We start from the raw sequence: 72,089 nt of genomic DNA, 5'->3' as shown, positions 1-72,089 counted from the left end.
CGCCTCCGGTTAAGAACAGCTCGGCTGGTATGCCATCTGCTCCTGCAGACTTATTATTCTTCAGCCTGTTTATTGGTGTCTTTGCCTCATTTTGGCTGGTTAGTATTGGATACCAAAAGTTTGGAAAAATGCTCTTTTCATATCCCGAGCACACTGTCTGTATAAGTTACCAAATTACCTTGCTGGTCTCTACGGGAGGATGTGCCCGTAGCAAATCCATCAATTTTATATTTCACACTTTGGTAGAACTTTCATGCTTCATTCTGGCTTCTGCACATCCCGATTTTTTACACTCCCGTTTTCCTGCGAAAAGGACGTTTCTCTTCTCTTCTTTTCCCCGATACCCCTCTCGTGCGCAACGCATTGCTACTGATTGTAGAGTAGCCCTTTATACTGATTTATTTTCTTCGGTAGCAGCACGACATTCCTGGTGATACTATGGATTCCTTGGCGGAGGTCTCTGGTATCCAAGTATGGATTTTGCGGTTGTTTGCATGGAGTGGGCATACTTTGCCATTTGATTAAGCAATTTGGCCAGTTGAGTGGAATATGATGTGGCTATCTGTTGTGATTGCAGCTTTCCGATGTTTAACTTTCGTTTTGGGTCTGATAGTACTTTATTTGTTACGTGTAACCGGGTACTTACGTTTGCTGCAGCAAGGTGGAACGAACGTATGTACATCCAACACTCTCTATGAATGTCTTTCATCTGTCACAACATGATCAATTTGATTTCTTGTTTTCTGATCTGTATATTGCCAGGTGCCCTTATAAATGTCGAGATGCTTAAAACTGGTACTGCAAACTACCATTTGGTTTTGCCGCTGCGAAGTCTATCAGCCTCATAAAATTGTCAGATATAACACGATGGAGACTGAATTTCATGGCTGTTTGGCCAAAGATATTCTCCTTCCAATTTTGGCAGTAAATAGCTTAGAATAATTTTAATTTCATTGGTCTGTTCGTCCTTGTTTTCAGTGGGACCACTGAATTCTTCGAATTCTAGCAAGTCTTTCATTCACTGGGGTGAAGCTAGTGACCAGATGTTTTAACCTCCGACCAACTACAAATCCGCAATCAAACTCATGCTTTATGGCAGTAATGTCGGGTTCGTCAACTTTAGATGTGTTTGTTATACCCTATACCACTATATGGAAAGGTTATTACAAGTTTGTTTTGGGAAAATTCATGTCACACCGCGAAATATTCGTCGGAGACCCGTAATGTTGTATACCAATCTTCGTACCTCGACGAGATAAAGAATAGATCCCTATTTTTATTGGTGATGATCGTGAAATATTTAGCGGGTGAAATGGACCAAAAACAAAAATGTTAAACGATTTTGTAGCTGCTCTGTAGGTCGCAATAATAGTCCGATCGCCACGAAATTTTCAATAAGGTAAGATTATATGACAGAGAAGAAGCTTGCATTTTGAGATGGTGATCAGATAATATTTAGATGAAGAGATATGAAATTGTGTGAACGATAGCTGGCGAATTGAGCAAACTATTTGGTCCAAACTTTCCATATATTATTGTTCCTTTCAAATATAGATCGGGTAAGATCATATCGGTCCACACCTTCGGGTACCTCCCACACAAAATTCGGAACACTGAAAGAAAAAGCTACGTAATATGAATGAAATCCTACGTTATATCAATGAAATTCGTCATTGATTTTGAGCCAACGCACTATAGGCAATTTGCCCTGTTTTTGAGACAAAAATTAATAACAGCGGAATTAAAGGATTTTTTTAACTTTTTAAATTATTTATGTGTAAAAGTGAGATAAAACAAAGATTTTTACAGACAAATTCGGATGTAACGAACAACGTCTATAAGCAACTACGTATATAACGAACAAAGCTTTTTTTTTTCAATGCAATTTTCATTAGTTTTCTTATACACCACAAACTTTTGAAAACGATCACGGTAGTAAGTAACAAACATTTTGTCCCCGCGAGTAGATTTTCCAATGAATTGTTACTACAGTTTTGTATATTTTTTGAATATACGCTAATAAAGACGAGTTTAGTACTCCCTTAAACCGTATCAATGATTAATATGTAATAGAGAGATAAAAAAGCTTACTACTGCCGCACCGTTTATAGAAAACCACGGATATACCGAACAATTTGTCGCCATTACTTATTTTACTTGCAATGAAATTGTAAACAACAATATTTTTTACATTTATTGCTTATTTCCTCAAACCAAACTTCCACAATTTTGGGACTTTTTATTGCGAAGTAACCTAATTAAATCTCATAAATATCAAAAAACGGGCAAAATCGGGTTTTGAAACCTAGTAATACAAATGCAGAAGACTTTCAGTAATGTGTTCTAGGTGGCAAAATCACGGCCAAATACGGCCAATTTAGTATAAGTCTATATGAAGTGAGTTTAAGAAAAATAAAATATTTATTTCTAACTTTTTTTGTTTCATGGTCTCTACCCAAAATGTTTAAGCTATATTATATATTAAATTCCTCTCGCAATTGCCATTCTATTCCATTTTACATATATCTATATTTGGTTTATTTTTCCGCGGTTTTAAATACATTGAAATATGCCTTACAATATATATTTTTTAGTTCTTCTTCGAAATTCTCACATTGACTGCAATTTAAGCCGCGATAATGACGCTATTTTGAAAAATATCATTCATATTAATAAATTTTGACATGTTCTTTTTTCAATGCCAACTAAAAAATTATTATTATTAAAAGTTGCAAAATCGACTTTTTGCCACAAAAACTGGGCAAATTACCTATAGTGCAACGTAGAGCTTCATTGAATAAATGAAAAAAGTTTCATTGAGTTTCATTGAAGTAAAATTAACGAATTTGTTCATTAATGCAATGAAACTCCTTCATTGATGCAATGAAAATTCGATATTGATGCAATGAAATTTTTTCATTGATGTAATGAAACTTTTTCGTTAATGTAATGAAACTTTTTCATTAATGCAATGAAATACTTTCATTGCTGTAATGAAACTTCTTCATTTATGCAATGAAGCCTTACGTTGGTTCAAAATCAATGACACATTTCATTGATGTAACGTAAGATTTCATTCATGTTATGAAGTCATTATACTCAGGTAATGAACAAAAACGAAGTCAATGCTAAAAATGTTTATTTCGTTTTTTTGCCATTAGTGTTGACCATGAATACAACAATTTATTTTTAATTCATCAGGTATTAACCACATTAATGATAGTATTGGGCGTTGTCATCTGTAAGTAACATTTATATAATAAACAAACTGTTAACAAATTAACTGGTTTTCTTAACAATAACTTACCTCCAACTTTTGTCGCTGTGTCATCCCCTGTGTACGTCGATGATGTTGGGATACAGCATTTGGTTTCTTAAGGTCTCCGTAATTCCACTGATCATTAGATTTTCTATTTTTTATCGCCATTGCAAATATAAAAGAAAATTTACAAAAAAAAAAGAAGACATAAAAACTATAAAAAATAGTTTAACCAATATTTAATTTTTTTATTTCACATTAAACACTTCATACTTACTTTCAGCGAAGTTAATTAACCTTTTGGGCGTTGTCATCTGTAAGCAAAATTGAAAAACAAACAATTTTTAGTTATTTATCTGGTTTTCTAAACATTAACTTACCTTAAATTTTTGCAGTTATACAGCAAACTATGGGCAATTCAATGTGTACTTCCAAGCTGTTAGGATACAAGATTTCTTTATTCTAAATTTGAGGTGCTTCGTTGGCCAATTCTCCGCCATTCCACACATCTTTAGATTTTCTATTGAATGCTTCCATTACAAAGAAAAATATAAATGAAAATTCACTTAAAAGAACAACTGAACACATAAAAAACAATATTTACATTTTCTTTACATATTAAACGCATCACACTTTTTAAAATTGAAAACACCAGACGTAATATAACTTTTTTCATCCACACTTGATTGTGGTATAGCACAAACTAAAACAAAGCTCGTGAACATCATTTGGTGTAGCTACGAAAACGGTGGTTGTTTTGGAAAGAGAGAGTAATTTTGCCTACACGTGTTTCTGCTTGTTAAATACACACAACCACAGCTGGAATTCAATGAACAACACTACAAACAATAACAAAGAACTGAGAACAGCATTCTTTTTAATGCGAATGAATATTTATGTATACCAACGCCAATCGGCGACAGTAGCGAATTTGTGTACAGTTGATGCCGCTTCTGCTAGTTTTTGTAAATATGCATGCATACATATTTATGTGTGTGACTCCATACATATGTATGTAGCCAATATATGTATGTGTTCTTTCTGTGATTGTTAAATGTTATAAATTAACAGATTTACAAAGAATACAAATGCGAAAAGGGTAATTATACCTACACATAATATAATATTAGATACGATAGTATTAGGGATTTCAAACATGTTTCATTTATTTAATGAAACTGTTTAATTTATTTAATGAAACTGTTTCATTAATTTTTGGAGCAAACCAAAAACATCGAATATATAAATTTTTTCGCCATTTTTTTTAAAAAATGTTTTGCGTACTAATTCTTTTATACACATTCTATGTAGTTTGGATTCAAAACTTACATATTTTTCTTAACTTTACAAAAATTAAAAGTTTCATTACATCAATGAAATCCGTTTCGTTTATATAATGAAATCAAAAATCATTAAATTTTAAATAACGTACAGTTTCATAGCATGAAAGAAACATTTCATTATATTAATGGAAAATAATCAATGAAACCCGTTCATTGATACAACGAAGCATTTTTCTTTCAGTGAAAAGTGAAATTTAAGAGTTCTCTCGAATCGTTTTGATTTTTTCAACAGATCGTTCTACGGCCCCTTTACGATGGTACAATTGCAATGACAAGTCCATACTTCCTGAGATTATGGCCGAAAAGCTCCAAGAAACGCTGAAAACAAACAAGAAACCTAAATAAAATGGCAAATCCGCAAGATAACTCTCAAGGAGATTTTCTGATTGGTCCAACCCTTGAATATCGTATTATTTCATCCAGTCACACAAAATTTGGGAAAAAGTGCAGTTTGATGACTCGTATCGGATCTATTTGAATGTTTTTTGAAGAATGGGGTTTTCACGGTCCTGTTGCAACGGTACAATTTTTGTGGGGTAAGTCCATACTTCCTGAGATAATGGTCCAAAAGTTCCAAAACCCCTGCCGACTCCAACTAAAATTACAAATCCGAAAAATAATTCTCAAACTTTTTCAAAAATCAGAAGTTAGCTTACTAAAATTGATTTGGTATAGCCCCACATACCGGTAGAGCTAGAGTTCCAATATTTGGGATGAGGATCACTGATAGAGTGTAGAATAGGGTTTTTGGATATTCGAAATATAAGTGTACGAAAAGTACTAAAATATACTAAATTTGGTACCAATTCGTATTTTGTGGAAAAATAAAGCTTAAAGGTTGAAATTCGGTGTGATAATCAAGAACAACAAGTAAAAAAGTATCAGTCGGCCTTGCCAACAGAGATATACCCTCAGACTGTGTACATTGAAATAATTTTTTCCCAAAAAAACATATCGCTCATTTACTCAAAGAGTGACATAACTCAAAAAATGCGTTTTCTGAGTTAGCAATTTCTATTTTTTCTACGACTTCTACTTTATCTTGTGTAAAATTTTCATACTGATATCTCAAAAATTCGACGAGTTACAGCTCATTTACTACGAGTTTCGCATAATTCAACACAAAAGTTTTTTGAGTTTATGAAGCACAAAAACACTTCAAATCATGCTTGATCATGCACAGAAATTTAGCACTGATAAATGGCTATCTGCTTGCAAAATATGGTCCAAGTAGTTATTTTAGTTTTAGTGCAATAATCTTTTTAATTTGGGAAGTCAAATTTCAATCGCCAACTTAAAACGCGTTTTTCTCGAAACTTGATTTTTCGAGATGTGTCACTCTTTGAGTAAATGAGCGATATGTATTTAGGGGTTTTTAAAAAATTTGGGGCATTCGAGCCGACAAAAATGTTCATTAGGATTAGAGATCAAAAGTTTTGCGGAGGAAATACTAAAAGGAATGGATCTACATTGACCATTATGGAAGTGGATCTCCAGCCACTACATATAGTGCCATAGGGGGTTTTACACCCTTCGGGATGTTTGCTCAAGAAGTATGGACTTGCCCCTGAAAAAACGTTTACCATCGTAATTGAGGCAGCGAATGCAAGTTGCTTCAACAAAAATCAAAGTGATTCGATAGCAGGTCTTAAAGTGAACTTATCCGAAATTTTGTGTGGGAGGTACCGGATGGAGTGGACAAATATAGTCCATATATTAACCTGATCTATATCTAGCAGATATATTAGGATGTGTACAGTATGGACCAATTTGGCCAGTCCCTTCAAGAGTTACCGGATGAACAAATTTTCCGAACATTTTTGAACTTTTGTGGGGGAGGTACCTGAAGGAGTGGACCGATATGGCTTATCTTCAAACTTAAACTATGTATGGACAAAATATTACAAAACTTGTACCGTCGTATGGAGGGCAGTCAATACAAGTTGCTAAAACAAAAATCAGAACGATTCGAGAGATGGCTCTAAACTGAACTTTTCCGAAATTTTGTGTGGGAGGTACCCGAAGCAGTGAACCGATTGAGCCTATATTGAAACATTATCTAAGTCTGGTACACATTTTACGATGGGCAAAGTATGGACAAAATCGGTTACTCCCTTCAAGAGTTATCGTGCGCACAAATTTTCCGAACATTTTTGAACTTTTGTGGGGGAGGTACCGGAAGGAGTGGACCGATATAGCCCATCTTCGAACCTAAACTAAGTTTGGGCAAAATATTACGAAAGCCAAAACTTGAACCGAATCGGTTCATCGCTTCGAGAGTTTTCGTGCGCACCAGCCAGCCAGACGGACAGACAGACAGACGGACGGACATTGCTCAATCGACTCCAAATTGTCTGAAACACATTTCGTCCAAACATACTTGGGGTCTAAAACCATTATTTCGATGAGGCACATTTTGCCCGTATGAAAGTGTATATCATCAATATTTTTGAAAATTTAACATAGCTGAAGCCAAGGTTTACCCTTTTAAAACACGCGACTTGTGATTGTATATTATACAAAGTAAATATTTTTGGATAAAATGAAATGTTTTTGGACGTGTCAAAAAATATTGGCCTTAAAAGATAATTTGCGTGGAATCTGTGGCTATGTTTATGTTAAAAAATGGCTAAAAATAGGTTGAAGCCAACATGTCTTTTTTTGTATTCTCTCGATTTGTGAGTAAACCACACTTCTCTCGATTTTCCTGTGATGCTACATCCACGGTTCTTCATTGATCGCCTTCAAATTGATATATATCGATGTAGATTTTCATGGTGGACACTGAAATCGGATGCGGACAAAAATTGTATGCACTTTGTGCAAATTAGCGATATTTTATAGGTTTTTTAATGCTAAGATGCAGCCGATGCTACATCTTAGAGTCCAAATTATATTTCGAAAAATATATACAACTTAATAGATATGGTCTTGCTGTACATGAAAATCACATGCGGACAAAATGATTTTGATAATTACGCGATTTACATGTATTTTAAAATGCATATAAATTAAAATGGGTTATTTGACCTCTATTTCCATTTCAGAAGCTTTGAGGTATATCGTCATCAACCCAATTACCTTCCCTAATGGGAAATCTTTAATATGAATGTCAATAAAGCAAAATCCGTCTATTTTATTATGAGATTTAAGCAAAATGAAGGAAGTATTCCTATAGATTTTTACAATATTTTCTACTACATAATGCATGTGAAAAAATATTTTTTCAAACAAAAAATTATTTTTTGACCAAAATATGTGTTTATTTTGTCTGTAACATCGAAACTATACCACCAATCTGTATGATTGTAGCCTCATTTGATTCGCCGTGAAGTTTTGATACACAACAAATGTTTATGTAATTTTATGACCTTAATTTTGAAAAAAATTGACTTATATTCAATAATTTATCAATTTTATGTACATTCCGCGAATTCTGTGTAACATTTTGCAGGTATTATGCAATCTACTCGCTTAAGTCACATCGAGAGAACTTTTTTGTAACAATTGTGCTCATTAAAATAATTAGCGTTTTTATAATATTTTCTTTCTTAAAAAGCGAAATAAAAGCGCCATATCTTTTGTCCGCAACAACCAAAAATTGGCTCGCGACCAGATTCGTACTGGGAATTTTTTTCTTAACCTAGATATCAAAAATCGTTGATGTAGCGCGAAAAAAATGTATCCTTTTTTCTGAAATGGAATATGAAATAATTGACAATATTCGTTTTTTAGCGAAAAGTGTATATGAAGAAAAGTCAAAAAAATTTAAATTTAAAATTTATAATTCGCGAAATACTGCAATGTACCACGAAATATGACCATAGTTGCATCAAACGAAGTGTTTTTAATCAACGCTCAAAAATGTGGCTAAAAAGTTAATTTTCGCCTAAATAAAAACACGTAAATGGTAAAAACACATTGAAAGAAAGAATTTTTTACGTTGTTATTCGATTGACGCTTAAACCGTTTAAATAACGGATATCTGTCCAAAGTAAAAATAGAAGTTTTAGTTTTGAAGTTGTTCGACCTTTTTAACGAATTGATAAATAAAGTTTTTATTTGAGCTTGAGGTCATAAGTTTATTTTTATTTGTTCTGCGAAATATTGGAATAAAGAACAAATAAAAATAAACTTATGACCTCAAGCTCAAATAAAAACTTTATTTATCAGTAAAAATAGAAGAATAAACATTAAGATTGCACTTCCAATGTATCACATTTCAAAATTTCCACTGCATCCCCCTTACGCATAATTTGATATGTATATTGACCATGTAGCCCAGACAGCATCAAAGTAATCCACTGCCAAAGGCCAAAATTTAGTGCGATATTTTTTCGAAAAACCCTGTTTTTGGGGTACAGTGTTTACAATATCCGTTTGATTGTGCTGGGACCCCAAGATATTTTAGTTTTTTGACGGTCCGGATCATATAAATCACAAATCGTGAAAATCCATCCACTAGAACGGCGAAAACAGCAACTGCAAAAACCGAAAAATGTGGGTAAAATGTTTTTGGAAATATCGCGGATTTAGTCGCGTTTTCTGTGGATCGTTTCCTTTTCAATGAAGAAACTGACACATCACTCGCGTTTTTGCGAAAACAGCGGTTTCAAAAAATTTAGTGACATGGGAGCTGTATCCGATTTATCCCAAAAATAGTGTGTGATGCTACATCCACGGTTCTTGATGGATTTTATCGAAAAAGGATTAGATCGATGTATTTTGATATGATAGGGACATCGGATGCGCATAAAAAGTGTATGCACTTTGTGCGAATTATAAGCGTTATACCATTTTTTGTACAATACGCTGCAGGCGATGCTTATCTTAGCGGCCAAAGTAAATCCTGGCAAATGTGTTCAAATTAAAAGAGAAGAATTCGGTGTATTGGTAAACCACATGCGCAGCAAAATTACCCGATAGAGTTGTATTTCCAGATTACACCCCATTTAAAGGAACTTAAAATCTATTTGAACTTGATCTTCCGTTAGATGTTAGAGTGTATTCGAGAAGTGAATATAATAAAAAATGTGATTTTTTTGCGTGAAATTTTACTAAAATAGAAGAATAACTCCGACATATTTTTATATATTTTTCGGATGCATAAACAGCTTGAATTTTATTAAAACAAGTTGCATACTACCAATTGTTTTGAATTATTTCCTAATTTCCGCGAAAATTTACAACTTTTTCAATAAAGTTATGGGACCTCAGTAAACATATAGTATGTAGGAAGCCATAAATTAATCGAGCAAAATTCGATATAATGAATAGCGTTTTTATGCGATTTTTTCTTATAATCAGAATTGTAACCGCTATAACTTTTGAGCGCAATATCCAAAATTAGTATATCGAACAGATTTGAGAATGGGAATTTTTCCTCAATCCATGTATCGAAAATCATGTAGCGTCAAACAATTTTTTTTTTTTTTTCAAATGGAATATTAATAAATTCTGACTTTTCCTAATATGCACAAATTGTGACATTTTATGTTTTAGTTTTATCAATATTTGAAAGCTATAAAATTTTTTATTAACGACAATCAATTTAATTTGCATTGAAATTATTTAAAGGAAATTAAAAAGATACAAATTGTCAACGATTATTAGTGGTTTCGAGAGAGGCAATTTTTATTATTATTATTATTATTATTATTATTATTATTATTATTATTATTATTATTATTATTATTATTATTATTATTATTATTATTATTATTATTATTATTATTATTATTATTATTATTATTATTATTATTATTGGTTTAGTAAGAAAATACCTATGTACATTTCCGAAAGTAAATATATTTCGGTGTTAGTTTTGTGACCGTAAGTAACGACAGAAGCTTATTATGTGGTTGCTACATGTTCTATCATATGTCAATGCCGCGACTTCTATTATATAAAACTCAAATGTCGTTCGTACGTGGATCAAAAATTCGACCAATTTACAACTGTTTTGTTTCGCGATTGTATTAAAATGTTTATATTCAAATTCACATTTTTTTGTTTTTTTTTATTATTTGGGAAAGCAAATACATTCCGGTGTTAATTTTGTAAACGTAAGTAACGACAAAACATCTTTTATGCGGTTGTGTTCATTTTCCGGTACCACGAGTCTGAAAGTTCAAAATTACAGCAATCAATGGTATATAGGTGATCAAGAATACCCACAGCGCAGTGATTGATGCTCAACTCCAAAAATACCGCTTTCGGGCGGTGTCGTTCTATGGGTGCTATGCCGAAACGTGGAGCTTCGCTGAACATTTTCGGCAAGAAATGTTTGTACCTCGACCAAAGACCAAGATAAAAATTGCACACGCTTTTATTGTACAATGTGCCTAACACCAAAAAAATATCGAAAAAATGTAGGTATTGTTTTGTTGGTCTATACCAACAATTTTCAGAACCTTCAAAATACCGAAAATATGGTATGGAGTCTATTTTAAAACAACGACCGATAAAATCATCTTAAATACCAAAATCATCTCTTCTGCTTCATCTGCCAATTTGTATTCGGATGTTCCCGATTATACAATTACAATTTCGTGTTACTATAATTAACTTAACTAATTGTTGTTTGTTTCTGGCGGATTTCAAAAGACCTTGTTCCTCTTGCAGACCCGTCCAAAGTCTTAGGAGCTGTATAATTTTCATTAAAAACTCGATCAAAAATGTTGAGAGCTTTGTCTACATTTCTACAGACCGGCAGACTGAGGGACATCGAATTGGCATTTTATGCAGATAAAAAATATGTGAACTAAGGTCAACATTTTTTGTATATTATACAAATATCGAAAATACCTCATAGCGGTGTAAAAAAGTAGTTATTTCTTTCATTACGGCAAAAAGTGGTTCTTCAAAAAAGCTATATTTTATTGAATATAAGTCTTTTAATCTATTTGACGCACCAAACATACAATATATGCCCGATTGCAATAAATTTTGGAATTTGTTACGGAATTTTGCCTACAAATAAATGTGCCAAAATATATCGAAATCGGTACAGATTTGGATGTAGCTCCCATATAAAATTTTGGCCTATTTGAGGTATCTGTTGCACCAACACGCTATGAATGTCCAATTTCAATGAAGTTTTTAAGTGTAAAGGAATTGGGACTATATATTAATAATATTGAAATCGGTCGACATTTGTAAATTTTGTGGACAATTTGGACTAAAAAATTTTCGAAAAAATATTTTGAAAAACGTTCAGATTTCAGGCCATCCTTTTGTTAAAAAATATCAAATGAGTAGAGATAAGGAATAATAATAAAATATTGAATCTCTGATTCATTATTTAAGGAAGTGTCTTTGAAGTCAGTAGAAGTCATCATTATATTATGCGTGTACTTTTAGTTGGAGAAAATAAAGGCAAAAATTATTAAATAACATATATCTGAGAGACTTCTTAGGTGGGATGGGCGAAGGGGAAACCGTTACCTATATTTACTTAAGACATGTCCTTATCCTCATTATTATTATTATTGGATTAAAATTTGTCAATGCAAGTGGGAGTTACCCTAATAGTAATTTAAGGTGTCACAACAGCTTGATATATGCCCTTGGAAAAACGTTCTCGATCTTAACCTTATTCCTAATTTATTTCTCTTCTGTAAAGGGCACATTTATGGTGACGATATGACATTTAGGAAAGGATATGTAGGAAAGGATTTAGCAGGAGTCTTACTACCTGCAACATACAAAAATGCCATAACGTAAGCTCCATACATGGCACTGAATGTGTAGAGAAAACCTTCATATCTGCTATATTTATGCATTAAAGTATTTTAAAGAATAATTTCAATATAAGTATAGCATTCCATTATATTTTATCTTGGTCAGGGTAGCGAAGCGCACCGGGTTCAGCTAGTATCATATAAATACCAGTTACTGCTGTTATAATTGTGAGAATGAGTGTAATAGTTAAGGTGTTGTTTTGCTTGTGTATACGCTCAATAACCCACCCAGCAAAATTTGAAGGAAGGGGTTCTATGCGATGACGTGATTTCATGGCATATTTTGCATTGATTCAAAGCAAGTCGTGAAAGATCCGATCTTTTCATTAGCATTTAAACCCATACAAAGGAAGTCGTGAAAGACCCGATCTTTACATCAGCATTTGAATCATTTGTACACATCACTGCATTTTTATAAAAGACCTACAGGTCTTCATATAGAAGACCAGTATTCCTTCCTTTATAAAACCATAAGTTCTGTCTTCGTCTTATAGAAGACCTGTAGGTTCTCTTATGCGAAAGAAAAAGACAGTTTATAATATTTCTATTTTCTTGTTTTGCCATTTTTTATTAAATTGAATTTTTTATTAAATTTATAATTTTTATTTTTTCCATGTTATTATAGTAAAGTAAGTATAATAAATATTAGATATTATTTCATTGATTTAAAATTATATCTGAGAATTGGAGAATGTTGTTATCTAGATAGAGTGGGCGAAGTAGTAGTTATCAAGTGTAGGTTTCCAGTACCATATTGCATCCTCCTTGTTTTATTCATCAAGCCAAACGAAATTTCTGAAAACTAAATAATACCGCACATTTCACATCTCGTAAATGAAATGGTCCTGAAATTGTATAAGAAAGATACAAAAATACATAAGTACATACATGCGTACATATAAATAGGATGTGACGGTAAGAAAAACAATTCTAAGTATAATGTTAGCCGAACACTGTACCCAATCCATGTGCCTTCTTAGGATCAGCTTAGGACTGAATGGGGCAATGATGAAAAATAGAGTTTTTGCTCCACAAATCCTGCTATGAGGCAAGTAAATGAGGTCGATATAAATTTTAACTGGTATTCGTGTGAGAAGAACTGGTATTCGTGTGGCAGAGGTTGAAGCTTTTCAAATGTAGAGGAAACAAACACCGAATGCTACATTCTGGAATTGTTTGAAGCCACTCCATGAGTTTCGATATTGCGAAGATCAAAAATTCAACAATCCAGGCACTAAAACTCGGAAATACAATGATTGCCAGTCAGGAAACCGCAACAGGGGCATGGAAAACAATTGAGAAATCAATTCTACACCTATGTTTTTACACCCGAATACTATTATACTCGATTGTCCATATTTATTAACTTACCCATTCAGATCCTCAAGTCACTAAACCCCTTCCTCAGACATGTTTCAGAAGACGAAAGCTGGATTCCATAAGTTCGGTTTCAACAGACCTCATGAAATGAAAACAAAATCCAACAAAGTAACATGACATAAGTTTACAATAACATATTGATACATCCCTAAGCTTTTTGCCCTGCTATATCTCAGGGGCCCATCAGAAACCGAAGTCCAGCTTGGCTCCGACAATCTATGCATGGAAAGTTCGTTTGGCCAGACTTTTTTGTCTCCATGGTGGTCTCCAAAAGCATCCTAAATTATCACAAATACTTCGGTGAAATGATATAAATTAACACCAAGTATTTTGAAGATCGCTGCATCCTTCTATATGTGGCATCTGAAAATAAAAGATGGAAGCAATATTAGTAATTATGTAAATAAACAGTTGTCAAAAATATGAGAATTACTTTTAAAATATATTCTCAATTTATTGAAATTAATATTTTTCGTAACAGGTTCGTTGCGAAAGATGTGGCTCACACTTGGTATGGAAATATATTTTGTGATGTGTATCAATGCAAACTTAAAAATAAATCCTCATAAGGCCTCCTCATTGTTCCCTCTTTTTTTCTAATTTTAAAAAATAACAACAAATATCTAACAAATGGCAACAACTTGTTTCTACTATATAATTATATTAATTCTGACAAAAATTGGGCATAGATACAGGTTTGTATTACACATGTGCAACAGTATAGCTGTTTGTATCAACAAAACAGATTTATCATATACATACCAGTTACGGCTGGTATAAATGTAACAGTTAAGTGTTGTTTTGCTTGTGTATATGCACAAAAACCCAGTAAAAAGTTTGCCTCCAAAGATGCAGTTAAATCATATACACAAGTGATTTGGAAGTGCATCAAATTATGCATTTTCACTCATGATATTTACAAGAGCGTGACTATCGAGAGATGCACTCCATTAGCACTGAATTTATCCTGAGCCTTTAGAATCGCATTTCAACTAACCCTTTTGGCATTGCATAGTTAAAACCATTTGGAAACGCATTTAAACTAACTCTTTAGGGTAGAAAAGGATGCAGTCCAGAATAAATAAAAAGAATTATTTATGTGTGTATAACAAAAAATTTATTACATTAACAGAAATTATGAAATTTTTTCATTATTCATTAAATTTAACTGTTGTTGTTGTATTTGTAGTTGAAAATGCGCCGTGTGCTGTGGGGGCTTGTGCCGCATGCAGGGCTGATGTTTTGCACAGTGCCGTTGGTCCCTGCCCAATAGGAGTTCATATGGCTGGTTTGTCGTGGCAGCTGACGCTCCTCAGCTGCGATGTGCTCCGGGGACCGCATTCGAACGGTGCTGCATATGGTATCTGGAACTGCGGCCGTATGAATGTTATTCAAACGCGCTTTAGGTTCTCTCTTGTAACGCTGGACCTCTTCTAGATCATGAAGATTCTCCTTGGTAATTGGGATGGCTCTCAAGGTAACACCCGAGCAGGTACTGCAACTAAAGCATGTGATTGTGTCGCTGAACGGGAAGAATATTGTACTCCGGAGTCATGAGGATTTACCTTTTTGCTGTTCTCATGGCGGCATGAAGGCTAATCAATCAATGTACATATGTACATGGGCAACGAATTTTATATCCTTAAAAAACTATGCATAAATATACACCTGTTGTAAAAAAGTTTTTGATGACAAAATTCTTTAAAAAATTCTTAAAAAAGGGTGTTCCAAGCTGTATGGACCTACAATACATATTCCAAAGTATTATACACCTACATACTGAGGGCACTAAAGTGATTTCCACCGACGGACAGGCATGTCTATATCGGTGTAGAATTATGCTGATCAAGAATATACACATTTTATGTGAGCTTATATTATTATTTCGAAGAGTTACAAACGGAATAACAAACTTGGTGGGTACATTAAGTGGTGGGAACATCAAGAGGAGGATACATTATATTGTGGAGGGTATAAGAAATACATGCACAAATTTAACGACTTTTGTTATTCCTAATTGTTTTTTTTTTCTCTATACCAACTCACACCATACGGTTTGAAAACTACATTCTGCATATTTATACCCACCAAGGGATATCGAACAGGTAGTGGCATCGACATATTTGTAATATGTTATTTCAAAATTTTCTTTATGTTGTTGGGAACAGCGAATGTTAAAAAATGTCGGAAATGGTGTATTCAGTTGTGTCCTGGCAGGTGTATAATATGTAAATACTAGATAGATTACTAAAGTTTTTACGGAGAACCCAAACAACGGCTCAGCAACACAGACCCGGTTTAGCTAACATAGTTATATGATGGAGTTCAAGAAATCAAAAAGCTCAGGAACTATCACATCCTGCCAATCTTCGTAGACAAGACATATTATTTGATCTCGTCCTCATAGCTACCATTTGACGTTGTAGTGCTCGACTTAAGAGATCAAGAGTAGACTTAGCGTCTGTCATAGCCACAATTTCAACAGTCATCAGTTACGAAATTTAAAAAATCTTAAAATTATACAAAGTAATAAAAAAATTGTTTACCTTGCACTGGCTTTGAAAATGATTTCAGAGAATTTAATTTGAGAGCTCATCCGACAAAAGAGGAAATTGCAACAATTCACCAAAGCCATAGCTGCACAAATTTTTAAAAGTTAATATGTGGGATTTCGTAGAAAAATCATTAGGTTCACGGATACATATGATAGTTGCCAGCACCTCTTAATGAACATCCTTTGTATATAGCAATTTTTCCTGTGTTCCTCTTGTATATCTAGCCCCCCACAATTGTAAGTACTCGTAATCATAGTTTACCATGTTGCTGCCAAACAATTGTGTAACAATGGAAACACTTTCTCTGTTATTCATGTTGGCAATTGTCGAACAGCAATAAAAACAACAACAACTCAAAACTCCCAATTGTGAAATGTGTGGATTTTTTGATTTTCTAAGGTGCTGTTAATCTAACGAACTGTATATTGCTGTTCTTTTTTATTAGAGAGAAGAGCGGGGCATAGGTTAAGTATTTGAAACAACCTTCAACCCGGCTTTGAATCGTTTTCCTGCCAACAAATGGCAGGGTAAGGCAAGTTGTGAATGCAACCTCTCTTGATGTTATGCAAAACAGAAACCTATGGTACTGCTCTATTTCCAACCACATTTACTACTTGTATGAATGCTGTAGATTTCTCATTATGTAACAACATACTTTTAGTGCTGTTATTATTGCATACATGTATACAGGAAAACAACGTATACAAAGAGAGGTAGATCAACGTATAAAAACAAGGTGTAGTACATACGGCCGGAGGAGAACGTTCGGTAAATGAGCTTTCGTTTTGGGTTAAGAAAATAACAACAAAGTCAATAGTAATTTCAATTATATTTTGTTTTGTGTGGGTATGTGATTTAACAGTAACTTTACGTTACGCACCAACAGTGTGAGCCTAAAAGCATGCAGTTATAAATGAAACACTTCAACTTCAGGAATAGAGTTGTTAAATCTAGTGAACTAGTTCAGTACCATAGTTCGTTTGCGTATGAGTTATTCAAGTCAATCAAGATAACAAACAGCTGATATAACTCAGTTGCAGTTCGTTCATACAAATGACCGGTGTCCACTGAACTATATAGTGAACTAGATTTTAACAACACTATTAAGGAACAACAGTAGAAATAGGAGCACAACAAATTGACAGAAAGCATCGGAATTTTGAAATTGTAAAGATTTTTATGTAGCCCAGTTGTAAAGGCAAATACTATTTTGAACAACGAATGTGGTATACTTTTAGGATTAACGTAAAGATATAATGAATAAAAAGGTTTAAAACTAACTTGGGATTGAAGAAAAACAAAATATGTATAAAATGTTATTTATAATGGTATGCCTGTTGAGGTTTTTATAGACAGCAGACCTCTTCATGTCCTCTGTGGACAAAAGACCTCTTGAGGTTTTCTATAGAAGTCTTCAATGGACGTAAGACCGATTGAGATCGTAAATAGATAGAGGCCTAATGATGTCTTCCATAGAACTGGTGAAGTCTTAAAGCGTTCCCAGGGTGATGTGTAGGGCCACTATTGATAGTGCGCTATCATTACGTCCATTAAACAAAAAATTCGTCTGTAGACGGAAGACCTCTTGAGTCCGAAGGCCTTTTATAAGATTCTATAGACAGACGATATTTGATGTTTTCATTGGAGAGAAGGCCTTTTGAGGTCTCTTACAGACAGAAGGCTTCTTAAGGTCTTCTTTTGGGCATAAGGATTCTTGAAGTCCTTTGTATACAGAATACCTCCTGAGGTCTCTAAACCTCCCTATAGACAGAAAACCTCTTGAGGTCTACGTCTCCTAAATATCTCCCCAATTTTATTAAAAGAGAAGACCTTTTAAAGTTTTCAACAGACAACTTCAAGTTTTCTATAGGCAGAAGATATCGTGAGGTCTCATAAAGAAAGAAGACTTAGTGAGATATTCTTTAGTCACAAAACCTCCTGAGGTCTTCAATAGAAAAAAGACCTCTTGACAGAATTTTTTGTTTTAACATTATTGTTTTTACTACGTTTTCCAATGGTGTTATTTACTAAAAACGCAAGGTGATATTTTCGACTAGTGGTATCTTATGGCAGCCCTTTAAGTATGCAGAAAATAGTACAATTTCTCTTGTATTACAAGTTAGTCGAAATTTAAAAATTTATAGTGTTATTAATTGCATTCTTTTAAATTAATTTAACATGGACTCCTGAGAGTATGCACCAAAAACCTTCAAGGAATATTTTGGGACAAACAACTGTTAATTGAATTTGTTGTTTGTTTTTCCTTTTTTTGGATTTCAAAACCGTGGAACGGATATTTGCCTTCCTAAACGTATGCAACAAACTTTTATTCCGGAATTTCAGAACACATTTTTTGTACTTCGTTTTCCTTTTTATTCATAACTAGCAAAGTGCCCGCAACTTCGTATGCGGAAAGGATTAAAAAATATAAACAATACAGTCAACCAAAAAAGTCTACATACACCCTTTAAATCTCGGGTTTTAAGGGTAAGGAAGCATTTTTATGAAAATCCAAGTACATAGTTCTATTTCATATCCCTAATAAACAGTATTACATACAATAAAAATATATTCCATAATACGAATAACGCAAAATTCTATAAAAATTGAAAAAATGATAGGGAAAAAGTGTACATACACCCAATGAAATACTAAGATTACCGTAAAATTTATGGAATAAGCAACACAAATTTTACATTTTATTGCTTTATCGAATGTCTCTGGTTGTCTATGATATATTTTAGACAAAATAGGGACATATTTGTGGATTAATTGCCGTTATTTAATGTCAGACTTCGTGTATAGCTCGTTAAGGCGGACCCTTTCTTTGAGTTTTTCAGTCTAGTAGTTTATGAAATCCCAGAAAATACAATGGGACTAATAATTTTGGGATCCAAGAGCGCTATAAAGCTTTTCTTGTGGATAATATATGCTCCTGAGCTTCGCTAAATATACGAATTCCTGAGTTTTCTCATAAATTTTATAGTTATCACAACACTCCAAGGGACAAATTACATGCAGAAGCCTTCGAATTACCTTGTAATAAGGTCTGGTACAATCCTCGAGCATCCATTTAATCAGCAATGTAAAAGTATCCGACATTTATAGCGCTTCAAGTGACCCTAACGATCATAATACGAGAGCATACTAGTTAACAGTGTAAATTTCATACAAATTTCATGCATTCTTTGGTGGTGCTTTTATTTTGATGCTTTGTAAATTTTTGTAGAATAATGTTGTACATTTCTGATTGAGTTAAGGTCCAAAAATTTATTACAAGGTAATTCCAAGGTTCTTGCGTGTAATTTGACCCTTGGAATGCTGTGAAAACTATAAAATTTATGAAAAAGCATATTTAGCGAAGCTCAGGAGCATATATTATCCATAAGATCTTAAAGGATCTTAAAATAATTAGTCCCACTGTATTTCTTGGGGTGCCACTGTTGTGCAATGGTACGCACGCCCGCCTTGCACGCAGAAGGTCGGGGGTTCGATTCCCCGGCCAAGCAACATCAAACATTTTTCAACGGTGGCAAAATACCCCTTAGTAATGTTGGCGACATTTCCTGAGTATTTCAGCCTTGAAAAACTTCTCCATAAGTGGTGTCTTAAGACACGCCGTTCGGACTCGGCGATAAACAGTAGGTCCCATATCATTGAGCTAAAATATGAATCGGGGTGCACTCATTGATATGAGAGAAGTCTCCCTTGTCCCGTATGGGATGTTGTGGAATAATGTTTTTTTTTATTTCTTGGGGTTTCATAAACTACTAGACTGAAAAACTCAAAGAAATCTGCAAGGGTCCGCCTTAACGAGCTATACACCAAATCTAAACTTAAATAACGTCAATTAAAGCACAAATATGTTCCTATTTTGTCTAAACTATATCATAGACAACCAGAGACATTCGATAAAGCAATAAAATGTAAAATTTGTATTGCTTATTCCATAAATTTTACGGTAGTCTTAATATTTCATTGGGTGTATGTAGACTTTTCCCTATTAATTTTTTTATTTTTTATAGAATTTACCGTTATTCGTATTATGGAATATATTTTTGTTGTATGTAATATTGTTTATTAGGGATATGAAATAGAACTATGTACTTGGATTTTCATAAAAATGTTTCCTTACCTTTAAAACTCGAGATTTATAGGGTGTATGTAGACATTTTTGGTTGACTGTATATAATATGGAAATTGCAAACACTGAAAATGTTGGTCCACTAATACCAATTTTAATCAATATTAATTTTTATTTTAGTACTGTACGTACCCCTTTAGTTCGATTCTCAAAAAGTCAACCGTATTTCACCCTTACACATTAACAGCTAGATCAACGTTGCACACCAATACTCAATTTTACTCCAAAAAATACAGATTCCAGCACTGTCCCTACACCCAAAAACAAACTGAGTACCATTAAGTACTTTAAGTATAAAATAATTACAGTAATCGTAATTCTAAATATCAAGATTCCAGCTGTATCCGTTAGTCCAATTCCTAATTGTACCAAATATATTATTATTATTTGGCACTCTTCGTATCCACAAGTAAGATTTTCCAAAACTACATCAATCCTTCACTTTAACAGTAATCTTAATTCCAAATTTCAGGATTCCAACTCTATCCGTTAAACCAAATCCAAATTTTACCAAATTTGGAATAATTTAGAACTTTCGTTCCCATAAGTACGAATTTTTAAAACTTCCTCAATGGAACAGGGATGCAATAATTTTAATTTCAAATTGCAGGATTCCTCCGCTATCCGTTCACCTAAATCCAAATAGTACCAAATTTAGTGTTTTTCGTACCCATAAGTACGATTTTTCAAAACTACCTGAATCCTACTCTTCGATTGTAATCGTAATTCCAATTTTCAAGATTCCAGCTCTATTAATTCACCCAAATCCAAGTTGTACCAAATTTAGTACCATTTAGTACTTTTCATATCCATAAGTACGAATTTCCAAAACTACCTTAATCCTACACTCCAACAACAATCTCAATTCCAAATTTCGGGATTCCAGCTCTATCCGTTCACCCAAATCCCCATTGTACCAAATTGAGTACCATTTAGTACCTTTCGTACACTCATAGTTTCCAAAAACCCTTTAGTACATCTCTCTTACTCTATCCATTCACCCAAATCCAAACTGTACTAAATTTAGTACTATTTAGTACTTTTCGTACCCATAAGTACGAATTTCCAAAACTTCCACAATCCTAAACTCCACCACCAATCTCAATTCCAAATTTCGAGATTCCAGCTCTATCCGTTTACCCAAATCCCCATTGCAACAAATTTAGTACCATTTAGTACTTTTCATATACATAAGTAAGAATTTTCCAAACTTCCGCAATCGTACACTCCAACAGTAATCTCAATTCCAAATTCAGGATTTCAGCTCTATCCGTTCACCCAAATCAATATTGTACCAAATGTAGTACCATTTAGTACATAAGAGCAAATTTTCAAAACTACCTCAATCCTACACTCCACCAGTTATCCAAATTTCGAGATTCCAGCTCTTTCCGTTCACCCAAATCCCCATAGTACCAAATTTAGTACCATTTAGTTCTATTCGTACACCTAAGTATGAGTTTTCTCAACCATCTCCTTTTAGAAGCACCACTTTCCAACCTTGATTTCCATACCAAATTCTGTGATTCTAGCTATATCCGTTCAAAATATACAATTGGTACTAAACTTTGTAATTTAGTACTTTTCGTACACTTAGTACACACTACACCCTTACAGTAATCTTAATTCAAAACTTCAGGTTTCAAGCTCTATTCGTTCGCCCAAATCCAAGTTGTACCAAATTTAGTACCAATTAGTCTGTTCCGTACCTATAAGTACGAATTTCTAACACTACGTCAATCATACACTTCAAAAGTAATCTTAATTCCAAATTTCAGTATTCCTGCTCTATCCGTTCACACAAATCCCCATTTTACCAAATTTAGTACCATTTATAACTTTTCGTTCCCATAAGTACGATTTTCCAAAACTACTTCAATCCTACACTCCAACAGAAATCTCAATTCCACATTTCAGGATTCCAGCTTTATCCGTTCACCCAAATCCCCATTATACCAAATTGAGTACCAATTAGTACTTTTCGTACACTAATAGTTTCCAAAAACCCTTTAGTATATCTCTCTCACTCTATCCATTCACCCAAATCCAAACTGTTCTAAATTTAGTACCATTTAGTACTTTTCGTACCCATAAGTATGAATTTCCAAAACTTCCACAATCCTAAACTCCACCATTAATCTCAATTCCAAATTTGGAGATTCCAGCTCTATCCGTTTACCCAAATCTCCAATGTACCAAATTTAGTACCATTTAGTACTTTTCATACACATAAGTACGAATTTTTAAACTTCCCCAATCATACACTCCAACAGTAATCTTAATTCCAAATTTCAGGATTCCAAATCCCTATTGTAACAAATTTAGTACCATTTAGTACTTTTCTTACACATAAGTACGAATTTCCAAAACTACCTCAATCCTACACTCCCCCAGTAATCTCAATTTCACATTTCGAGATCCCAGCTCTATCCGTTCACCATATCCCCATTGTACCAAATTTAGTACCATTTCGTACTTTTCGTACACATTAGTATGAATTTTCCAAACCATCTCCTTTTTGAAGCAACACTTCTTAACCTTTATTTCCATACCAAATTCCATGATTCTAGCTATATCCGTTCAAAATATACAATTTGTACTAAATTTTTGTAAATGTTAGTACTTTTCGTACACTTATAGGTCGAATTTCCAAAAACCCTTTGGCACATCTTTCTAACTCTCAGTCAGTTACCTTCATTCCAAATTACAGAATTCTAGCTCCTCCCGTTTGCCTAATTCAAAGGGTACCATATTTAGTACCTTTTAGTACTTTTCGTACCCTTCTAGGTCGAATTTCCAAAAACCCAGCCTTATCTCACGCCTACACACCAACAGCAACCCACACCCAAAATTTCAAGATTCTAGCTTTAGCGGTTTCGTCTGGGCGATGATATGTCAGTCACTCAGTCACTCACTCACTCACTGAGCTCTTTTATATATATATACTAGCTTAACCCGGTGCGCTTCGCTACCCCGACTAAGTGAAAAATAAATGAATGAGTCCTACGTAGGTCACATTTACAAATTGTATATGCTCTAACACTCCTGAGTCCACTCTCTCCTTTAAAGAAGATAATTAAAATAGGAACAACACTAAAATTGAGTACCTTAAGTTTGAGGATACTTGTAATTTATTCAGCCTATTGGCTTAAATTACTCTTAGGATAACTGCTTCTGTTATTGATAATTTTTACTCCAATATTGATAGAGGTATGTCAATAATGATAAAAATTTCATTGAAATGGGACGTATATATCAAATACATGAAATCGGCCGAAAATATAATGACAGTTATATCTAAATCTGAACCGATTTCGAAATATTTTGGCACAATTATTTCTAGGCCAAATTCCGTCGCACATTACGAATGTCATTGAAATCGGACATATACAGCGTGATTGGTGCATCAAATAAATGAAATCGGCCGAAAATATATATCCAAATCTGAACCGATTTCGATATAATTTTGAACATCTATTTCCAGGTCAATATTCGTCATAAATTCCAAATGTCATTGAAATCGTACATATACAGCGTTTTTGTGCATTAAGTTAATCAAATCGGACGAAAATATATATGGGTGCTATACCTAAATCTAAACCGATTTCGATATCATTCGGCACATATATTTCTAGGCCAATATCCGTCACATATTCCAAATTTCAACGAAATTGGACATAATAGCGTGTTTGGTGCTAAAATATAGGAAATCGGCCGATCTCGATATAATTTAGCACATTTATTTCTATAACAAATTCCGTCAGACCCTCCAAATTTCAGCGAAATTGGACATATATAGCATGTTGGGTGCATCAAATGTGGAAAATCAGCCGAAAATATATATTGGAGCTATATACAAATCTGAACCGATTTCGATATAATTCGGCACATTTATTTCTAGACCAAGTTCTGTAACACATTCCAAATTTCAGCGAATTTGGATATATATAGAGTGTTTGGTGCATCAAATGCGGAAAATCGCCCGAAAATATATATGGAAGCTATATCCATATCTGAACCGATTTCGATATAATTTGGCACATTTATTTCTAGACCAAACCCCGTTACGCATTCCAAATTTCAGAGAAATTGGACATATATAGCGAGTTTGGTGCATAAAATACAGGAAATCGGCCGAAAATATATAAAGGAGCTATATCCAAATCTGAACCGATTTGGATAAAACCAAACCCCGTTACGCATTCCAAATTTCAGAGAAATTGGACATATATAGCGAGTTTGGTGCATAAAATACAGGAAATCGGCCGAAAATATATAAAGGAGCTATATCCAAATCTGAACCGATTTCGATATAATTTGGCACATTTATTTCTAGACCAAGTTCTGTAACATATTCCAAATTTCATCGAAATTGGACATATATATAGCGTGTTTGGTGCATCAAATGAGGAAAATCGGCCAAAAATATATATGGAAGCTATATCCATATCTGAACCGATTTCAATACAATTTGGGACATTTATTTCTAGACCAAGTTCTGTAACACAGTCCAAATTTCAGCGAATTTGGATACATATGTTTGGTGCATCAAATGCGGAAAATCGCCCGAAAATATATATGCGAGCTACATCCAAATCTGAACCAAACTCGATATAATTTGGCACATTTATTTCTACAACAAATTCCGACACATATTCTAAATTTCATTGAAATTGGACATAAATAGCATGTTTGGTACATAAAATAAGGAAATCGGCCGAAAATATATATAGGAGCAATATCCAAATCTGAACCGATTTCGATATAACTTGGCACATGTATTTCTAGGCCAATATCCATCACACATTTCAAATTTCAGCGCCATTAGATATATATAGCGTACTTGGCGCATAAAATACAGGAAATCGGCCGAAAATATATATGGGAGCTATATTCAAATCTGAACCGATCTCGATATAATTTTGCACATTTATTTCTAGAACAAATTCCGTCAGACCCTCCAAATTTCAGCGAAATTGGGCATATATAGCATGTTTGGTGCATCAAATGTGGAAAATCGGCCGAAAATATATATTGGAGCTATATCCAAATCTGAACCGATTTCGATATAATTCGGCACATTTATGTCTAGACCAAATTCCGTTACACATTCCAAATTTCAGCGAAATAGGACATATATAGCGTGTTCGGTGCATCAAATGCAGAAAATCTGCCGAAAATATATATGGGAGTTATATCCAAATCTGAACCGATTTCAATATAATTTGCCACATTTATGTCTAGACCAAATTCCGTTACACATTCCAAATTTCAGCGAAATTGGACATATATAGTGTGTTTGGTGCATCAAATACATGAAGTCGGCAAAAAATATATATAGGAGCTATATCCAAATCTTAACCGATTTCAAAATAAATTTGCACATATATTTCTAGGCCAATATCCAACACACATTCTAAATTTCAGCGAAATTGGACATAAATAGCGTGTTTGGTGCATAAAAAAGAAATCGGCTGAAAATATATGTAGATGGGAGCTATATCCAAATGTGAACCAAACTCGATATCATTTGGCACATTTATTTCTAAAACAAATTCCGCCACACATTCTAAATTTCATTGAAATTGGACATAAATAGCATGTTTGGTACATAAAATAAGGAAATCGGCCGAAAATATATGTATGTGGGAGCTATATCCAAATCTGAACCGATTTGAATAAAATTTAGTACATTTATTTCTACACCAAATTCCGTCACACATACAAAATTTGGTGACTGTATCTGTAATAGTTCTAAAGATATTTGCATACAAAATCTAAATATTTTGGAGGTACATCCGGTTTTGATGCTATATCTCCAGATCAACGCGAAATTTCAAAAAATGATATAGCCTATTTTCATTCCAGGCCATGTAGCAATGTACCCTTAACATTTCAGTAAGATCTGTTCAGCGGTTTTCGAGTCTATAAGGCACAAACAAACAAACAATCAAACAAACAGACAAACAAATTTCAATTTTATATATATAGATATATAGATTTATAATGGAACTATAAAGTGAAAGGTTTTCATCTTTTCTTTTTTTTTTGCTGTTGGTGATGTTGTAATATACTCTGAAATTTTCAGGAAGATCTGTTCAGCGCTTGTTTCTCTATGATCTCATCATCATCTGTTCAGATTTCGACATGGACTTGATCGCACTCCTTTAATAATTTCTAGTTCGCGAATTACTCTTAACTTTGTTATTTTATATATTTTTTTTTTTTGAAATTTATACTCTTTTGTTTTGGGAAAAAAATCATGTCGCTACTTGTAGGGATCTACAAACAGACTTTTACGGATCTCAAGAGATATGCGAATAAAGGGCAAGGAACGAAAATATCTGAATTAATTCTCTTTCGAGTTGAGCTGTTATGACCTAAGAGGTACATTGAAAAATTAGGAATCCGCCGAAGCTCCACACATTCAACCATTATGCTACGTTTAACGGGTGGTTAGACCGATAATCAGGCATATTAGAATGTTATTTTAGTGGGTGGACGAAGGCTAAGCTTGGAAACTAGCATTTATACCACAAATTATTCCAAAATTGTATATTCGAATTATTTATTTATTTTAATGTTAGTTAATTCCAAACCTTTCCTATAGTCCTACTTGGCTGGTAACCCTAAATAATATCGTTTATGCGCTATTAATTTATTTTTCACTTATAAAAATTTTCTTTTCAAAAGTCATTACTTTATCCTTTTCTGATACGTGTTCCTTTTCATTTCGGACTTTTTGCTCAAATTTCGAGATGCGATATTTGATTGATTTCATTATATGTCAGATTTAGTCGTCCATCCAAAGTTTCATCTTGATTCGACATATATCACATGTACTTGAAATCGGATTCAAGCAAACACTTGCAAAAAAAGCTTAAGGACATAGTGCTGATTAAAACGTTTTGTAAAACATATGTGTTTGCAATAGACATCCTACGGCAGACAGCTCGCTTCGAGCTACGTAAGACAAGAATTGTTTAGAAACTGTACTCGTCTGATAAACAGGAAATGTAAGACAACATTACGACGAGAGTTTTAATAACATTGGTCGTGATTTCGAGTCTCCGATAACATCAAGCCTATTGTAAATAATAAATCTTATGTATTTAGATCAAATGCTAATGAAAAGATCGGATCTTTCACGATTTCCTTTGAACGAATGCAAAAGATGCCATGAAATCAAGTCATCACTTAGAATCCCTTCCTTCAAATTTTGCTGGGTTGTTAAAGATGCCACGCCAAAGAGTTGGTGAGGATGCCTTCCACCGAGTTAATGAAGATGACATGCTTAGGATCTGAAAATGAATTGCATCTTTTGGGGGTCACGCTCTTGTAAAAAGAATGAGTGAAGATCCTAAAAAAATGGCATTCCATTGCACTTGCACCTATGCGCTATAGGCCCAATGGCAAGTTTTTGAGGCAAAAAGTCAATTGTTCAAGTCATATATTTGAATAAAGTAGTAACGGTAGTATTAGATTCCTGACAATTTGGTCCACTTAATAAGAAAAACATTTGAACCTGACAACGCTCCATGATTACATACCGGGCTGTCAAAGAAGAACAAAATTGTTTCGCTCGAAAATTAAACACATGATTAACACTTTTTTTAAGGTGGAAAATATGTGGAAAGATATGCTTAGTAAGATTGTGATTAAGAACTAAAAAAAGTTAGACGCGATAAAGAATTGTTGGCGTAGACATGTGATGAGTTTTTTGTGTAGTTTTTATTGTAGTTTATATGTTCTTAAGAGTAGAACTCTCGGTATCGCGACGTATCCGCGAAACCATAAATATGTGGTAGAAGGTAATAGTGAGTACTACATGTGTACAATTGTTGGGCTGGGCTGGGAGTGGGACTTGTCAATATGACACAAGTCACCAAATTTGATAGCCTTCTTAATCGAGTTATGGCAAACATTGAAATCTTTTATGTTCAACATATTTTAATTATGTTACTGGGACTACAAACACCTACTAAATTCAAAAATCTTAACCTGTAATTACAAAGTATTCAGAAATCGGACGCGATCGCGGTATTCTACTTTCAAATCATCAATTAATGGTGGAGGTCACAATTACTATTGCATTGTATACAAATACGTCTAATAATTTCTGAGATTTCGCGTTTGGCTAAAAATGATACAAAACAAAAAGGAAACAAAACAATGAACAGACAAAAAAGTAGGTAAATCAATAACTACCCACGATGTGTACCGGCCAGTGCCTTCTCATAAAACTCGGTAATACCCGCTTCAGACTCGTATTTATACCCTATGGGAGATAGATAATTTGTGTTATACCAACCAATGTTCGCTTGACTATTACGTGCTTCATTCATATGCACATTTTCATGAAACTCTAATCTTGTATTAAACTTATCTAGGATCGTACAGATATAGATACCCATGCGTTGCAATTTTGAATTTGCATAAATAAAATTATTCGAATACCTCTTATTGATGCACATAAAATTTTTTCCGATGCAAAGTCTCAAAATTTTTCTCTCAAAAACCTCTAGCTCTTTCACAACAGTAGGTGATGTGCTAAACCAGATAGGAAAGGCGTACAAAATAACAGGCCTTATACATGTCTTGTACAACATTAATTTTGTACTTGCTGGCAAAGCTTTGTTGTTTAGAATTTTCAAAAACAAAATAAAAACTCCACGGGCCTTATTTAATGCCTTTCTAGCATGTGAATTAAATTTAAAAAGTTTGTTGAACTCTACACCCAGGTACGTAATTTTGTCTTTAAAGGGAATTTCAATGCCATTTAAAACTAGTTTTAAATCCTTACTCTCAGGAACTACAGAACGCTTACATTTTCCAGATGCATTTCTAATGCAAATTGCTTCGCTCTTGGAAGTGTTAATTTTTATTCCCCACTCATCGTAAAATTGTTTAACATTATGTAGGTATTGTGAGATATTGTCAGTAGCACACATTGGTGACTCGTGGTGCGAGTACAAAAGGGAGTCGTCAGCGTACAAAATACCCGAAGCGTTTTCCTGGTTATGAGGGAAATCGTACATTAAGATGTTGTATAAGTGCGGCGCTAACACAGATCCCTGAGGGACGCCAGAGCTTATATTTGACAGCTCGGACACCTGGTTTTTATATAGAACGCAAAATTTTCTGTTTGTTAAAAAGCTCTTAAATAGTTTAATAACCTCAGGGCTGAATCCAATCCTTATCATTTTGGTCAATATTCCATAGTGGGAGGCATGATCAAAGGCATTTTCTACATCTAGGGAAACTGCAACGGTACATTTCTTTTCTCTTAGGTTCAGAACGATATCATTAGTGAATTTTGTCATTGCATCAACTGTGGAATGTCCTTTTTGAAACCCGAACTGTGAACTAGGTATATACGGTAAAGTGACTCCGACATCCATTTTAATACGTACAATCATTTCAAAAAGTTTACCAACATTAAATAACAAGGATATAGGTCTCAAATTAGATATGTCATCATTATTGGGTTTTTCTTTATTGGAACAATTTTAGAGACTTTCCAAGATTCTGGGAAATAACCGTTTGAAATACAGTTATTAAAGATTATGGTTAGAAATTCAAAGGCCTTTGTTGGAAGTTTAAGAATTATGAAATTAGAAAGTGTGTCAAGCCCGGATGATTTCTTATTTTTAATAGTGGTAGCAACGGCTAGAATTTCATTTAAATTTGTTAGATTTGCACACCCTCCTTGATTTCTAGCATCTGAATCAGTGGAAAATACGTGGCAGTTTTGTGGAACGTTTGCAATATACCCGTTTACAAAATTCAGTCATTATAAATATTATCAAAAAATGATTTTAAACGCGTGAGGCATTCAGAATCATTACTTATTACAGTACCATCAACGGCAAGTTTATCTATCGGACGGGTTCTCCGATGACCAATAATATTAAAAACTTCCTTATGTGCCTTTGGTCCTGGCTTAATTTTCTTAAGTTTATCTTGGAAAGTCGAAATTTGCTCAAGTTCTACCTGTCTTTTTATCATTACACTTAACAATTGGATCTGTTTCGATAATCTCAGATATTCCGGACTGCGCCTGTTATTAGAGATACGGTAAATCCGTTTAAGCTCCTTTTGCCAATTATATTTAATTTTGAATAGCTGTTTTATTCTGTCTGATACTGTAAATTGTCTTTTTCGCAAGTCAATTTTTTCAGAATGAAATTCAGAATTAACCACGGAAGTGAAGTCATCTACATATTGATCGATTTCATCGTTAGTCAAATTTCTATCAGTAATCGGATAATGGTCCAAAATACCTTGGGTTACATCATATTTTAAATCATTCCAATTGGTAAGCACGAAGTAGAATAAATTGGATTGGGCAAGTCTATGGCATTAGAACTGATAAGAAAATGATCCAAATATGATGAACCATTAGGAAAAGTAGGACAAGATGAAGATATTCCGGTAAAGAAATGTGGATGTTGTTGGAGGTGATCATAAAAACAATTCCCATTTATGTTATTCATGAAATCCCCCCATGAAACATGTCTGGCATTAAAGTCGCCACCAACAAAGGTAAAATCAAAATCCCTGGAATAGTGACCTAAACAAATCAGAGAACGTGAAATCTGCGACTGATCAGAATTTCCCGGTAAGTAAATCGAGCCAAGCAAAACTTTTCTACGAGCGCCATTAATATAAACTTCAATCGAGATAAATAAACTAGGGAAACTAAAACCCGAAATAACCTCTTTTTTGAACTTGTAATTTTTCCTTAGCAGAATAGCTACCCCTTGTGAGCTATTGTCTCTGAGAAATTGACAGCCCTCAAAATTAATATTTGCACCAGATCGCAAGTGCGTTTCTTGAATGAATGCAACGTCAATATCATGGGTGTTGACTAATTTGTACAATTCGTATTTACGGCCATATTCAATTAATGACCTAACATTAAATGTGATGAGATTTAACATATTACGGACCATAAGTTTGATTAACTTCGCGCAAGAGACTAACACATTGTTGTATCGCCTCATCCTTTGACATTGATTTATAATCTCTTAAGAAATTTGAAATTTTATCTTCTAATGAAATTGTCTTAGGGGGACAAATTTCTTTAGCGATTTTTAAAAAATCTTCGATAAGTCTCGGCCTCGGAGAAGAGGCTGGAGTTAGGCTAGTAGTACACTTACGGGATGCATCTGAATAAGAGATATTCGGCTGTATAACAGAGGATAAAGCATTAAAAACATTGTTATTCACTTTCGATTTTCTTTCCAAAGCAACTGTTTTAGCTCTTTTCTTCAGTTCAACATACTTTTTATATTCACGACAACCCCTAAAACTTGCGGGATGACCACGATTCCCACAGTTGATACAGTAGGGTAGGTTCCCATCACCCTGTACGATTTTACATTCGCCTTTGGCGTGGTTTTCACCACATTTGACACAAACAGATTCTCTATTGCAATTTTGCGACATATGGCCCCATTTCTGGCATCTCCAGCATTGGACATCTCCCATGTTTCTTCTCGGCAATTCCCAATAGACTCTTTGCTTCAATACATACCTCAGTGACTTCAATTCTGATACCGATTTGCCCGACTGTAGAGTTACAAGATAAAGCCCTGTAGCAATGTCGTTTTTTCTAGAGTAAGAAGTGGTGAATTTAGAGACGTCTTGCACCGTATCCGGAACTAACATATCTAGATCTGACTTAATATCTTCAATTTGAGTTTCATGTAGAAGTCCGCGCAGAACTATGGTTTGTCGTTTCAACTCTTTTGGAGTATAAGAATACGAGTCCAACTTTTTTTCTCGTAGAAGGCTCATTAATTCGGTGTGTACATTTGGATCTTGTAGATAAAGTTTACTTTTGTGTCTGCTTTTATTAATAATTCTAAATTCGATGTTCCTGGCCTTTAAATCATTTAACAAACTATGCAAGTCTACGCCAAAAAGAAAAATAGGGGGACAGAAAGATTTTCTATTCCTATCAGGTTTATCTACTACTTCTTTCAAAGGAGCAGGCCTATTATACGCTTTGTCAGATTTAATATCCAAATCACCTAATATCGCAAATCTGTTGCTTGACGGCACCAACTGATCGGATGCATTTTTTAGAACATGACGTCCAAAATTGGACATATCTACCTTAGCTTTTCTGGAACTAGTTGCAATTTTTCTTTTCTTTTGCACAAGTTGGAAATCTTCGTCTTTAGTCGGGAGACATTCCTCTTGATCCATATTGCTCACCGTTTCTGCTGATGTAGGTATTGCATGGATTTGCTCCGAATTAGCATTCATTAGATTGGTGACACCAATAGAAGGCAATTCTTCAATATTGGTTACAAGGGTAGTGGGTTTTCATCGTTGCTTTTTGAAGCCATAGGTGATGAGTCTGGCCGAACAATGTCTTCGACGCGATATCCCGGAATCCGATCATCCGATTCATTATCATTAAAACAAGCATCGTGCAAGAGCTCGCCAATAGTTGACTTCGATTTCGCCTTTTGGCTAGCTTTATCGGGAGGAATATTCTCTGCAAGAACGCGAGCGTCCTTGCCCAAAGGGTAAATATTCATTTCCCAATCCCAATGAAAATTTGCTCAGAACAAAAATTCAATGAAAAAAATTTAATTTTTATATTTTATTTTTTGACAAAAAACACGTCCTTCTCGTTCAAAAGTTTGAAACCTTTTTACCACTGATTTAATAAATAATCTCTTAAGCACAAACTTCCTAAAAGTATGCAAAGGAAATTAATTTAATAATCAAACATATTCTGTTACATACTTTCAGCAACAGTTTGTATACTATGAGAAGGGATACAAACGATTTAAAAAAAAAATTATGAGAAGGAGGTAACCACCTTTGAACCACTTTTTTGTACATACTTTTCGGGCTTTTATTATTTATTATCATTTCCATCGGATTTTGTAATGTTAGTGAGTTTTGCTTTACAATTATATACAAAAATGCTAGTCCATATCTAAGAAGTGCAGTTGAATGTACTCGCAAAACATTTTCATTTGAAGGGGAACGTCCATAATTAAAAATACACTCGAAAATATAATCTATGAATAAAAGCCCCTTTGAAGGGTTATTCAATATATATAAGTCCTCTGAAAGGGTCTTTAAGAGATAAATAGATGTCTTTTACAAATATATGTAACTTATGATAGGTCCTCCATAAAAAGAAGCCCCTTCCAGAGTTTTCTATAAAAACCACCTAAGGTGTATTTTATAGACAGATGCATATTTTAAGCGGTCTTCTATTAATAGAATCCTACTAAGGGGGATGTATACAGGCCTCTGCATAGAAGCCTATGATGTATAGAACTACCTTTGACGTAGTCTTCTATAAACAGAAGGCATTCTGAAGGGGTCTTCTATAAATATGTCCTTCTTAAAGGAGGCCTTTTTAAAGGAGTCTCCTAACATTGAAGTCAATCTGAAGGGGCGTCCTGTGCGTAGAAAACGCAGCTGATGGAATCTTTAATGAATAGAAGATCCCCTCTAAAGTTATCTTCTGTAAATAGAGGGTCTTCCTTAGCCAGAATCACGCCTCTAAAAGGGTTTTTTCATACCCAAGGGGTTTTTCGAGCCCCTCTAAAGTTGTATTTTATAAATAGAAGCCACTCTAAATAGATTATAAATAGAAGCCTCTCCTAAAGGGTCGTCTACAAATGTAAATCCCTTCGAAGGGTTCTTGCATAAATAGAAGCCCTTTTAACCTATAAATAGACTCTACAAATAGAAACTCCTTCAAAGCAGTTATCCGACATAATTTTTTATGAATGTAGGTCCTCTGAATATGACTTCGATAAATAGAAGTCGCCCTAAATAGGTATTCGATAAATAGAAGCATACCTAAAGGGATCTTTTGTAAAAAGAAGTATGCCCTAAGGGTTATTCTGTAGATACTAGTCTTTCTTAAGGGGTATTGTATAGATAAAAGACTCTCTAAAGGGGTCTTCTGTGAGCATAAACCCTTATGAAAGGACATTTATATGTAAATACTCGTCTAAGGGGTATTTGTACAAAGAAAGCTTGTTAAATTAGTCTTCTATAAAGGTAAGTCCCAGTAAAGTGTTTAATGTGGTCTTGTATAAACAAATCCTTCTAGAAACAAATTTGAAGGAACTTCTTAAGAATAGAAACCGATCTAAATAATTTCTCTATAAATAAGAAATCATTTAAAGGAGTCTTCTTTAAATAAATACCACCCTATGAATTAAAAGTCCTCTAGGGAGGGGTTCTATACATAGAACTCCCTATAGAAAGAGGACGAGGAATTTTACACATAAAAGCCCTCTAGAGGGGTTTCTACTCCTAATCCTCAACCTACGGGCTCAACTTAAAAGCTCTTCTTAGCAAGATTCCCTTCCAAAAGTGTCTTCTATAATTTTATTTATTTATTTGAATGCAATATACTTTGCGTAACAGACGCTTTAAATCAATGGCAGGCAACATATTTTTCTATTGCATACTTTGGTGGGTGTCATAATGCCACGTTTTTCAATTAGTTGAATTGTGTGTGAATGGGAAAAATTTTTACACACACAATTACAAAACTGAATCACATTGCCGAGCATTGCTTTAAATCAGCGTCAGGCGAGAGAGCGCCCACGAGCGCTCATTTATCGTTGCTCTCTCCACACACACAATTCAACCCATTGAAAAAGCATGCACTTACACAATGACACCCCGTAAAGTATGCAATAGAAAAGTATGGTGCCTGACGCTGCTTTAAATCAGCGATAGGCACCATCTATTTCTATTGCAAAGGACGTTTCCTCACCGTTCTGTAGCCTTGTGTAACGTGGTTTTTATACCCACTTAAATTTGTTCCATGTGTGCCAGTATCGATGGCAATGCAATTTTATCGACAATGATATTTTGTTTGCAGCTGATGTTTGACCAGCAGCATTGATCCATGGTCGTAACATTTGTTACAAACTATTACAAATATAACACCGCGGCTACAATAGCCGAGTAACAACCAAATAAGACACCAGCGCCAGCAAACAGCAACAACAACAATGGTAGCAACATTATTGGCAAATAATAATAATAACTTTCTCTATTTTTGCCTTTTCTTTTATTTAGTTGTTGTCATACAATAATCTCCTTTTCGTTTTTCTTTTTTGCTTTTATAACATTCAAAAGGCAAAAACAATTCTACGGTATAACATGTTTACCATAATCAACTACATTTATTTAAGTAGTAAAATACAAAAACTAGAACGAAATAAAAAACTAAGCGAAAAATCCCATGGCCAAACGTACAATAAAAACTGAAGTATTGTTGCCCACCAAAAAGACATTAACCTCACACAAAAAGCATAGAGAGCAGCAACAGAAAAGTGACAAAGGGAAATGAATATAAAACTGAAACCAATGAGCTGAGTGTTTGAATGCATTACTATGTGAAATGGTTTAGATGTGCAATGCTATGTTGTGGACAGCCACTTCTTCTTCACTCTGATCTGATAGTGTTGCAGTCACGTAATTTAAACTTTGTAGTTTGTCTTCATCTATGGTTCTCCCTGTCTACCTTCCTCTCTCCCTCTTCGCAGTGCTATTCATGCCCATCCTTATGGAAAAATGGCTGACGTTGAACTCATTTACAGTTGAACATAAAGAGGAATGATAATACAATTGTAGAAGTATTTGAAGCAAACGTTGCATTACCACTGAGTCGTTGTAAAGCTGAAAGTTAGAGGTACCAATGTAATTTCAAAGACATAATGCCACAAAATCAATGAAGCAGATGAACGACTTCTTACTGCTTCCATTGTTTACAAACTTTGAAAAAATTTAAGGTTTATTTGTTCAAGAATGTGTGGGGATGAAAGACAAATTAATATTAATAAAAGCACAATTGCAGTTTCTGCGGGGCGTATGATTAATGACAATACTCATAACTATCATTGAAATGGGGAAAAATAGTACTTAATATTTTTGAGAAGACATAGTTACATGCTCAGAAGCACTATGTAACATTTTCAAGGTAATTTTGTGCAAACAACTTCTACTCCGGATTTTATAAAAGTACAGACGCAATCGACAAAAACCCCATTTGGGTTTTGTGTTGATAGATCGGGTTTAAATTTAATGGCCTCATCTAAAAATGGCAAAATATTGAGCTTTTATAGCAAATCGAGGCAATATCTCTGAAATCAATTCGAATCCTGTTCAGACCTCTGAAGCAAATTTCTAGATAAGAGCATAAAGAAAATATTGGAAGAAATAATCACCTCGAAAAACGGCATTTGTTGCCTCAAAATGTAAAATATATCTAAAAATTCCTTTAACGTTACTTCTTTTCCGTTAACTTTTCTTTGAAAGAAATATCCGCTGGAGTGTAATTCACAACTATTCAGAACATTCCATTCTTGTAAAATGCCTCTATCACGCTATTTCTAGCACATTTTCAAATGAAATTTGATAAATATATGAACAACGCATTGAAATCCCAAATATGAAAATAAACAGGTATTGTGAACATAGTTTGAAATATTATCGATATTGATTCGCTAGTTCTTCTGGTTTGACACGTAAGTTCTTCTACTTTAGGGCTACAATATTGCTGAAGACCGGGAAGTAAAATTCTTATTAGTTTCTGAGATAAAGCCCCAATCAGTGGAATGGTGGAATGGTCATTTTAGTCCGGTTTAAATTAGGCTATAAAATCCAAACCCCTATAAATAAATGCCATTATAAATAGTTTTTTAATACTCTCAGCATTTATGCTAACGAGGGTACATATACAAACTTTCATACGGGCAAAATGTGCCTCATCGAAATAATGGATTTAGACCCCAAGTATGTTTGGACGAAATCCGTTTCATACAATTTGGAGTTGATTTTGCCATGTGCGTCCATCTGTCTGTCTGGCTGGCTTGAGCGCACGAAAGCTCTCGAAGGGACCAACCGATTAGGTCCATAATTTGGGTTTCGTATTATTTTGTCCAAACTTAGCTTAAGATCGAAGATCGGTTATGTTGGTCCACTCCTTCCGATACCTCCCCACAAAAGTTCGACGGTGTTGGGAAAATTTGTGCGCATTATAACTTTTGAAGGGAGTAACCGATTTGGTCCATACTTTAAAAACCGTGGAATTTCTACCAGACATAGATGAGGTTCCAACATGGACTCAATCGGTCTACTCCTTCGGGTAGCTCCCACACAAATTTTCGGAAAAGATCAGTTTGGGACTTGCTCTCGAATCGCTTTGTTTTTTATTGTAACAATTTGTGTTCACTGTCCCCCTTACGACGGTACAAGTTACATCAGGAACAAGTCCATAGTTCTTGAGAAAATAGCCCCAAACTATAAAAACCCCCTATAGCACCATATATAATGGCTGAATGAAGCACACGATAACTCTCGAACGGATCAGCCGATTCGGTCCCAAATTTGGCTAATATTTTTTCCAAACTTTGTTTAAGTTCGAAGATGGGCACTATCGGTGCACAACGTCCGATACCTCCCCCCAACAATTAAAAAAATGTCACTGAAATGCAAACCAAACAAACCAGCCAAATGTTGTTTTACTTCAGAAATGGTCCATATCGGTGTTCATCGTTATTCTATAAAAACACATTTGCATTTGAAAAACCAAAAGTTCTAGGACAGAGAAGCCATTCCACTCGATATGTCTGAAGAACTGTCCAACTAACAGCGAAATCGGTCACATAATTTGGTGACTGTGTCGGTTCGAGTCCTTGGATTTCGTTTTTCACTTGCAAAAAATTTCGATCATCAAGCTTAACTCTAAACGAGAAAATTAATAAAAATCATTAAAAATGATCTTCGCCCTAACAGTCAAAAATTAAAAAATATATATATTTTTCGGCAAGTTGATACTTTCAAAAAAGGCCACAAAATCTGCGTAGCCGGTATAGTCAATAGATGAAAGTTTCAATTCACACAGGCTGTGGGTATATCTCTGTCGGCAAAGTCGACTGATACTTTTTACTTGTTTTAATTGAAGCCTCTCTCGACGGGTCTTCGGCAGACAAACCCCCCCTCTGTAGGGTATTAGTTGTCTCATAGTTGTCTTCTAGAAGATCTAAAGTGTTCTTCTATAGATAAAAGAAGCTCTAAGGTGGTCTCCTGTAAATTAAAGTCTCCTTAAACGAATATTCTACAGATAGGAGCCCCTCCAAACTGGTCTTTTATAAAACGAAGCCCTCTAAAGGTGTATTTTATATAAAAGATGACCCTCTAAAGGGGTTTTCTATAGATAGCAGTGTTCTCCTGAAGATAGAAGCCCCTCTAAATGGGGTTTTTATAGACAGAACCCAGTAAACAATTGTTGCTGAGCGCTCTGATATTAGATTCTTTTAAGAGATTTTCCAAAGTTTGTTCAGAAAATGTACGGAATTCTCAAAATTTCCCTCAGAGATTGAAGGGATCTTCAGCAAGATTTCGTTTAACAATTTCTGCACACTTTCGTGCGCTTGTTTTCGAAAATGTTGCGAGTAATCTGCACATACTCTAATGGGAAATTTTTGATTCGTTTCTCTCTCTCTCGGGAACAAAGTTGCCGAACATTCGTCGAGAGTTGATTTAAAGAAAAGGGAGAGATTTTTTGTGTCTTCACGATATTGCTTGTTTTTTAGTTATTTTGCAGCTGTTAAGTGAATAAGACATAACGGAACAAGTTATTTTGTGATGAAATTGGCACATGTTTTACAATAAATGAAAGTGTAAGATTGTATACACATTTTCTAAAACGTTGTTTATAATATTGTTATTTCTATTTTAGATAAATCAAATGGAAAATTTGTTCGCAAGGACTGTGCTTTATCATTTTATAAATGTGCAATTTAGTGGGCAGCAGCGACGAATACTATTTCATCATCATTGTAATAATAAAAAGTTCAACAAATATTTTAAATAAAGTTCCAATTTAATCGATGAGAAATTCGAATCGTATCCTAATAAACATTGAGAATTTTGGGAGAAAATATTCAGAATATCTAATAAAACATCAGAATAGTTTCCGATTTACGGAGAAAATATCTAGAATTTTTTTAGAATTTGTTCCGAAAATTTTCAGAATCTCGAAACAAATCTCCGAAAAGAATTCTTTTTTCTTCAGATTTTCGAATATTTCTTCAGAGTGTTATCAGAAAATCTTTCGATTTCTAAACGAATTCGTGTAGAAACTAGAATGTTCTTTCCGAATTTCCCTCGACAAAACGTTCCGAATTCTGCGAACCGCTTCACACAAATTCGGACCTGTTTTGCATGCGATTACGGCATCAGAAATGGAAACTTGTGCAGAAAATACATCCGAATTCGGTACGATCTCGGCAAAAATTGTTGGCTGGGAAGCTACTCTAAAGGGACCTTCTATATACAAAACCCCCTTCTTAAGGTGTATTATATATAGAATCTCCTTTGAAAGTATCTTTTAAACACAAATCTCCTCCCAAAATAGTCTTTTATAAGTATAAACTCCTTTAAAGGGGTCTTCTATACATAGAAGCTAGTCTAAAAGGGTCTTCTTTAAATACATGTTCAACTAAAGGAGTATTTAAAAACTATTCATTTTAATTGGTTTTGTTTAGGGGCGTATGCATATTGCCAATACTTATACCCATAGTTAAAAAAGGATCAGGGATGCGTATGTGTGGGGTCTCCCGCATACAAAAGGCTATTTAAAAATAGGTCACTTGAAGATGATGTAAAAGTTATTTGCCTTCAGCTTTCAAGAGAACTTATTTCCTTTTCCTTCCCTTTTAAAACAAGACCTAAGTGGAAAAATAATAATGTCGGTCGATTGTTTTTTTCAAAAGACTTTCTGAACGTAAAACCTTCTTTGACAATATAGATCATCGTTGATGCTTTCAAATACTTTTTAAAAAGTGTCGTTATTATATTGTTTGGTGGCAGATAACTATAATTCTGCCCTTTCTGAATTCAGTTTATATTCCGAAGTGTGATTTATAATTTCAAGGTTACTAGGGTTTTCGTAACAATTTTAAAAATCCTCATAACTTCCACAATGTGGCTTGGATTTTAAACTTTAAACTATTTTTTAGCTGCTGAAAAATGCTGGATAAATGAAAAAATATAATATTACAATTAATCTACCAAAATCTATAAGATCTTTAGAAAGTAAGACTTTCAAATGAACTTTTGTCTAAAGGAAATCTTTTGAAAATATGTTACACATATAGAAGACCTTCCATTCAAAAAACCCTTCACGAGTCCACTGCCTATTGAAAAGTCTTTACAACGATATTCTGTCTACATAAGATTTAACAAATGGGGTTCTCTCCTTTTTAAATTTTGGTGTCTATACTTTTTAAAGGCCTTATAGATGATTTATCTGTGTATTCCTTTGTGATATGTTTCCTTCCTTCTTACTTCTTCTGCCAAAAAAGTTTCCTTTGAAATATTTGTCCTGCTCTGTTGTGTACCACACATCACTCCTCTTACTTTTAATATAATACCCATTATTGAATATAATTTATTTAAGTAATTAATTTAGTTGTGGTCTTAATGACGACTTATTTTTTTAATTCACACACACACACATCAGAATCCATAAATTTTATTCTTAATCTCAAGTTTATCTCATTTCTTCCTCTATCTAATTTGTTAATCAGACGTCACAAAGCAAAGCAAATGTCATCTAATTTGATTTACAAAAAAGGAAATTCAAAGTTTTCATGGGGATTGATTTACAAATGGATAAAATGAGTGAGGAACAATGGCATTGTGGAACTCTAAAATTCCTTCATATGTCAGCTTTTCAGGGTCTGTTTTTCGTTATGAATAAAGTTTGTTTGCTGTCAATAGTTTATCAGAGTTTAGGAAAACCTAAAAGTAGGCAGCGTACAAAATCAACTAATCATTTTAGAAATACTTTTAGCCACAAATGTGTGTGTTTGTATGTGTGTAGCTGCTGACTTGAAACCACTGTCAAGGGCCAAGAAAATTACCTAAATCATAACTTCAATGCCTTTACATTCCACCAAACAATGATTCGTACTTTTTTCCCTCGGATTCTTAATAAGCCTGATGTGTCCGATTTCATAGCATACACCAATATTTTGGCTTACTTACCATGTACATATATAACCCAAACTGCAGAAACATAAGCGCGGTAAATTACATATCGCAATGATTACAACGAAACTGCTACACAGACGAACACACACACATTTGTATGGGAACATTTTGCTCATATAAACCAAACTGACATTTCCGTTGAATTGTATAACGTTTTTGTTTTTACGAGAGCATTTGTTTGGCAGAGGAAAGTCGAAGGATGTTAGGGAGAGAGGTAAAATTCGAGGTTGGTGGCGGAATCCTGTCAGAGTAAATAAGGGATTTAACTGATTTTTATATTCATGTACGTCATTGATTTTCAGCATGTAATAGGATGAAACTGGTCCGATTCATTTTCATTCCTATTTAAATTTCTGTATTTTAGACTATTTTGAGGAATCAGATTTACTTTTTAAAATCGTATTTACAGTTTGTGAGTTACAAGGGTTTTTGTGAAAAAAAAAACAATGATTACACTGTGACACAAAATGGAACTCAAAGTCTGGGGGTGGAAAATTTATTTTGAATATGAAAGCCCTTGATGAGTATACTAAGAACCCAAAAGGAAATTTTCGAGATATCGCGCGATGAAGTTTTTGATTTTTTTTCCCTATAATACTTGGGAAAATAGCTCCATATCTCTGTTTGGCGTTGTTGTAGCTTCGTTTTGAGGTGACATGTCTTCAGTGAAATCGATTGGCGAATCTTTTTGTAGACAATTCCATTCTTCTAACTCAATCCCTTTCATGTCCTTTTCGTCCTTTATTTCTTGAACCGTAGTGAAAGTACCACAAGATGAGATTTTTCAGCATCCCAATATTCTACAAAAATGTTGCTCAGAAGATTTTAGGTACGGTTCCCTTTGACAACTAATCAATTTTGTCCCGTTTTCATTGTCCTTTTTGACATTTAATCGGTTTTGGTTCAGAAATAAACTATGTTTTGTTTTTCTGTATATTCGTCATTGGGTATTTATTGGTATGTACACATAACTATTGGTTATTGCTTATGTAGACATCTGGGGTGCTTTTGAAATATTTACCACAAATAGCTATTGTAATGATGAACACGTTAATAACAAATTTTCTTGGAGGATAGATCCGGTTGTCTCAATTTTGGAACCGGATATTCCGACATTAAAACCGATTTTTGAACCGGTTTTAAGTAACCGATTAAACTTATATGTATACCGTTAAAAAGCTTATAGAGTTGTCAATCAAATTAAATTAATTCGCTTCTGAAAACTTTGTTAGTTGCAATTCTAGAACAAAAAAACCGTTTTCTTAAACTGTTTTTAAGGAAAAATATCAATACGCGCAAATATGGAGATCAAAGGCTGGGGGGCGAACAATTCTTTTTGGCGATGAAAGTCGAACCCGGAAGGCCAGTTATGCCGTAGGTCAAACTTCTGAGTTATTGCGAAAATTTGCTTTTGGGTTCTTAGTATACTCATCAAGGGCTTTCATCTCCAAAAGAAATTTTCCACCCCCCAAATATGCTGCTGCACAGTGTTATTAACAATTAATACCCATAACTTTCACACTGTGGCTCGGATTTTAGATTTTATTCCTTTTTGGGAAATCTGAAGGGATGCTGGATAAACTTAAAATTTCATAATATTATAATACTCTGGAAATGTCCTTTGAGACGCTTGAAAAAACCATTCAGAAATCTTAACCGATCTCCCCTTGAAATATATACTTTACAATTTAATTTTTTAGAGGAAATGCAAGGAACCTTCAGATGGGAAAAGAATGCGTGGTTTTCGAGATTTTTCCAGAGTAAATCATGGATCCAACTTATTCTTATATTCGTTGATTGATCAACATATAAAAGGATGCAATGGAAATTTAAAGAGGCTTTGTATATATATTTGGAAATTTTCAACTAAAAACCGATTTAGGAAAGGGCCTCATTTTTTTAATCAAGTCTACTTTTTAAATTTAGATTCATAGAGTAGGAGTTAGAAGGGGTTTTGTGATTAATAACAAGCATACGCAATAGGGTACCCCAATTTTAAAATATGCATATCTCCCGAATTGTGACTTGAATTTTAGATATTAAAATTTTTGGATGTCGGATAAATGCAAAATATCATGATGATATTATTCTATGCAAATGCTTCATTTCTATTCTTTTTGAATCTAGTTGGATTCGTTGCGTAAGAGTTAAATGTGTTTTCGTGACACAACTCAATAATTAAGAACAATCATACGCTATGTTGAACCTAATTCTCATAACTCTAGAGTTGTGCTAAAGGAACTATATGGAACTCTCTGGTTCACTTCGCAGTTCCAATGAACCACATTTTTTCTTTGAACAAACTGCGTATACTAAATATCCCACGTAACATTTCATGATGTTACTCATACGTTTTGGACCTAGTACAATGAACTAGATTACCCAACTCTACATAACTCACTAACCCTGGGTTGGGTATTAGATATTAATACATGTTTTGACAGCTGAAGAGTTGTTCGATAAATGAAAAACATCACGATTATATTAATCTCTAATCTCTCTTTCGGTTTCTTGCAAACGTCGAAACTTCACACTTGCGAATTCTTAATTTGTTTCCATAATACCCTAAAAAAACAAGTAAAAAAGAATTAAGTTCGGCCGGGCCGAACTTTTCATACCCTCCACCATAAAATATCCATTCCTGTCCCTAACTTTAAGTGAGTACGTTAAAATGTCAGATAATGTACATAAAATGCTTCATTCGGGAGGCCCTTTTTTATGGTGCCTATATCTAACTGTTGACAATTTTTGGTTGGCTAGAAATTGGGAGGTACCGTTATATAGGGGTTATTATAAAACATGGGCCTATGTTGGCAGTTTTTGATGGGAGCCTTTAATGTCAAATAACTCCTAATTCGGTTAAAAAATTTAGCTAGAATCCTCAAAATATCGAAAATCGGTACATAACGTGGGAACTTCAAATGTCATTAACAGCTAGTTCGGAGGTATCTGGGCTATACGAAAATATGAACCTAAATGAACAATTTTTGTTGCAAAATTTTTGTTGACTTTTAAATTTCAAATTACAGAAAGTTTGTCCAAAAAATAAAGCTAAGGTACGGAAAATCGGGAGGTTTGTTTTGGGGCTATACAAAAACATGGACCTACGTTCGGTTAAACATTTTAAGTAAAATCCTCAAAGTACCGAAAATCGGGAAGTATCGTTATATTGGGGCTATGTTGAAAATTGTTGATGCAGATGTGCGGTGACCACTACAACCTTCAAATGTCAAATTACAGTTAGTTCTGTTAAAAATTTTAGCTAAAATTGCCAAATTACTGAAAATTGGGAGGTACCGTTACATGGGAGCTACATCCGAACATGGACCTATGTTGACAATTTTTGATAGAGAGGTGTTGTGACCACTAAGAACTTCAAATGTCAAATTACTGCTAGTTCGGTTTAATATTGTAGCTAAAATCATCAAATTACTGAAAATCGGGAGGTACCGTTATATGGGGGCTTTCTTGACAATTTTTGGTGGAGAGGTGTGGTGACCACTAAGAATTTCAAATGTCAAATGTTGAAATTACAGATAATTCGGTTAAAACTTTTTGGTAAAATTCTCAAAATACCTGAAATCGGGCGGTAACGTTATATGGGGGCTATTCCAAAACATGGACCTATGTCCACTAGTTATGTACGTTTATTGACATTTAAGAACCCTAAATGCCAATTGATAGCTAAATAGGTCTGAAAATGTAGCTACAAACGTCAAAATACCGCAAATCGGGGGGTACCGTTATATGGGGGCTATACCAAAACGTGGACCTAGGTCCACAACTTTTGTTATATAAGTTTAGTTACACTTAAGAACCCTAAATGTCAAATTAGAGCTATATCGGTCTGAAAATGTAGCTAAAAACGTCAAAATACCGTAAATCGGGGGGTACCGTTATATGGGGGCTATACCAAAACGTGGACCTATGTCCACAAGTTTTGTCACATAAGTTTATTGGCATTTAAGAACTTCAAATGTCAAATTATAGCTTCATCGGTCTGAAAATGTAGCTAAAAACGTCAAAATACCGTAAATCGGGGGGTACCGTTATATGGGGGCTATACCAAAACGTGGACCTATGTCCACAACTTTTGTTATATAAGTTTATTGATACTTAAGAACCCTAAATGTCAAATTATAGCTAAATCGGTCTGAAAATGTAGCTACAAACGTCAAAATACCGCAAATCGGGGGGTACCGTTATATGGGGGCTATACCAAAACGTGGATCTATGTCCACAAGTTTTGTTATATATGTTTATTGACACTTAAGAACCCTAAATGTCAAATTATAGCCAAATCGGTCTGAAAATGTAGCTAAAACCGTCAAAATACCGTAAATCGGGGGGTACCGTTATATGGGGGCTATACCAAAACGTAGACCTATGTCCACAACTTTTGTTATATAAGTTTATTGACATTTAAGAACCCTAAATGTCAAATTATAGCTACTTCGGTCTGAAAATGTAGCTAAAAACGTCAAAATACCGCAAATCGGGGGGTACCGTTATATGGGGGCTATACCAAAACGTGGACCTATGTCCACAACTTCTAATATATAAGTTAACTAACACTTAAGTACCCTAAATGTCAAATTATAGCTAAATCGGTCTAAAAATGTAGCTAAAAACGTCAAAATACCGCAAATCGGGGGGTACCGTTATATGGGGGCTATACCATAACGTGGACCTATGTCCACAAGTTTTGTTATATATGTTTATTGACACTTAAGAACCCTAAATGTCAAATTATAGCCAAATCGGTCTGAAAATGTAGCTAAAAACGTCAAAATACCGTAAATCGGGGGGTACCGTTATATGGGGGCTATACCAAAACGTGGACCGATATAGCCCATCATCGAACTTGACCTGCCTGCAAACAAAAGACGCACTTTCCCAAAATTTCAGCGTCCTATCTCCATTTTTGTGGATGTGGAATGATTACCACAGACGGACGGACGGACGGACGGACGTGCTCAGATCGACTTAGAATTTTACCCTGATCAAGAATATATGTACTTTATAGGGTCGCAAATGAGTATTTCAATGCGTTACAAACGGAAAAACAAACTTAGTATACCCTCCATACTATGGTGGAGGGTATAAAAATGGGTGCCACCGTGGTGCAATGGTATGCACACCCGTCTTGCACACATAAGGTCGTGGGTTTGATTCCTCGGCCAGGCAACATCAAAACTCTTTTCAACGGTGGCAAAATACCCCTCAGTAATGTTGGCGACATTTCCTGAGTATTTCAGCCATGTAAAACTTCTCTAAAAGTGGTGTCTTAGAGTCTAAGACTTAGACACGCCGTTCGGACTCGGCAATAAACTGTAGGTCCCATATCATTGAGGTAAATATGAATCGGGGTGCACTCACTGATATGAGAGAAGTCTCCCTTGTCCCTTATGGGATGTTTGTGGCAACTTTAGGGCCGACTGAGTCGCCCTTCCACCTTCTTATAATGCATCTTGTATACCTGATGAAGATATAGCTATCGATATGTTGCCTTCTAATCTAAAGACTTGCTTTCCAATAAGATAAAAGCTTCGTTATGCATAACATCTGGTATTTCCATTGATTTCTAACATATTTAAGAAAGTGGGAGTGGTCGGGTCTTATGGCTAAAATATGTATCCAGGGTCGGGGAAATGAACACGTTCGGTTCAGAAGTTTTGGAGATATAACGCATGTAAAAAGGTTGTTAAAAAATATAAATTCAACAAAATATATAGCCTATTGAAAAATGTGGGCGTGGTCATATTTTCTTTGCATAAAAACCTAAGTTGAGTTATGAAGAATATTTCAAAAAAAGAATTATCCACATCGGTCCAGCCGTTCTCAACTGAAGCCATTACCAAGGAACGACATTTGATTTTTAATTATATAGATATTGCATTTTTAAAGAAATACGGTATAGGGGAAGTACCCCTCCCCATCCGAAATTCAGCAAAATATGTAGCCTATTTTCGCCTGGGCTCTGTGCATTCCATGACAATTTCAGGAAAATCGGTTCAGTAGTATTTGTAGAAAAGATTAAAATTAAAAAAAGTGGGCGAAAAAGTGGGCGTGGTCAAATTATCTCTGCATAAAATTCTAAGTTGGGTTTTGAAGAACACTACAAAAAAAAAGAATTATCTAAATCGGTTGAGCCGTTCTCAACTGATGCCATTACCAATGAACGACATTTGATTTTTTTTATAAAAATATAGCATTTTTAAAGAAATAGGGTATAGGGGAAGTACCCCTCCCATTCCGAAATTCAACAAAATATGTAGCCTATTTTCACCGAGGGCCATCCCTGTACATTCCCTGACAATTTCAGGAAAATTAGTTCAGTAGCTTTATTAGAAAAGAAAAGATGAAAATTGAAAAAAATGAGCGGAAAAGTCGGCGTGGTCAAATTTTCTTTGCATAAAAACCTAAGTTGGGTTACGAAGAACATTTCAGAAAAAGAATTACCAAAACTGGTCCAGCCGCTCTTAACTGATGCCATTACCAACGAACGACATTCGATTTTAATTTTTAAAAACTTTTATACTCGACTACATAAGTGGACACCCTAAGCATATCCGGTATGCAATATGAAGATACTATGACTTCCCCTGATGAAGTAGTTACTGTAATAAAGTACTCAAAATACAAAAAACAACAAAAGCAAAGGATATAATATTTCGAAAACTAAAGCACAAAAAGGATAATTCTAATTTCAAATCGACTAATTTCAAATACAAATGGAATAATTGGAATTACAATTGAAATGTTTCCAATTACAAATGAAAATGAAATGAATAACAACCGACAGCGACTAACATTGATCTAAATTTTCATAACATTTTCTATGTCAATTTTTTTCGTTGGCAAGTCCAGGTTTTCTGACATAATAACAATCCTTTCAATGACTCCCAAAATTAGATCCAGTTGCAAGATGGACCACTCAAGCTCTTTAATCCACTTCTTAGATCGTGTTGAAAAGTTTAATAGCAGATAGTCGTTGTGATTGTGACTACAAGATAACAATTTTTTTCAGGCCAGTACTTCCTGATGTAAGGGTCCAGTAATGTCGCAATGTTTAGGGCAATTTTTGCGCAGAAGGTAAAATCATTGTCAAACGATTGTGTACGACATACCGCACCTATTCAGGGCCCTTATATGTGGGAACTTAATAATTTTCATTTAACACTATTTCACTTCATTGTGGCGTATAACTATAGACAATACTTATACGCCCCATATATTATTACCTTTACCATGAAAGCAGTACCTTTAATATTCTTCTCGAAGAAAGTATGAAAGTGTGGCTTAGATATTCTTCAAAACTTTATAACTGCAACTTTAACCTGCAAGAATGACTCGGTTGGGGACAACTTTTATAGTTTAACAAAACTGGGGTTTTAAGAATCAGAACTTTCTATGTCATTTCATTCTCTTCAATATTAAAGAAACCATTTTGTGTTATCTTTTCAAAATTTACTTTGCTTACCTTCCTTCTTTCATATCCCGCTTTCTATAAGGGTATGTACAATGTATACAAGTTTTTGGTATTATTGTCCTTTACGGTAATGGCTTAGCTTCTCCGTTACATGCGTTATTTCCTCCCACACAACTTTTCGTTACATTCACAAATAGAATTGTCATTTTTACAGCAATATAATGCAAGCGATATTATTTTTTATTTTGACTATTTTTAGGAAATTATATCTTTAAATCCAAAATTCTTGAAAACCTTTTCAATAAATTTTGTGCTTTTTTAATATTTGTGTATTCTTTTTTCACTTTTTGTAACCTTTATATCCAATTTTATTTTTAAAATTTCCAATATTTCATTTATTCATGCATTCATGCATAAACACGTGTTTATACGCGTTATGCTATGTGTTATTTTATATTTCGCAACCGTTTCGCACGTTCACACGTGAAGCATGTCCCACGTTCATTTAAAGACTAACATACATCCTGTTCTACGCATAGCGGTGCATATTTTGTTTCTTTTTGTTTGAGGGTAAGAAAGTATTTTAAGAACATAGAGTGGCCTTACGCGTGGAGAGCAGAGAGAAAAGTACTTATTTATACAATAGAGTGGGGCGATTTGAACACCATCACGGGCGCCTGGAGTTTCTGATTCTTGGGATTGTACTGAGCAAAAAAGTCAACTAGACCATATGTATACGGTGAAAATTGAGCCCCCTGATTTTGACTTGCTGTCATTTTATTGACCATTTTATTAGCTTTCTAATGATATACATATACCGTTAATCGGCTACTTAAAACCGGTTCACAATACGGTTTTAATATCAGAATATCCGGTTCAAAAATTTAGATAACCGGATCTATCCTCCAATAAAATTTTTTATTAACGTGTTCGTTTTTACAAGAGCTATTTATGGTAAGTATTTCAGAAGCACCACAGCCAATAACGAATATACATAAAAACAAAACATAGTTTCCTGAACAAAAACCGGGTAAATGTCAAAAATGACCATGAAAACGGAGAAATATCGTTTGGTCATCAATGATAACCGTACCTTAAATCTTCTGAACAACATTTTTGCAGAATATTTGGATGCTGTAAAATCTCGTCTTGTGGTACTTTTACTACGGTTCAAAAAATAAAGGACGAAAAGGACACGAAAGGAATTGAGTTAGAGGGATGAAATATTCCACAAAAAGATTCAGCATTCGATTTGACTTGTAATCTCAAAATGAAGCTACAATAACGCTTAACAGAGATATAAAGCTATTTTATCACAAATTAAGGGGCAAAAATTAAACCATTAATCACGCGATATCTTGGAACCTTGACCTATGGTGAAAATTTCCTTTTGGGTTCTTAGTACACTCACTAAGGGATTTCATCTCCACAAGGAATTTTCCACCCACTGACTTTGAGTTCCATTTTGTAGCACAGTGTCGTTAATCGATATTTTCCGAAAAATGTGCACTTTCTCGAGGCCATAACTAACTGAAGGAGAGTTCCAATGCTTTTGCGATGTACTAGAGAGTTCTTAATTATTGTCTTGGCTACAATTGCTGTCTGTGTGTTGGATCGAAAATCTCCGTGGTTTGGTTGTTATATGCCAAAATATCCAAAAATCCTTGAAAAAAACTTCAAGTCAAAATCCGGGGTCTCGATTTTCACCGTAGACATATGGTCTAGTTGACTTTTTTGCTCAGTACAATCCCAAGAATCAGAAACTCCAGGCGCCCGCTAACACTTTTTTCCTTCCATACAAATCGCCCCGGTCTATTATACAATTTGCCGGTACTCTTTAAGCTCAACTGGGTGGGCATTATAGAAATATAGAACAGGCGTGCACACCACTAACGACTTTCGTACCAACAAACTCCATGTATTCTCTCGTTACTTATGATTGGCGTTATTTAGAAAACTATAAATATCTCTTTTGGGAGTGGAGGAAAACACGAACCAAACGGAAACCACCTTCAGTGAGGTAGTCCTGGTATATTCGGCTGAATTGTGTGCTAAACAAAAGCTGTTATAATTCAATGCGATTTGATTCTCTCAGCTTCTCATATCATATATCTCTCAGCATTTTCATTGACTTCGTCAAGTATAACAGTTTTTGTGTACATGACTGCTTTAGGTAAGGGAGTCTTTGGGACAATTAATGTGTGAGAAAAAATTGTGTGGACTTTATTCTCTCTTTTTCGAAGTATCATTCGAAACCCACATTCAGTGAGACAGTCCTGGTATATATGGCTAAATTGTGTACTAAACAAATGTGTAATAATTCGATGTGGCACTCTCCCAATTTAATGAGAAACGTGTCAATGTCAATAGAGCAAAACTTGGCATGGAACGTTATGGTGTTACACATATGCCACGACTCTATGGAAAAGTTGTCATATGCATTCGACTCTCACAACTTGTCACAGAGCTCATAAGATACTGGTTTCAAGAAATATAACAGTTTTTGTGTGTATACCAGTTACAAAACAAAGAGTTTTGGGGCTGCTTGTATTAATTTTGGGACATGCAGGTTATGTGGATTTTATTCTCGCTTCTTCGAAATACCGGCAATTAGTTAAAAGATGCTACACACAAGTTAACTAAGCACAAGTTATGGTTCATTGTCTGTGGTCTTTAAGGAATGCTCACAAAGATATAACCATGAGTGATGAAATGGTGAAAGATATGACAGCGTTAACTTTTATTTGAGTGGTATTAGATAAATAAACATTGTAAAAAATTTTTTGTAAAAAATCTGAATGAAAAGTATTCGAAACATTAATTGTTAAAAACAATTAAAGCCGACCATGTGATACCCTGCTCCACTACACCTGGGCACTAGTTTCCACTGAATTTCTTTTATATGATTGCGATATGTTGATTGATTGATATACATGAAAACATACCAGCGATATAGCAAATACATACCTTACTGGAAACGCAAGGTGTTATTTTCCTTATATTATAATGGACAATGTGACCTTTTTGGCTACATATTATTAAAACAAGTAAAAACGTATCAGTCGACATTGCCGACAGAGATATACCCTCAGCCTGTGTGGATTGAAATACTTTTTTTCAAAAAAACTTACGTCTTTAGGGTGGTTTTCAAAACAATATGGATAGGATTAAAGCGCAAAAATTTGCGGGGATATCGATAGATAGGGTTTTTTATACCCTCAGCTTTTAGGCTAAAGAGGGTACTTACACTTTGATACGACCAAAAATGTGCCTCATCGATATAATTGTTTTAAACCCCAAGTATGTTTGTACGATATCCGTTTCAGAAAATTTTGAGTCGATCTAGCAATGTCCGTCCGTCTGTCTGTCTGCCTGTCTGGCTGTTGCGCACGTTAACTCTCGAACGGACCAATCGATTCGGTTCAAATTTTGGGTATCGAAATATTTTGTCCAGATTTGATTTAAGTTCGACGACGGGCCATATCGGTCCACTCCTTCCGGTACCTCCCCCACAAAGGTTCAACATTTTTCGCCAATATTTGTAGTAAATTATGGTTCCACCGAATAAAAATTCCACCGAATAAGGTTTTTGTCTAATACTTTTGTGCATTCATTTGGATATGTATCTACGGATTAAACTGCTTTGTCACTACAGTAAAGTGTCTTGGCTAATATTGTCATGGCCGTTCCTCAGCAAAATAGCGGAAGTAAGCATTTTGTCAAGCGACCCCCACCTCCTGACGTAGCTCAGTGGTAAGACATCAGCCTCGCGGTCATAAGGACCGGAGTTCGAGCCCGGCTCGGACCAATAATTTTTTTTTATTTTTTTGTTCTTCGGTAAAAACCGTTAGTTGGAGACTTCGAATTCTATATATTTTCTATGTATTGGTGAGAAATATTATTAACAATGGTCTCAATTAATATGAGAATATAGTTATAATTTCGTTAACTTACTCCGTTACCATTATTTTAAGGGAGATCAGTATGCCACTTAGAGTGCTCTATACCTGAATAATGCAGGAAAGAATTCTCTAAATACTTTCGGTTGTTAACGTTACAAAAAAACGGATAGTCTGTAATTTACATATCGACAAATTAAAAAGTGCCAGAACTCAAAAAAAGTATTGTGATTTCAATCTAAAGAAATCTTAACAATCGGCAAAAATAAGACATTACTCGCCAAATAAAAGAAATTTTTCTAATAAATACGAAAAACTTAAATAGAACTTCTTGGCACAAACGTTGCATTAAAATCTCTATCTTGCATAGATTTTTTTAACAATTTTCCGAAAACACAACCTATAACAAGTTGAAAATAAGATTACCGCCAAGTCCTCATTTGCGGCAATATTAGTGTTGTCCGTAAATGAGGCCACAACAGCTATCCTGTTTTAAAAAATCCTAAGAATTGGTTATTTCCTTGTCTTAGTGGGTTCCATACGATCAATGAACAAAAAACAAAACCGACAAAGTATTACCATTTTTTGCCGTTTGCGACAATTTATAGTTTGCTTTAAACAAAACCCATAGTTGGAACAAGCTAATCGGTGTCAGCAAACCCAAACGTGGCAATATCAGATTTACCGATATACATCATCCCCAAGACCAACACTGTACGATTCAACCGTGGGCAATCTCAGACACCAGCTCGCCACTTCACATTTGGCGATCAGTATCAAGATCGTGTGCTAAAAATAGATGTACAGCCCAACAGCTTTGTGTTGAGTACGAACAGTCAACGTGGAGCTTGCCTGCGATCGTACATAAAACCATTAAATAAGCAGCCGCATCAACAAGGGTGCAGTAACCTAAGTAGGCAAGTAGCAAGCAGGCCCTGTATCCGTACACAAGACGTAGAACATCGTGGGTTCGACTCCCGCTACAGGCAATTATTTACCCCTTTAAAAATTTGTACAAATCCTTATGAGTCCGCAAGTATTATCCGTAATAACATAATCATCATAATATTGTATTTGAGTCATAGACATCCTGAAACATATGCAAAAATTTCAATCATAACTATTAACACCCTTTACAGTAAATACCTACATAACAGCATCACACACACATAACGTACTTCGAGGCCTCGACGTTCGTCGCTAATGTGGATTTAGGAAAATCAAAGGATAATAATTACATTTCCATACAAGTATAATAACATCACAGTGAGTAAAACCAATTAACAAAGAAATAAGAGGTGTAAGTGTTTAAGCACCTACGAAAACATTTGCATATGTATGTAGGATAAACCAAAAAAAAAGAAAAAAAACAACTTAAAAAAGGATATTTGTAATTATTCTGAACAAGATAATTTGTAAAAAAAAGAAAAAAATATTGTCTTAGAATTGTCCTCTTCTTTCTATTCTTTCAAAGAACGATAAAACATTAATTTCATTGAAATATTAAAAGGAGTATATTCTCGATCCTTCATACACCTTATCTTTCCAAATATCCTTGGAATCTATTTAAAACCATTTAAATTTTTACTGTACTTTTTGGAAGATCTTAACGTTTGTAACTTCTAACTGAGAAATTGAAACCAGCATTCTGAACTCCCTATAAGTCCTCTTAAAAAAAAAAAAAAAAAAAAAAAAAAAAGGAAAAGAGGAAATATGTTGAGAATGATAATATTGTACGACTAACTTGTTCTTTTTATACCCTACACCACTATGTGGAAAGGGTATTATAAGTTTGTTTTGGGAAAAATTCATGTAACACCGCGAAATATTCTTGGGAGACCCCCAATGTGGTATACCAATCTTCATATCTCGGCGAGATAAAGCGATTTTGAGATGTGTGTCCGTCCGTCCGTCCGTGTGTCCGTCTGTCCATTATAAATTGTAATCAAACTACAGGCCGCAATTATGGACCGATCGTCACGAAATTTGGTATGGAGGTCGGTTTCACATCAGAATAGATCGCTATTTTAATTGGTGATGATCGTGAAATATTTAGCGGGTGAAATGGACCAAAAACATAATTTTTATCCGATTTTGCAGCTGCTCTGTAGGTCGCAATAATAGTCCGATCGCCTCGAAATTTTAAATAAGGTAAGAGTATATGACAAAGAAGAAGTTTGCAATTTGAGATGGCGATCAGATAATATTTAGAGGGTTAAATGGACCACTAATTTTGTGTGAAAATTGTGAAAACTTTTAATAAACAGCTTATATCTTTGTTCCTGAAAGACATATTCCCCACTCGTGAGTTATATTTGGAAGACGATCTCTTGACCCTTCAATTGATGTCAATTATGTTGATGTACGTGATCAGATAACAGAGTTACAGGCTAATATATCCAGTTTTTTGTTTGTAGTGTAATCAGAAACCCGCAAGAGGTCGCAATTATAGCTCAATAGTCACGAAATTTTGCACGAGGTACGAGTTTAGGTTGAAGAAAATGCATATAATTTTGCATGATGATCTGATATTATTTAGCGGTTGACATACACCATTACTTTTGTATGAAAAATATACAAATTTTATTTTTGGTTCATATTTTGATTCCTGGAGGGCATATACCGGCAAAGTAGCCTACATATGAAATAATAACTACTGACCTTTCCCCTGATGCAAATTGCAATAATGTGTGTGCTAGATAACGCACCTACTGCCTGATATATAATGTGTTTTGTGCAGAGAACCACAATTTCCTCCCATGCTACAAATTGTCTCTATCATGACAGAGAAATTTTCAGTTCAGTTGTCAAATTGGATTTTTATAGAAATATTGCAACATGGGGTCGCCTCGCCACCTATTTTATACCTCAGGATTTAGGGTAAACGGGATACAAACAATATACGACCAAATATGTGTCTCATCGAAATTTTGGTTTTAGACCCAAGTATATTTGGACGAAATTCGTTTCAGACAATTTGGAGTCTATTTAGCGCTGTCCGTTCATCTGTCTCTCTTAATGTCTATATGGCTGGTGCGCACGATAACTCTCGAACATATCTACCGATTAGAACCAAATTTTATACAACGTAATATTTTGCCCAAACTTTGTTTAAGTTCGAATGTAGGCTATGTCGGTCCACACATCCCCCAAATAAGTTGAAAATTGTTTTCGAAAAATTGTGTGAACGATAACTGGCGAACTGAGAAATGGATTTGCTCCAAAATTTCCATATATTATTATTCCTTCCAGATATAGATCGGATAAGACTATATCGGTCCTTAGGGTACCTCCCACTCAAAATTTGGAAAAGGGAAATTTAAGAGTCCTCTCGAATCGTTTTGAATTTTATTCAGCAGATTGTACTTGCGTCGCAAATCCGCAAGTTAATTCTCAAGGGGATTTTCTGATTGGTCGAAACTTCACACATCGTCATATTTCATCCAGTCATGTGTCAGGTCGGAATATGGACTATATCGGTCCGTCCTTCGAGGATCTCCCACACAAAATTTGGGAAAAGTGCAGTTTGAGGACCAGTATCGGATCTATTTGATCATTATTTTCTATTTTTTTTTTTTGAAGAAGAATACTCTTTTTACGGTCCCTATTCTGGTCCCTTTCCCGGGGTAAGTCATACTTCCTGAGATTATTGTCCAGAAGTTCCAAAATCCCCTGCCGGCTCCAACTAAAATTTCAAATCTGAACAAATAATTCTCAAACTTTTCCAAAACTCAGAACTTAGCTTACTAAAATTGATTTGGTATAGCCCCATATTACGATACCTACAGATTCCACGTATTTTGAAGCAAACTCGTGTTACAAACTAAATATATTTTTAGAGGCTGAAAGTATATCACCGTTGGCGCAGCTGACTTATACTATATTCTTTACTTTATAATTGAACATGCATAATTTTGGGATTTATAAATTTGTTTGCATGCGTGTTTTTGAATTTCTATTCATTGTTAGTTATTTCTACCGGTAAAAAATATATTTTTCATATAACAATATATGCCCACAATGAATTATTTTCGAAGCATATGTGAGGTACAAGTGCACCATTTTTGGACGATAGATCTTTAATAAACTCGCAATTTTCCCAATTTTCAAATTGACCAAATTTCATGGTATATATATGTATTTATTTTAGGTGAATTTCAAAAAGGAACCTGATACTCAAAGACAATTTGAAGATGTAGAAGGAGGGGCTATTCAATTTGAATTTTTTAATTTTCGAATATTTTTTAGAAATGTAAAATTTATATATTTTTCCACAAACATCCCAGTAAAGACAAGGGAGGCTTCTCTTATATCAATGGATTCATATTAAGTTATTGATATGTGACCTAGTTTTTATAGCCGAGTCCGAACGGCGTGTCCTAAGTTGCCACTTGTAGAGACGTTTTTCATGACTGAAATACTCAGGAAATATCGCCACCATTACTAAGGGGTATTTTGTCACCGTAGACAATTTGATGGGAATCGAACCCGGACATTCAGCGTGCAAGGCGGTTGCACATAGCTAATTCCTAGAGGTTGTGGTGTAGGGTATCACATGGTCGGCCCCGTCCGACTGTAGCCTTTGCTTACTTGTTTTATTCTTATAAAGTTTATTCTTATAAAGTAGTTTTTGTTATTGAATTTCAATTACTTAATCAGCAAGATCCTGTCATAAACCGTTGGTTTAATAAGGATAATAAGTTTGTGTTTTATCGATAGTTAATAAAAGAAATTCAGTAACAAACAAATCAATCCCCAAAAATGGGAAAATATGGTTGAATAAATATGTAATAGCTACCAGTATCAATTACCACAACCAATGTCAAATTTAATATAGTTGGAAATATGACACTATTCCCCTTTTAAATTCTTTCCTTTACAATTAATTCAAACAAAAAACTAAGTCAGAAAAAACCTTATAAAAAAAATCTCTTTTATTGAAAACAAAAACAAAAATTGTATAAATTTGAATAACATGAAAACCCTTTAGTCAACTGTAAATCAACCATTTTTGTAAATCGAAACAATATGAAAATCTTAACTTATCTTGAACCATTATTTATTATCTGTTTCTGAAATGAATTCCAAATGTATAATTGTTAAAAACAATATGAGTAGCTAAATGTAGTATCATTTTTCTTACAGGGTGAGGTAGAATAGAAGAGAGGTAAATACTTGTTCGGGGTCTCAACAAAATATGTAGCCTTTGAGACAATGGTAGGGTATGGGATCATGTGGCTCAACTCCAACACTACCTGGAGTTATTGGAATGTCTATAATCTAGGATTGATTCTCCGTACATCATTTTCTGGGTCAACAAGGGTGACAGCGTTGCCCAGAACCTTTAGTCCATCCCATTCATTAAATTCTTTGTTTTAATATAGGGAGTCTATAAAATTTTTTGTTTATGTTTAGAAAGATGCCCATTCGAGCTTAAGACGAACAACGAACTCACCCACCCGGCTGATTGCTAGTATACTCAATGGCTCCCATTGTTCGAATTTTGCTTTAACTCATTTTTTTTACTTTTACCACCATGTATCTTTCTGTGTGCAAGTTGACATTGAATCGAGTTCTTGTTGAGGGCATGTCCTATTCCGATTCACTAAATCTTGTTAACATTCGACTTGTTCATCACATATTGTGGGCATGATAACTCTAGGAGGGAGTAACCGAATTAAGCCAAACTTTGCTATTGGTAATATTACTTTCAAGCATAGATCGGGTTCTAATATGGACTATATCGGTCCATTCATTTGGGTACCTCCTACACATAATTTGGAAAAAGTATAGTTTAACAACTCCTCTCTGTTCTTATTAATTTGTGATGCAGCAGGTTGCACTTGCGGCTCCTGTTACGACGTTGTAATTTTTTTCGTCGTTAAGTCCATACTTCCTGAGATAATGACCCAAAAAGGTCCAGACAATCCTACCGGCACCACCTAAACTGGCTAATGTGTAAAATAACCCTTTAAGAGAGAAATCGATTTAGCTCAAACTTTGTAAATTGAAAAGTAAAATTGTAATATATTTAAATTCAAAAAATTAAGTACAACATTTTTAATTATATAGTCTGTAAGGAAATATCCATAGACTAATAAAGAAAAAAATTATTTCCTACAGATTTGTATTAGGTCCGAATATGTACTACATCGGATCGCTCCTACGGGTACACCCTACCCAAAGTTTGGGAAATTTCTGGAAAATTTTCCCAACAGCTAAAAAACCTACAGAAGTATTGTATTAACTTTTTTTCTTCGGGTACATGGCTGAGGGCATATCTCTGTCGGCTCAGCTGACTGATACTTTCTTACTTGTTTTTAACTGAGTTTCGAGAGTACCATTTTAGCGAATATTTTCGCAAGGTCCACTCCTTCCACCTTCGAATTTCATCTAATATTCGAAGAAATATTACGATATCCAAAGTGTGAACGAACGTAGTATTCGGTTCGAGCCCTCCAGTCACTACATATGGCGCTATAGGGGTTTTTTACAACATTCGGGCTGTTTTCTCAAGAAGTATGGACTTGCCCCGGAAAAAAAAAAAACTTTTACTGTCGTAATTCAGGCAGCGAATGCAAGTTGCTTCAACAAAAATCGAAGTGATCCGAGAGCAGGTCTTAAAGTGAATTTATCCAAAAATGTGTGTTGGAGGTACCCGACGGAGTGGACAAATATAGTCCATATTCGAACCTGACCTATACCTGGTAGATATATTAGGATGTGTAAAGTATGGACCAAATCTGTCACTCCCATCAAGACTTATCGTACGCACAAATTGTCCGAAAATTTTTGAACTTTTGTGGGGGATGTACCTGAATGAGTGGACCGATATGGCTTAGCTTTGAACTAAAACTAAGTCTTCACATATTACGAATCCCACATTTTGGACCGAAACGGCAGATCAGTTCGAGAGTTATCTTACGCTCCAACCACTACCCACGGTGTCATAGGGGTTTTTTGCAACTTTCAGGCTATTTTCTCAGGAAGTATGGACTTGCCCCTGATGAAACTTGTACCGTCGTATGGGGGCAGTGAATATAAGTTCCTACAACAAAAATCGAAGCGATTCGAGAGCAGGCCCTAAACTGAACATTTCCGAAATTTTGTGTGGGAGGTACCCGAAGGAGTGGACCAATTTAGTCCATATTGAAACCTTATCTAAGTCTGGTACACATTTCACGATGTGTAAAGCTGGGACCAAATCGGTTACTCCCTTCAAAAGTTATCGTGCGCACAAATTTTCCAAACATTTTCGAACTTTTGTGGGGGAGGTACCGGAAGGAGTGGACCGATATAACCCATCTTCGAACTTAAACTAAACAAAATATTACGATAGCCAAATTTTGGACCAAATCGGACGGACATTGCTAAATCGACTCCAAATTGTCTGAAACACATTTCGTCCAAACATACTTGGGGTCTAAAACCATTATTTCGATGAGGCACATTTTGCCCGTATGAAAGTGTATATGGCAAAAATTAAAAAATTTTTTTGCAAGCACATCTACAATTTTTGACACAGAGGTTAAGAAAAAAATTCTGATTTCAAATCTGTTCGCGTTCACAAAATTGGACGATGCGCGCAAAAGTTATAACGGTTTTTATTCTCATATAAAGAAAAAATATTTAAAAATATCTTATTTGTTGTTATGAGAAAATTTATGCATAAATCGTTAACAGCATTCCATATCTATTCGTAGATGTTTAAATAGTTATTAAATTAATTATTATTTTCGGGGAAAATCAACAAATAATAAAAAACATTGAAGTAAATCCAAATTATCCTGTCCCAGAGTCCGTACAAACCCTCAAAAAATAATTTAAAAGCTATACGCGGAATCTAGACAAAGCGTAGAAAAATATGATACCAAATTAATAGAGATTGGGTACATAAATTGCATATTAAGCAACAACAAAAGAGAAAAACTTATTGTTGGAAAATATTGTTGCAAATATATTTTTTGGTTCGATTCGAAAAATTAGAAAAAAATATTTGGGAGTTCTCCAACTATTTCGCTAAAATCCCATACAATAATTAATGTGTACTGCTAAAACTTCATCAAGAAATATGGTTTACCATCAAATCAATCTCTTCCACGTAAATTAATTTTAATGGTCGACCTTATGGGATTCTTCCTAAAACACTTCATTTTAAAGAATGTAACAGTTCGCTAATTCTGAATGGGTGAAACTCGGATTCATCGATTGTAAAACATTTTTGATTTTCGCCATAGGTATTTTTTTAATATTTAATAGGCTCTTAAATTATTTCTCCCATTCGTAATAACTGCTTCCTTTTAAATCTATTAACATATCCAATAATCGTGAAAGCTTATTTGGTTACTGTGATAACTTATAAGGATAGGCAATTAAGAGTAATATTGAAATTACAATCATTCAAAAAATGTGGAAATTAAAAAGCCTATTATTCGCAAATTAGTTAAAATCAGTTGATGCGCATCCGTTTTTGGATACAGCAATCAATCTCTTGCAATATTTATGCATATTTCGATGTTTCACTCAGCGGTCCAAGTGTGCCGCCAGTTGCATCACACAATGCAAAAAACCTTAAAGTGGGTTAAAATCGCGCAATTTGCATACGATTTTAATGCGCATCCTATTTCAGTAGCACCCATCAAAAATACGTCTATATACACATATTTCAAACAGATTCTTCAAGAACCGCGGATGTGCCTCAACATTCTATTTTTTGTAAAAACCCCATATTACTCGAGAATCTCTGTAATTTATGACACGCGTTTTCGCAAATATTATAATCGCGTATAAAGGATTCCATTTACGTAAAACAATTTAAAGAAAATCGCGGTTTAGTACGCGAATTTGTCAAAATAAATTTTTGCTGATTTTCATATTTTCAGGGTATCTATATTAGTGCCGACCAAGAAGAGAACTGACAAAAATTCGAATGTATTGGCAATTTATGACAGTGTGTTAGTTAGTTTGTATGCACGCAAGCTACAAAACAAAAACAAATCAATACATTTGCTCTCTCTTGCTTGCTCTTTCTTTGCGTTCGGGTCGCGTGTGTGTGATTTGCCGAAAAACTTCGTAACCTCAACAATACCAAAGAACGGCAATGATCTATATCCGCGGTTTTAGTGGATGGATTCGATCGCGGATGGGCTCATTAGATCCGTTGCGTAAAAAACTAAATTCACGCGGGGTACAAAGGACATTGAATGGCACTTGTAAATTTTAAACGCAAAAAATAGGTTTTTTAGAAAAATTCTCGCATCAATTATTGGCCTTTAGACTCCAATTACTAGGATGCTGTAAGGATCACACTCATGAGATATGCATTAAACGACGTAAAATCACGACTTTTATAATCCTATTATAAGTTTTGAATATTATCTTGTTGCGCGTCCGAATTATTAAAAAAAATCAAAAAACCGCGAAATTCCGGCTTCAAAATGTCAGCATCAATTTTAGGTGGATGCAGTGGATATATCGAAAAACGATACACTAGTATCACATTGCCCCTGAAGTATTCTTTGAGTCTTTCTTTGGGCATATGTCTATAAAATGTAAGGTTAAGCCAGAAATGGGAAGGGAACATAAAAAAACTTGTTGGCTTCAACCCATTTTTAAATGGTTTTATTTAGCTCACCCCGTTTGTTTTATTTATTACTAGGGGACCCGGCGAACTTCGTCTCGCAGTTTGTTAGGTACAGAACTTTAAGGCTTTGGTTCAAACCTATAATACTATTATTGCTATCACCTTGTTCAATTTGTTTTGAACTGTTTAGGGCGATCTTTGAAGCAGATACACATTAGACAATTGTACTTTCGGCAATTGTCAGTTTGACGAAGAGAGAAGGTACTGAGAGGCAAAGTGTTTCTATTTTCCTCGAATCTCTCTTCTATAAACTAACAATAGCCGCGAAAAAAATTATGTAACTCTAAATCGGGACTAAGATATATTTTTTAAGCAAATAACACGTTTTGCGATGTAAATAAAAATATTTGGTAGCGCAGTTGAAGCAAAAAAATATCATAACGCCCTACTCGTTTCATAATCGATGGTTTTCTGCAATTCTTGTTTCCACCACTGAACACGATATTTCACTCAAGCAATTGAATATGAATTTGAATTTAATGCTGAATATAGTGCTTATTTAAATTTGCGTTTTAATCAATTAACCCATTTTAACCTATTTACCCATTTTGATCCGATCGTTATCAGGTAACCTCCTTCGTCTGTTTTTATACCCTCCACCATAGTATGGAGGGTATATTTAGTTTGTTTTTCTGTTTGTAACACATCGAACTAATCATTTGCACATATATTCTTGATCAGGATAAAATTCTAAGACGATCTAGCCATGACCGTCTGTCTGTCTGTCCATCTCTTGTAATCACTCTAGCGTTCGCAATAATTGAGCTAGAGTGCTATATTTTTGCACCCGAGCGTCTTTTTTTCCATAGGCAGGTCAAGTTCCCCAAAATACCGAAAAAGTGTTCCGATATAACCCATCTTATATCAGAACACTTTTTCGGTATTTTGGGGATTTTAACTACATTTTTTGACCGAACTACCTGTAATTTCACGTTTGGGGTTCCCAGTGGTCACAAAACATCTCCACCAGAACCGTCAACATAGGTCCATGTTTTGGTATAGCCCCCATATAACGGTACCTCCCGATTTTTGGTATTTTGAGTATCTTAGCTAAAATTTTTGATCGAACTACCTGTAATTATACCGTTGAGGTTTCTAGTAATCACAAAATATCTCCACCAAAAACTGTCAACATAGGTCCATGTTTAGGTATAGCCCCCTATATAACTGTACCTCCCGATTTTCACTTTGATATAGCCCCATATAAGGTTCCTTACCGATTGAATACATTTTTTATGTTTTTTACCTTATTTAGGTATCAGAGGTCACAAAATATCTTCGTCTAAAATTGTGGACAGGAAAGAATATTGTTATTCCGTTTTAGTTCAGAATATTTTATGGTGAGGGTATAAAAAGTTCGGCCCGGCCGAACTTAACGCTTTTTTACTTATTTTTTCTAACTTCTTTATTTAACGCTTTTTTACTTATTTTTTCTGACTTCTCTATATAATGTGATCTCCCGAATTCTATTTGCACTGCAAATTCGGTATTAGATGCAATGGCTCTGGTAACATGGACAGAGCTTTTCTATTAGTTGCGTTCTTTGTGTGTTTCGGATGCTTGAAGTCTTGTCACACTAACACGTGACTGTTGTCGATTACTTGGTCACCCTATATTTAATTTCGCCGTTTGTAATTGCCTTCCAGCTCTGCGGGAACTAAATTGATTGAATTCATACTCCTTTTACAGTGGGGGAATAACTTTTTTTGTATCATGACAGAATCTAAACAGTATCAAAATATATCTGGTACAGCTTAAATATTATACCGCATACATCGGAAGTTTATCTTTCGAAGATGTTTTTACCTACGGTTTAAAAGTATACATATATGCCACATCTTCAATGAAATTACCTCGGAGCTCTTGATGTTTCAATTAACCCACCAATTTTGTGAATTTGTACGTCTTCCTCAAAACTCTGGAAACCACTTTTGGCATTATCATCTTAGTCTTTTCAATCGGTATCTGACCGAAACCACCACTAAACTTTACAAACTCTAAACTAAGCCCTTTTAACCATTTTTCGCTGTTAATTTCCTAAAAAGACGCTTGAAAATAAATGAAAATTGATTTGATTGTGAATAAAAATTTCTATACAACTTTCAAAAATTGACAATGGACCCTCACAGTAGGTGCAAATACAATTTTCGCCAAAAACTGTCCAAATAAGTGCCAAGATTTACTGCAAACGCGAAGCTCGATAGAAATTTGTGGAAAATTTGTCTTTATTGAAAAAATATTTTTGCAAATTTTTCGCGATTTTTTTAGGTTTTATCCTTTTCTGCCATGAGACCATTCCGAATCGGTGCGAATTGTCAAATTCTGTTCAGCCATTCTTGAGTTATAAGCGTAGTAACTAACATCATCCTTTTTTATATATATAGAAGATAGATAGATATAGAAGATTTATTCTTGGGTCAAATTTAGTAATTCAAATTTCACCCTCTTCCTGTCAACCGATTAATCTGAAATTTTGTATACACTTTGGATTTTGGTGACAATACAATTATATTTATTCATTATCATTATAAATTCAAGATGGCGGCCGCTACAAAATGGCGGATAACGTAGGTTTTATCAATCCCATCAATATGGGTATCAAATGAAAGGGCTCAACAAGCAGAATACAATGTACTATAAAAAATTTAAATCCAAGATGGCGGCCGCTACAAAATGGCGGATAACGTAGGTTTTATCAATCCCCTCAAAATGGGTATCAAATGAAAGGTCTCAACAAGTAGAATACAATTTACTATGCAAAATTGAAATCTAAGATGGCCGCCGCTACCAAATGGCTGATAACTATTTTTTATCAATCCCACCAATATGGGTATCAAATAAAAGGGCTTGACAAGAAGAATACAGTGCACTATACAGTACATCTTATACACCCGAAAGTCATACAGTTTCCAGCTAAGTACAATTACGGCTTCTACTATACATAAAATGCAGGGCAGCACTGTTGATCACGCAGTCGTATACTTAGGTGCGAAGAAGGTCAAGCCTACGTGGCTCTTAGTAGAGTAAGATCTTTGCAGGGACTACGTATAGAGGAGTTGGACTGCAATAAACTAACGGGCAAGAAACCTTGCAATAATGAAGCACACAACGAATTAAACAGAATGCGAAATAAAAACTAAAAACTAGAAAATAAAAATAGGTAAAAAAACTTTTTAAGTTAAACGGTTTTATGTTAAACATACATTGCAATGTTTAAGATAAATGTACTAAAAACCAAAAAATAATAAAATAGATACAGTCGTGGGAATTATAAACATATGCGTAGACTAGACTAAAATAAAACCGTGGGGCACGTCAATTGTCTACAAATTATCGACTTAATGTGCGATAGAAGAATCGTTTAATTCGTCGTTAGGCAGTTGGCCCGCAGACGGTGAGGAAATTACTTACTATTTCTTGCTCCTGGAAATTCCAATAGTTATACACTCCATGTAAATAAAAGAGATGTTTCAACTAGTTTATCGTTGGACGTTTACACTGCTGCCTGGCGAGGAAGCGTTTCACTGCTCGTAGTTTGTCTTTAATCGACAAAGTACTACTCGCTCACCACTATGAAACCCTAAAACTCGCTTATAATCGAGCTTGCTAGCTTGTTTCCACATTCTAGCCCTACTTATCACACGTCCATCGTTGTCGGTTGAACAACTGCCTAATTATAGTGTAACATTACAAAACAAACATTTTAATCAACGATTGTAGACAACTGACGTGCCCCACGGTTTTATTTTAGTCTAGTCTATGCATATGTTTATAATTCCCACGACTGTATCTATTTTATTATTTTTTGGTTTTTAGTACATTTATCTTAAACATTGCAATGTATGTTTAACATAAAACCGTTTAACTTAAAAAGTTTTTTACCTATTTTTATTACCTATTTTTCTACATTGATGCCAACACAGCTTCGACGTAAATTAATTTTAATGGTCGACCTTATGGGATTCTTCCTAAAACACTTCATTTTAAAGAATGTATATCAGACTATATAGAATATGTTAACAGTTCGCTAATTCTGAATGGGTCAAACTCGGATGCATCGATTGTAAAACATTTTTGGTTTTCGCCATATGTATTTTTTTAATATTTAATAGGCTCTTAAATTATTTCTCCCGTCATTCGTAATAACTGCTTCCTTTTAAATCTATTAACATATCCAATAATTCCCTGAAAAATATGTTGATATTCTCTTGTCGTTAAATATTAATGTACTCATTTTTTCAATTTACATTTCAATTGCGCGCTACACTTGGTCGACAATAATGAATTTACAGCAAAACGAATTAAATCTCAAACAAATTCATTTGTTTAAACCTTGGCGCATTATCTTTTACGGTTAGCGGCCTTTGGGCATGTTCTCGGCATTCATTTGGGCAGAGGTAAGGTTGAAAATCAGTAAAAATTAATATTCATATTCATTTTGTCATTTAATTTTTCATTATGATTGTACGCCGGAGTAATAATTGTATTGATGTTGTTTGTATTGTAAATTATATCACTTAATTATTTCTACCTGAATATATTTTAGCTATGATTGCAATTGGATGGGTTTTATAACCAATTTGCATATACATAACGACAGCATTTATACCAGACGTGACCAAAAAGAGAACAGCCCAACATGTGAATGTATTCAAACTATTGGCAACTTATGACTGTGTGTTAGTGTTTTTTATGCACGCACGCTACAAAACAAAAACAAATCAAAACATTATCTCTTTTTCGTGCGCTCTTTGTATGCATTCGGGTCGTATGTGTGTAAATTGCCGAAAAACTTCGGCACCGCTGTGTCAAAGAAGAACACATATGATTTATACTCGCAAAATCTGCATATATTCATATAACATTTGTTATATGATTTGTTAGAATACTGTCTCGCCAAATGTGGCTGAGGATTGGCAAGGAGTGGTTATTCTAAGTTGTAGAGGCATAAAAAATCTTGATTTTACAAAAAAGCTATCAAACCTTTATAAAAAAAAATTCTTCCTTTTGTTCTCGGTTTTGAAAATATTCTTTAAGCTTCATACTTAAATAAGGCTACATTTTTATAGGAAAACTAAAGTCAATTGAAGGAAAGGGGTGGATACACGTTGTGACAACTGTTATAACTTGTCCGAAGAAGCATGATACAAATGTCCAAAATATTCTAGTGAAGCAAGTATTTCCTCGTGGATCCTAGAATAAATATGTGTTAACTAGCCATGGAGAGATGGTCAATTCCGACCACAAGGAGAGTTCCGTCCTCCTGCTCCTCCCTGTGGAAGACCTCCCATCTCTTCACGTCAAATATATACATACTTTTTCGGAAAAAATACAAATCCAAAGCCACAAAAATGATACATGCACACACATTTATAAATGGTGTTTCTTATTTATTTAATTGAAACGCATAGACATTTGTTATTAGTCTTTGATATGTGAATACAAAACAACTACAAAAATTGTGGTTATAAACGTCAGTTTTATTATAGCCCCCATATAAGAGGCACACCTGATGTTCGAAATTTTTATGAGGATTTTTGCTATTTTGGTTTGAGCTTTTTTTATACCCTCCACCATAGTCTGCAGGGTATAGTAAGTTTGTTTTTCCATTTCTAAAGCATTGAAATAATCATTTGCGATCCTTTAAAGTATATAAATATATATTCTTGATCAGGGTAAAATTCTAAGTCAATCTATACTTGTCCGTCCGTCTATCGTAATCACTCTAGCATTGGGATAGGACGCTGAAATTTTGGGAAGAAACGTCTTTGGTTGCAGACAGATCAAGTCTGATTATGGGCTATATGGGTCCACGTTTTGCTATAGCGCCCGTATAACGGTACATCCCAATTTCAGGTATTTTTAAGTTAGTTTGTGCAATAACGGATCAGAAATAGTTTTTCGGTACTTATACCATGACTAAAAGACGTTTGTACACCATAACCATCAAAATTAAACCCTTTCCTTTCAAAAAATTAACGTCTGCCTTTCCCTTAGCTAAGTTGTTTCTTCATATCAAATGTCTTAGAACCTTTTAAAATTCCAAGGAGTTTATGGTGACACGGAGCGTTCGGCGGTGGGATTTTCTCTATTTTTTGGACCTATAGATGCCCACAGCCAATGAAACTGGGCGGAAACCATCGATTTGCATTCACTTTCCTGATATAAAATATCAATTTTGGGCTGAAAATGTAAAAATTTCAGTTATCTTTACCATATTTCACGTTCGTGAAGCGCCGGTGATTTCGGATAAGCGGGCGGCGGAACCGATCTGGTAACCCTGTATCAAAGGATAAATTTCTTATATGGCAACACCTTATGAAGATGTCACTGGCCATATTTTTTGTTGTAATAAGATTTATACTTATAGTTGGTTTTGTTCTTTGTAGCGCACAGACGCTTTTTGATTAAAAAATAATTAAATAGTTAAATTGAAATATTTTTGAAGCATTAAAGACAATTGAAATTCGTGAATTTGAATTATCAATAAAAGAAAATTGTTCTTGTTTAAAAGCCGATATCGTTCGGTAAATTGAAAATTGTTTTGTTTCTTTTTATTTCGTTTGCAAGTGTTGTGCATTTTTTCCTCTAATTTGTTGGCTCCAGTTTTGCTCTCCAGCCTGGCGTTTTATTTTGTTGTTGAAATTTGTCCAAATAGTTTCCAGAAAAACAGTTTGGGACTCATAAACCTATCAAATGTCGCTTTTTTGTAATTTTATTGTAGTCTTGAACATTTTGAACATAATTCAGTATAAAAATTTTGACTTTATAAATTGTTTCTACCGATTTCTTCATATAAATATTTTTTGGAGCTCTAATCATCAATTTTCATAAAATTCCAAAACCCTAATACACATTTTTTGCACAATATTTTTTGGCATACAACACCCACGGCCTTTATTTATAATTATAAATAGTTTTTTATAAAAGTTTACCACATCTGGCAAAGGATTTGTGTAAATTCTTAGGATGGTTCTATCCTGGTGAACCATTAAATCATGCTAATAACATTTTTTCGTAAATCGAGTAAAAAGTACCGTTATAACTCATATGTGCAACATGTTAGGTGTTTAAAATATCGGCTACTATATCCTATACATATCCACAAAAACATAATTTACAATTCCTCTCCTATCGTCAGATATAACGGTATTTGTAGGAAAGTATTGATTGGTTCTCTTCAGACGAACCGGAGTGTATAAGCTAAAATTTGACATTAAGGGTTCCTAGTGGCCACGAAACCAACAATTATGGGCATAGGTCTATGTTTTGATATAGATCCCATATAACTATACCGGCCGATTTGAAGTATTTCGACGGCTCTTGTCATATTCTAGGGTTCCTAAAAACATATATGTCCTCTAAACATATATACCGAAAATTATGGACATAGATCCATGTTTTGGTATAAGCCACTTTTTAGGTATTTGTGGTTCCTAGTGACCAAAAAACCTATCTTCCAAAAAATTATGGATACGAGTATAGGTCAATATTTTGGTATAGCCCCCATATAAGGGGTATATTATATTTTGGTGTAGCTCTCATATATCGGTACTGCCCGATTTGAGGAATTTTGGTGTTTTTAGCCACAAATTTAGCCTGAATTAGCTGTACATTGGTATTTAGGGTCGGCTTCGAAACGTATATACCAAAAGTTATGGACATAGGTTAATGTTTTGGTATATCCCCTATATAAGAGTACCGCCAGATTTCATGTATTTTGACGTTTTTATTTACAGACTAAACTAGTATATATACCTATAATTTGGTTTTTCAATCCATAATCACACACACGCCCTAATAGCGTAGGAAGCTCTGTTTCCCGTTTTATATTATTGTTTCCATCTTTTCTACAACAATCTTCCACACTAGCGACAAAAGTTGACAATACTATTACATGCACATACATGGCTCTAAAACTTTTCAAATTTGTATTGATTTAAGTTTTAATTTCCACATTTTCCTGCTTTTCATACATCTTAACAAACTAAATTTATTCCAGTTTATCCGCATCACTTGATGGTTAGACCATCATCAGAGCCAGAACAAGATCTCGCTAACGGAAACAACAGTAATGTCAATGGGCGACATAAGGACAACAACTGCAATGAACCAAGAATAATGGAAGAAAAACAACAACAGACATCAAGAACATCCACCAAACAAACTTGTGCCAATCACAATGAAAACTTTACCCTACTATTGGAGAATATTTCGATGAAAGCAACTAGAGAATTCGCCTCCCATTTCTCCTCGGTGAATGCAACTTCTTTGGCAAACCAGAAAGCCGAAAACATTAATTTTGAATTGTGGACACAAAAATATGTTGGTGCTGAGGGTAATTTAGATGCCATACACCTCGATACGTTCCAGGCTGGGAACATGGCATTTGCCAAAAATGTTGAACTTTATCCCAATAAACTACAAAATATGCAGCAACGTGTAATGAGAGTTAGTTCTCTAACATATCTTCCGTATGTTAAAGCTGATTATGTGGTAAGTCTAAGAGAAGGGTAATTATTAAAGATATCGGATCCACAGTGGTTTAGAATAGCACATTGACATGTGCAATATCTGTGTTTTGAAGTATCCGATATAGTATTCTATAAAATAAGACGTTTTTTATTTTACTTCCAAATCCAACTTTCAACTTCAAGTTCAGATTAGTCCATAATTAGAATGGAGTTAGGTGAGTTGGTTTGCCAGGATAGTGGAAAATGTGTTGAGTTTCGTGCGGACTGAAAGTGCATCCTTTGCAGATGTTCTGTCATCAATCCTAGCCCAGTGAGAATTGAGGCGGGTATACCAACCAGATCTCAGTTGCGCCAAAACGTCTCTCGCTTGTCTAGGCAGTTGTTGTTCTTCCGCTATTCATATCATAGGTTCTTACAGCCCCGACAACTTCTTCAGTATGAATATCACCTCTGGATAAGGCTCCCCAGATCATGAAAATCTTTCCTGACATGCTGAGCGGGGGAACCTAATCACTTGATGGTGTTGCTGATGGTTTTACCTATAAATAAAGACATGAGGAAACACCCAGTTGCGGTTCTCATTCGGGCAAGTTCACAAGTTTTTCTATTACGTATCACTTACGTTGACAAAACACACTGGCGCCGAATAGCTTACTACAGACCGACCTATTGCGTTGTAGGTATATAGTTAACAAGGTTTCTTTATCTGCTCCCCATTTACTGCCGGCTAGGGACTTTTGTTTCTTCACATGTCATCACAGATAGCTGTGGCATGCGTGGACGACTTGTATAAGTTGTGAAATGTGACCCCAAGACTTTATGGCAGTAAGTGGACGAAATTATTGACCCATCGATCTGCACATTCAGTGGGAACTTAATTTCCGCAGTTCGTGTGGTGAACAGTGTTGCTGGTTATTTACTGACGAATATTTTCTAATTTCTTCCACGGAACAACAGGATCACTGAGCTAGACGTATAGCCTGACACAAATGTTATCAACAGAGGGACCTACCGCCATAAGCATACACTCATCCGCATACGTAATTGTCTCAATGTCGTCAAGAGGGCGTGATATTGCAGAAAGTTTCGGAGATATCTCCTATCCTTGGAGAACTCTCTGTTTCACTCTATGGGGTTTGGATTTCTTGTTTC

The 72,089-nt window shown here is 34.6% G+C and overlaps 1 long non-coding RNA gene across 1 annotated transcript; it reads right to left on the bottom strand.

The window, feature by feature from the left end:
- Positions 1-12,909: 12,909 nt before the first annotated feature.
- LOC141399613 (uncharacterized) lies at positions 12,910-49,408 on the bottom strand. The gene is made up of 3 exons (XR_012411881.1): positions 48,973-49,408; positions 13,716-14,087; positions 12,910-13,189 (listed from the first exon to the last, which is right to left on the bottom strand). It is a non-coding gene; the product is annotated as an uncharacterized lncRNA (long non-coding RNA).
- Positions 49,409-72,089: the final 22,681 nt, after the last annotated feature.

The sequence above is a fragment of the Musca autumnalis genome, unplaced genomic scaffold (genome assembly GCF_047663935.1).
Source record: "Musca autumnalis isolate F117 unplaced genomic scaffold, ASM4766393v1 scaffold_3, whole genome shotgun sequence".
NCBI classification, from domain to species: Eukaryota; Metazoa; Arthropoda; class Insecta; order Diptera; family Muscidae; genus Musca; species Musca autumnalis.
Note: the sequence above shows the minus strand (reverse complement) of the source record. Positions and strands in the feature narration are given on the sequence as shown.